The 71,061-nt window shown below is 33.5% G+C and overlaps 7 protein-coding genes and 1 non-coding gene across 11 annotated transcripts; 5 read left to right on the plus strand and 3 right to left on the minus strand.

Annotated features, from left to right (window-relative positions):
• The first annotated feature begins 668 nt into the window (after positions 1-668).
• On the plus strand, positions 669-3,417 carry LOC108861758 (uncharacterized). 2 transcript variants are annotated; one of them, XM_018635710.2, is made up of 4 exons: positions 669-986; positions 1,130-2,617; positions 2,696-3,007; positions 3,127-3,417. In XM_018635710.2, the coding sequence occupies exons 2-4, from the start codon at positions 1,151-1,153 to the stop codon at positions 3,127-3,129; spliced, it is 1,782 nt and encodes a 593-aa protein (XP_018491212.2). In that variant the 5' UTR covers positions 669-986; positions 1,130-1,150; the 3' UTR covers positions 3,130-3,417. The 2 variants fall into 2 exon arrangements, with proteins under 2 accessions (XP_018491212.2, XP_018491211.2); XM_018635709.2 differs by having other exon boundaries at positions 2,696-3,417.
• A 3,688-nt stretch (positions 3,418-7,105) lies between these two features.
• On the plus strand, positions 7,106-7,621 carry LOC108858210 (uncharacterized protein At4g04775-like). Its single transcript, XM_018632169.1, has 2 exons — positions 7,106-7,300; positions 7,391-7,621. Exons 1-2 carry the CDS (start codon positions 7,106-7,108, stop codon positions 7,619-7,621), a joined length of 426 nt encoding a protein of 141 aa, XP_018487671.1.
• Positions 7,622-11,345: 3,724 nt separating this feature from the next.
• Positions 11,346-14,628, plus strand: LOC108862843 (uncharacterized). The gene is made up of 9 exons (XM_018637097.2): positions 11,346-11,534; positions 11,642-11,741; positions 11,966-12,071; positions 12,192-12,335; positions 12,510-12,568; positions 12,911-12,978; positions 13,057-13,108; positions 13,383-14,153; positions 14,239-14,628. The coding sequence occupies exons 1-9, from the start codon at positions 11,527-11,529 to the stop codon at positions 14,452-14,454; spliced, it is 1,524 nt and encodes a 507-aa protein (XP_018492599.2). The 5' UTR covers positions 11,346-11,526; the 3' UTR covers positions 14,455-14,628.
• A 45-nt stretch (positions 14,629-14,673) lies between these two features.
• LOC108863333 (uncharacterized) lies at positions 14,674-18,704 on the minus strand. Its single transcript, XM_018637726.2, has 13 exons — positions 18,392-18,704; positions 18,160-18,309; positions 17,885-18,055; positions 17,446-17,589; positions 17,218-17,323; positions 16,983-17,131; positions 16,774-16,899; positions 16,534-16,677; positions 16,344-16,431; positions 15,847-16,220; positions 15,426-15,749; positions 15,079-15,309; positions 14,674-14,971 (listed from the first exon to the last, which is right to left on the minus strand). The coding sequence occupies exons 1-13, from the start codon at positions 18,605-18,607 to the stop codon at positions 14,837-14,839; spliced, it is 2,358 nt and encodes a 785-aa protein (XP_018493228.1). The 5' UTR covers positions 18,608-18,704; the 3' UTR covers positions 14,674-14,836.
• Positions 18,705-18,909: 205 nt separating this feature from the next.
• Positions 18,910-18,995, minus strand: TRNAM-CAU (transfer RNA methionine (anticodon CAU)). Its single transcript is given in 2 exon segments — positions 18,910-18,945; positions 18,958-18,995. It is a non-coding gene; the product is annotated as a tRNA-Met (tRNA).
• A 1,810-nt stretch (positions 18,996-20,805) lies between these two features.
• On the plus strand, positions 20,806-24,888 carry LOC108863499 (glutathione reductase, cytosolic). Its single transcript, XM_056986437.1, has 17 exons — positions 20,806-20,987; positions 21,159-21,336; positions 21,428-21,492; positions 21,605-21,674; positions 21,789-21,860; positions 22,035-22,238; positions 22,429-22,502; positions 22,602-22,685; positions 22,774-22,861; positions 22,957-23,038; positions 23,228-23,301; positions 23,419-23,526; positions 23,631-23,695; positions 23,774-23,887; positions 24,067-24,166; positions 24,451-24,504; positions 24,605-24,888. Exons 2-17 carry the CDS (start codon positions 21,184-21,186, stop codon positions 24,698-24,700), a joined length of 1,503 nt encoding a protein of 500 aa, XP_056842417.1. The 5' UTR covers positions 20,806-20,987; positions 21,159-21,183; the 3' UTR covers positions 24,701-24,888.
• A 4,467-nt stretch (positions 24,889-29,355) lies between these two features.
• Positions 29,356-32,059, minus strand: LOC108862840 (uncharacterized). Its single transcript, XM_056986762.1, has 11 exons — positions 31,873-32,059; positions 31,714-31,785; positions 31,317-31,412; positions 31,165-31,240; positions 30,972-31,070; positions 30,807-30,877; positions 30,609-30,713; positions 30,388-30,525; positions 30,186-30,288; positions 29,802-30,016; positions 29,356-29,688 (listed from the first exon to the last, which is right to left on the minus strand). The coding sequence occupies exons 1-11, from the start codon at positions 31,924-31,926 to the stop codon at positions 29,620-29,622; spliced, it is 1,098 nt and encodes a 365-aa protein (XP_056842742.1). The 5' UTR covers positions 31,927-32,059; the 3' UTR covers positions 29,356-29,619.
• Positions 32,060-47,467: 15,408 nt separating this feature from the next.
• Positions 47,468-49,132, plus strand: LOC108831844 (uncharacterized). Of its 3 annotated transcripts, none has more exons than XM_057010128.1 (4): positions 47,468-47,801; positions 47,862-47,996; positions 48,077-48,191; positions 48,274-49,132. In XM_057010128.1, exons 2-4 carry the CDS (start codon positions 47,889-47,891, stop codon positions 48,894-48,896), a joined length of 846 nt encoding a protein of 281 aa, XP_056866108.1. In that variant the 5' UTR covers positions 47,468-47,801; positions 47,862-47,888; the 3' UTR covers positions 48,897-49,132. The 3 variants fall into 3 exon arrangements, with proteins under 3 accessions (XP_056866108.1, XP_018460853.1, XP_018460854.1); XM_018605351.2 differs by having other exon boundaries at positions 47,469-47,801; positions 47,882-47,996; XM_018605352.2 differs by having other exon boundaries at positions 47,469-47,776.
• The last annotated feature ends 21,929 nt before the right edge of the window (positions 49,133-71,061 follow it).

Here is a 71,061-nt window from a genome sequence, read left to right on the forward strand (position 1 = left end):
ATATTAATATATGAATAGTAAAATCAAATTAAATTGCATCAAGTTATAAATTTTTTAGTATAATATTATGTACAAATAAAAAAATTATTATTAAACATCTATATTATAACATAATATATTCTACTCTATATGTAAATTACAAAACAAAAATATACATTGCATAAAATTAGTTGTTTATGAGTTTACATTGAACACAAGTTAAATCAAACATTTGCGTGGGGCGCAGATCAAGTTCTTATTATATTTTTATAACAGAAGTAAAATAGAACTAAAAAATCAAAACTGAATAAACACAAAAACAAAACCAAATTACAAAAACAAAATCAAATTAAACTAAACCAACTATAAACTGAATCTAATACAAACCAAATCAAACTAAAACCGAACCAAACCAAACACAAACCAATCCAAACTAATTTGGGTTGACTTTGTTTAAAATTTTCTTAGACCTAAATAAACAAAACCAAACTGAATCCAAACCGAATCTGTTTATGTTTGCATATTACCTTCCATCTTTTCTTGTAATTTTATCATTCAGTTGTTTAAATAATTTTTTTTTAAATTTTAATACTATTATTTTTTACTTAATATATATACATGTTCGAAATATAAAATTCACCATGTCTTAGGATTTGCTTGCTTCCCTCCCACTAAGTAACATTGCAACTTCACGACTGAGTCCTCCTTCCCTTTCTCTCAAAAATGTCTTTCCTAATTCAACTTGATCTAATCGTTCTTTTCTTTAATCATTTCCCGAAGGCACAATCTCTAGATTGATTTCTTTCTCTGTGTTTTTTTTTGGGTTCACGCGCCCACATGCGTCTTTCTCGTGTCTGATCTAGATTTAGATCACAAGAATCTCTCTCTCTCTCCTATGAACCGAAAGAAAAAAAAAAACAATACAGAAGACACGAACTTAGAGTAGACAATGCTTCAAGCTACGGAGTAAGACATCAATTATCTTTCTTGCGAAGCAAGTTAAAAAGGTTAGAAACTTCCATATAAAGTCAGATTCTCTTTCTTTCCGTTGATTCCAATTAGGGTTTAAAACTTTCTCAAGAAAGGCATTAGGTTGAACCGTTCTAGTTTGACTTCAAATCAAGAAACTTAGGTTTACATTTTGATCCAGGTTAGGTTTGTTGATCTGAAAATGGAGGGCATTGATGTTTCCAAGTACACACACAGCTCAGTGCACAGAGCCGTTGCTTCAAGAGACCACTCGACTCTCAGATCAATCCTCTCTTCTCTCCCAAAGCCACGAGACCCTTCCGAGATCCAATCAGAAGCAGACTCCTTATCCGAGGAAGCTACATCCGAGGCCATCTCCTCCGTCATCGACAGAAGAGACGTGCTGCGCCGCGACACGCCTCTTCATCTAGCAGTGAAGCTCTGCGATGCAGCAGCAGCCGAGATGCTGATGCTTGCCGGAGCTGACTGGACTTTGCAGAACGAAGACGGCTGGAACGCGTTGCAGGAAGCCGTCTGCGGTAGACAAGAGTCTATCGCGATGATCATCGTGCGTCATTACCAGCCTCTGGCTTGGGCTAAATGGTGCAGGAGGCTGCCTCGTTTGGTAGCAACGATGAGGAAGATGAAAGACTTTTACTTGGAGATGAGTTTTCACTTCGAGAGCTCTGTCGTGCCTTTTGTCTCGAAAGTTGCTCCTTCTGATACTTACAAGGTGTGGAAAGTGGGGTCGAATCTGAGAGCGGATATGACTATGGCTGGGTTCGACGGTTTCAAGATCCAGAGGTCTGATCAGAGTATATTGTTTCTCGGTGATGGGTCTGAAGATGGGAGAGTTCCTCGTGGGTCGCTCTACATAGTAAACCATAAGGATAAAGAAGTGATGAATGCGTTGGACGGTGCGTCTAGCGTTGCCTCGGATGAAGATGTTAAGAAAGAAGTGGGTGCGATGTGTAGAAGCAATATTTTTAGGCCGGGGATCGATGTGACGGAAGCTGTTTTGAACCCGCAGATGAATTGGAGGAGGCAGGAGAAGAGTGAGATGGTTGGTCCTTGGAAAGCTAAGGTCTATGAGATGAACAATGTTGTTGTTAGTATCAAGTCTAGGAAGGTTCCTGGTTCATGTGGGGATGATGATCTCTGCGATGTGTTAACGGATGAAGAGCAGAAGCAACTAGAGGCTGCTCTTAAGCTGGATTTGCCAGAGTTCCCAAATGTTGATAGTGAGAATGGTTTTGTCGTGGATTCTAGTCCGTCTCACAAGAAGAAAGGGTGGTTAGGTGGTTGGAGGAAGAAAGAGACTAAGCAGGAGGAGAAGGAAATTAAGTATGCGCCTGCGAGAAGCTCTCTATGTGTGAATGAGAAGGTAAGCGATCTTCTAGGAGACAGTAATCAGATAAAACCAGGAAGACATTCTGTAGATAATGAGCATACTAGGAAGCCAAGAGTCATGTCATCGAGTAAGAGTAGTCAGCAAGAGAGCGAATACAAGAAAGGTTTACGTCCTGTGCTCTGGCTGTCTACAAACTTCCCGTTACAGACGGAAGAGCTGCTTCCTTTGCTTGACATACTCGCAAACAAAGTCAAGGCGATTCGTCGTCTCAGGGAGCTTCTTACCACAAAGCTTCCAACAGGAACATTTCCAGTAAAGGTATAAAACGTTTAAGAGTTAATGATCTTTATAATGTGATCAGTTTTTTTAATTGAGATTGTTTTTGTAAAAATGTAGGTAGCTATTCCAGTGGTACCGACGATAAAAGTGCTAGTTACATTCACAAAGTTTGAAGAAGTTGATCCTGCAGATGAGTTTAAGACACCTCCCTCAAGTCCTACTTCTTCTTCTTCTGGCTATGAGAGTCCAGCTGAGTCCACCAACGCATCATCGTCCTCGTCGTGGTTTCGTCGAGCAAGGTCGAAAAAAGATGATGGTTCGTGCAGAAAGTCTCAGACTTTGCAAGACCCCTTTGCTATCCCGGTAGGGTATACGTGGGTCAGTGCTGAATCAAAGAAAAAGAAACCTGAGACGCAGAAAGTCAAAAAGGTGGGTAAAAAGACGGAGCAAGTTAATAGCTAAAATCACTATAATACTAACCTACTATACTACTACTACACAGATTGGTCATGAAGAAAGGGTTATTCTTTTTTTTTTTTGGTTTATAGTGACTCTTACTTGCAATCAGGAAAGAGAAAGGCAAGAACATTCTGATGGAGATGCGATTTGATTCAACTTTTGATTCTATCTTCGTTGTTATTCTTTTGTAACATAACTCATAAAAATTTGCGATGATTCTGGTTTCTGTTTGATGTAATAACATTCGTTCGGCTTCTTTTACATTTTTTTTTCTTTCTTTTTCTCTCATTGATGTTCAGTTTGAATTGGCTAGTTTGGTATCAAGTTGTTCTGATATAGATGTTTAAGATCCTATGTTTAAGCTAAAGTTTGTTCAGAAATCCTCAGTTTGTATTGAAAAACTAGAAAGCTGACTAATATCAAAAACAAAGGGAAAATTGCATAAAAAACCCTCAAAGTGTTGCTTAATAGCACTTTAAACCTTGAAATTTTTTCACTAACAATTTTAAACTTCAAAGTGACATTTGTATAATTAAAAAACTTTCAAAGCAAAACGTTAACCGTGTTCAGCAGGTAATTTTTCAAAAATAATTATCTAATTAATAAAATAAACAAAATAAATAAATAAATTTCCAAAATAAATAAAATTGAAACTTTTGATAAAATTTACAAAAATGAAAAAAATAAAAAAAAATAAATTAAATTTTAGGAAATAAAATAAATATTTTTAAAATTAAATAATTTTCAAAAATATTACTAAAATAACAATAAAAAAATAATAATAAAAAGATAAAATTTAAATAGAGAAGAACTAAATAAAAAGTTCAAACTTTTTTTAAAAAAATGAAAAATAGAAAATTCAAAATTCACTAGTGACGATGATGGTTTCTTACATAACCATTAACAATGACGATAAGAGCCATTTCTCCAATGATAATTTCCAGCATCATCGCTGAAAATGACAAAAAAAAATATTTTTCAAACTTTTGAATTTTTTTTTGAAATATATGAATTTTTTATTTTTATGTTTTTAATTTGATCTCATTTATTTTTGATTTTTTTAATTTTCTAAATATTAATTAATTTTCTTATTTTTTTCTAATTTTCTGATTTTTTATTTAATTTATGAGTTTTTATTAAATTTTACGAATTTTGTTTAATTTTCTGATTTTTATTTATTTTTTTATTATTTTACTAATTAAGTAATATTTTAAATAATATTATTCAATAAGTAAAATAAACAAAAAAATCAGAAAATTAAACACAAATCGTAAAATTTAATAAAAAATCATAAGTTAAATAAAAATCAGAAACCATCGTTGTCACTAGTGATATATTTAAATTTGTTATTTTCCACGATGATAAGATATATTTTTTGAAAAAAATATTATAATTAAAAAAAACTATTCTGAAATTTGAATTTTCTATTTTTTTTTTTTAAAATGAGTTCTTCTCTATTTAAATTTAATCTTATTTATTATTAAAATTTAGTTATTTTTATTTTGTTAAAATTTTAGAAAATAATTTAATTTTCTAAGATTTAGTTTAATTTTTTATTATGTTTTCACTTTTGTGAATTTTATTAAAAGTTTTGATTTCTATTTATTATTTGAATTTATTTATTTATTTATTTTTTTCATTTTATTAATTAAATAGTTATTTCTGAAAAATTACCTACTGAACATATTAATTTTTTGCTTTGGAGGTTTTTTTATGATACAAAAGTCACTTTAAAAGTTAAAAGTGTTAGTAAAAAAACTTTAATGTTTAAAGTGCTAGTTATGGACACTTTGAGGGTTTTTAGGGTTTTTTATGCGATTTTCCCCAAAAACAAATGTCATATCGTATTTAATTCGGTTTAAATTTTATTTCGGTTCAGTTCCTTTAATGAATTAGATTCGGTTTGCTCGGTTCAGAATAATTTGCAGCGTGGAAAATTTTGGATGACATAAAGAAGAGTAAAGTGCTCAGGTACTCTTAATGAGGCAAAAAGTGATCTGACATACTCTCACGTGATCTGACATACTCTTACGTGATCTGATACTCTTGTGGAGTGTGGTTGATTTCGAAAATACCCCTGACCGATTTAATGAAAATAATATATTCATAACTCAAATTCTCTCTCTTCTCTCTCCTCCTCCTCCCTCCGATAATCATCGGGAGGAACTACTCAATTGGCGTTCAGTCGTCGTCGAGTCTTCTTCTCCACTCCTCCGTCCTTATTCTTCCCCGCTATCATCGAATTGCGATCTCGTTACAGGGTATGTATCTCAAATCGTCGTTAAAACCAATGTATAGAATCCACCATAGACGAACTCATTATTCGCAGGGATTCCGATTAGATAGTAGATTCGTATTTGTGTATGAACTAGTCGATGATCGGAAAGTTTGAATGGTCTGTTTATTAGGGAATTCGATAATCAACAACTGTATAATTGAATGTCGGGAATCAAAGCTGATTACAATTTGGTTTTGAATTGAAGACTCGACTCGAAATTTTGGTAGTTGTAAATGAAAAATTCTTATTCTTTTGGGTAAACTAATCGAGGATCGGAGATGAATGATTAAATGAATACTCTGATTGAATGTCGGGAATAAAAAGACGATTCAATCAAAGAAGATTAGACATTCAGTGATTACTAATTGATTACTGACACAGCTGTGTAACATAGTATAACGAAGTATAACTTTAATGGTATAACTGTGTAACCAAGTAAAACGTTAACGGTATAATTGAATAACAAAATATAACTTTAATGGTATAACTGTGTAACCAAGGGGTTAATTTTTTTTTATTGCAGACAATGTGTACTTTTTCGACGAACATACACTTTGATTATGATGGACATTATTCGAAAGATGGACATGATTATGAATGGATTCCAGCCGATGCTCGTTTGTATGCTATATCCTGTAAGACATCATCATTGGAGGAGATCACTTATTTGTTGTTGAAGGAGAGGATATGCATGAAGATGAGAATATATCCGTTTACGAAGAGGCTCAATTTGGATTACATTCCATTGGTAGTGGAACCTAAGAGGCAATCGTATATTTTGGATGATGAAGATGTGTATGTTTATCTAACATCAGTGGATAGAGAGCAAAAAAGAAGTATTATGCATGTGGAGGACATCGAAGAATTGCAAATAGTTCAAATAACTGAGCAACGGTCGAGAGTTGGAGAGAACTCTTGTAATAGGAATTTTTGTGAGCGTGAGAGTGGATATGGGGAAGAAGAGAATGTGGGCACTGATTTACACGATGAACATCCCCACCAGAAACAGAAGAAGAGTAGGTTGTAAACCTTTTGTTTCGGTGTTTCAGTTTTGATGTGGATTAGGTTGTAAGCCTTTTCACTTTCAGTTTTGGTGTTTTTATCGCATGGGATCGTTGTGGAGTTGACTCGATTTTTTTTATATTTGTATGTTGTATGACTAAGTGAAACTTGTTTTCTTTACTAGTATAACTACGATAGGTAAACTGAGTAATATGATTGTAAATTCTAAACTTTTGAATTTTATAAGTCATGGAGGTAATAAGACTGTATTACTGATATGTTAATTATGATTTAATCGGAATTATTAAAATTCCATATGTAGCAATCATATAAGAAATATAATGTGTTATCATAGCTTTATCGCTAAAACTGACCTTGTTAAATTTGATAACTCTCTGTGGCACGAAATCAAGTTTATGTTTACATGATCGTATGAGAAATGCACAAAGGAAATATAATTGCATTGGTATAACCATAAAATCATTAATCAAAGTAGAGTATAACCAAGATAAATGGAAATAATTAAAAAGTACAACTTTGATGCTTTATGTAAAAATGAGTACTTGGTGAAACTTAGACCATGAAAAATCCTGTGATAATTTTCCCACCCAGCTCTGCGAATTTTGAATTTCCCTCTTCCCAATTTGCTAAAATCCCAAAATCGTATTAAAGACTTTTATTATATTTTCCCCATTTCTATCTTTAATTTTCTCTCTCTTCCATCTCTCTTCTGCTCAATCGAATAATCGTCTCTTTTCCCTCTGATTCCCTCTCCGTCAGATAAGAAAATGTCCAACCCAATAACGGCCGCTTCATCGTCCACGACTGGAGATATTACCATTACCAGTGGTCTGGGACGAGCAAGAACTGGGGGAATACCTAGAAATTGTTCGTGCGGGGAGAGAATTGTCGAGCTAATATCCAAATCCCAGCCAAATCCATACCGCCGGTATTATCGGTGTCTCTATGCGGCTTCACTTAGGGTATTATCGGTGTCTCTTAAGCTTCACGTTTTTTTTTTATTTTTACATAATGTTGTGGGATCTAATGGAGTATTCGATCTAATGTTGTAGCTGGAGAACGACGACCACGTCTTCAAAAGGGTAGATGAAGCTTTCACCGATGAGATTCGACAGTTGCACAACCAAGTTCGAATCCTAGAAGAAAAAGTTCAATTGCTTAAGGCAACAATAAGGAGTGAACGTCCGACATTAATGCCTAAGATATCAGGAGGTTGTGTCCCTGTTATTGTCGGCATCAGTGTCGTAGTTGTAGTTGTAGCCGGTATCATGATGTACAAGTAATTATGTATTTTCTCCTTAGTTCTGCGAAGTTGGATAAAGTTTCTATTATTTTTACGATGTCAGACCATTGAAAAAAATGAAACTAACACAAAATCTGACCTATTTATACGAAAAGCCAAACAATTGATTAAGTGAAACTTAAGTGAAACGTAAGTGAAACTAGAAGTTGGAACAATTGATTAAGTAAAACTTAAGTGAAAGTTAAGTGAAACCAGAAGTTAATACAATTTTTTAAGAGAAACCATAATACAAGATTTACACAAGACATTCAACCCCATATTTATTAACATAAGAGTCGCTGTTTATTAAAGACTGCCTGAAGTACTCAACCTCGGACAAACGCGGATTGAACCTGAAGTCCGACAGTCCATCTGCGGTCTCAAGCCATAGATCAGCAGGACCAATAATATATGTATAAATAATGACTTTAGTAAACGTTTAACTCAACTATCACATTTAAAAGTAGACACAAAAACTACACTTACTCCAACAATGGCAGACCCTCCACATCTTAAGGGCCACAATCACCTGTCCTCTCATGTTTTTAAGACCATCCCAGAAGGCATAGACCTGCTTGCCAGTTATTACACATTTTATCTGGCTGTCACTATTGAGAGAAGGTGTGTCAGTTACAATATAGATAAATTTATCTTGGATAATATGTTACTTTCTACTGACATATTGTCCCTTATGTAGAACACCATCCTTGGTCTTGTAGGGTCATCAAAATGGGCTTGCGTATCGAAGACCACTCCCATTGTATCTACCATATAAGTGTTACTCAACTAAATCAGTTCGTTTCACTTAGTTTCACTTACATCTACATAGTTACTCAACTAAACAATGTTCGTTTCACTTAGTTTTCACTTAGTTTCACTTACATCTACATAGTTGCTCAACTAAACAATGTTGCGATTACCAAGATCTACATATGTTAGCAGAACTCACACCTATGGGATAGTTTTGTTCCCTGTAGAACAAGTGAGGGATTGCAATGAATGTTCATGAACTCCATGAAGAGCCGATTGTTCAGAGGCTCGATTTTTCGGACTTCTGTGTCGGGCGTAGCAGTTAGTTTGAACCGAGACTTAGTTGCCTGGAAACCTCCACATGAATGTCCAACTTGTACCCGAAAGATTTCCACCCACATTCCCTCTTTCTCCTCGAAGCCTCTAAACTTATCATTATCCCCATAAACGCTCATCTCCATCTTGGACCCCTACATTAATAAATAAAGTACAAGGATCATTGTCGGTAAGATATGTGATGTTATGAATGACAAACTTGAGAGGTGATGATAACACTTACATCTTCATCTGCGAGGATATAGGTATAGAAAAGTATGGACGTAAGATAGGAGAGTAAATAAACAGGGTAGACCCTGTGTATTTTGACTCTGAAACGCCAAGCCATGAGCTTGGGGTTATAACAAACCTCGGAAAGCTTGTTGTAGTGAGTCATTTTGGAGTTGTTTGTAGAGAGATGGAGTAGAGATGAGAGAAGAGATGATAGTGGAGATGAGATGATGAATCATTTCTTTTCTTTTTGGTGACTGAAGTAAGTTACTTCGGTGGAGTTTAAATGCAATGAGATGATGGTTCGTGACGTTTCAATGCAAGTGTAGAGTCGCAAGTGTAATGATTATAAGAGACTTTTTCAATATCATTAATTACATGAGGTTTGGAATATCATTAATTACAGGATTTTTGATATCATTAATTATATTTTTTCTATTTGTTTGCAAAATAAAATAATATAATATCTAGATATACATAGTTTCATAAATTTAGACTATCTAAATTCTGAAATTTTGGTTAATTTCATAAATTTAGACAATCAAAATTATTTAGTTTCACTTAAATATATAGAGTTATACATAGTTCCAAAGCCTATAGATACTATTCGAGTCAGAAGCGTGCTTGAGAAGTCGTGACAGTTTGAAAATATCAAAGGGACACACTATCTATGGTGTTTAAATGCAAATAAATCATGAAATGACAGTTATTAAAATAACCCACTCAGTGAGTTTCACTAAATTATTCTCAAAATATCTCTTCTTTATTGCATGTTCGTTTTTCAACCCATGCGCCTGTTCTTGCAGTGAGAACTCATGTCTTCTCGTCTTCTATAGACGTCTATCAAATCACTCTTAAGTGGGATAGTAAATACAATCTTATCTGTAAGAGGATCATCCCCATTATAAATAGGTTTATCACATGTCCAAAAACGTTAATCTTTCCATTTACTCGACTAAACGAATATCGAATTATCTCGAATGTCTCTCCACACTCCTCCATGTCGAACTTGGATTCTCTCCCTCCTTCCATCCTCCATAAGATTCTCTCAAAGGTAGCAACACGTCACATCCGGGACTTCGGTAGTGCTAGAATTGCTTTCTCCGGGTTTAATTAAATCGGCAGAGATGACTACTTCTACCGATCTGCTGATCTCATTCACTTCAATGATTGGATTTATGAGGTTAATGCTGTAAGAAAATTCCGACTTCTGTGCTACCAAGCCGGTAATCCAGAGGCCATCTACTTCCGCGGTATGTATGAGTACTTCCACCTCCATTTACTTGATCAAAGAAGAGAGAAAATCCATCTTGCTGCTTAGAGAGGATTGTTGTTGGCCAAGTATGTAGATGAAATGCTCAACTTAGCGTTTAGTGTAGATGATGGAGGGTTGGTTCACAACTATCCTAACTTCACTCGTGAATTTGCTGACCGGCTGTATTATATGATCAGGAATAATATATGCTCAGCCCATTGGGGTTATGAAAAACCCGAGGTGTTTACGTCTTTACTGCAAAGAATAAAGCCTTGGTCCGTTTCAAAGGATTGCCTGTGCTCCGCAGTAGAAGAACCGGTGTTTGTAGTCTCCTTAGATGGATCAAGAACACAGTGGATATGTGATCATTGTTTCTGGCAATGTGCAGTTTGGAACTTCTGCCATGAAATTCACATGACCGCTGCCCACTGGCCAATTGAAGATTAGTTTCTCTAGTTATGGCGTGTAGTTTTATCTACTTTTACTAGGTTTCGGATAATGTAATGTCTACTTTTACTAATTTTCAGATAATGTAATGTATAGTTAGACAATATAAATCCCAGAGTTTTACCTACTTATACATAGTTATAATTATGAAATTTCTGTAATTGACTCTTCACATTTTGACCCAACTCTATTTATATAAACTATTTTTTATTTCAAAATCAATAAATATGTCAATAACAACAATTGTGTCCAAACAATAACATAATAAAAATTTCCAAATCTAAAAGTGCGATTTAGTTCAATTTAGAATAACTTGTGTGTATGTTTGTTGAAGATTAATTACGATGTACAGTTTCACCAATATTGACAATTACACTAATTCTTACAAAGGTTTCAGAAGTTATGGAGAAAGATATCTGAATTTCATGGATCGGACATAGATGGTCCGCGAATTGCACCTGGTTGGGTTGTAATTATGCAAGTTTCTGTTGGGTCTGTGGTCTTCTAATAATTTTTCTGATTTAATTAAAGATATATTTAGTTCTAAATCCGGTCAATTTTGGGTAGGAGTATCTCAGATCATTTTTTTTCGGGCAGGAGCACCTGAGCACGTTTAATTCCTTAAAGAAGCATTTAGACCGTAAGAAAGTGAACCGGGTTAAAAAAAACCCAAGAAAACCACAATTAATAAATACCCGTGACCCATCTAAACCCGACCCGAATAAGCTGACCGACATCCCTTAATTAACCTTGCCGGCGAATCTCTCCGTCTTCCGACTTCCTCTCTAGCCACACAAAAGACCCCCTGCTTTTCCAAATATATGATTTTCTCTGTTGCTGATCAGTGAAAAAGAGTTTTTTTTTTTGATTTATCTGGTTCTCACCTGCGTCTCAAAGCTGCCAATACCATGAACAGGTTTACGGATTCGCCCCTTTCTTGTTCGATTACTTTTGTGTCTTTTCTTCAGTTAAGAAGCTCCATGCTATTATTTTTGCTCTCATGTAGTTTGGTCTCTAACACAGGGTGCTTGCAAGGAAACAACTCAGGACTAATGTCTGTGGAACAACAAAGATCTTCCGGAGGACTTTTTCAACACACCCAGTCTCTACTTCTGGTTCCAATGTAAGCTGATCCGCGCACATTCTTGTTTTTTTTTTGATATTGACATCCCCAGAGTCTTCTTTGGTCGCTGTAGTGTTGTTCATCATGTTCGATACCCTTATTTTGTCTGATAGATTTGATATCTTTTTATTTGATATTAAAACATTTCCGGAATGGGAAGTTGAAATATGATTTTGTCTGTCAATACAAGTTAATAATAGTCACATGTGTTAAATGATTTGCAGGAGAAGAGCAATGCGAAAACGAATTCCATTGAAGATGATAGTCCACAACATGACATTGCTATTGTTGGTGGTGGAATGGTTGGAATTGCTTTAGCTGCTTCGTTGGGTAAGCAATGATTACTACTATTCTTGATTTTTCTCTCGATTAGGCTGTAATTTATGGTCAGCCAACTATAACATTTTTATACTTGTTGATTTTGACAAAAGATGTTTGTTATTCTCTCAGCTAGCAAGCCATTGACAAAGCACTTGAATGTTGCTATTATTGACAACAATCCTCTTTTGGGGAGAAAAAGTACCATAGAGAAAGGTCACCCACCTGATCCTAGAGTCAGTACTGTCACACCTGCAACTATATCCTTCCTCAAAGGTAACACTTACGTTTCTGGACACAGTTTTTGCTCATTTGAGTTTTCTAGAAATTGGCTAATCTGAGTTTGAGATGCTGGTTTATCCACTTTGAACCCAATTTTTGAGCTACAGTCCATGATATTTCCTTTATAGTTATATCTTTGGAGTCGTTTCTTTGGTTTTAATAATGCAGGTATTGGTGCCTGGAAATACATCGAAGAGCAGCGACATGCGTATTTTGACAAAATGCAGGTAATGATTATTAAGTTTTTATATTCCTTTCCGAAGCTGCTGAGATTTTTGACCTGCGTCAAATGTATCTTTCTCTGCATGACCACATGTAGCTCACTTTGCGTTTGTGGCTATGATTTTTGTGGAACATATTTCTTGACTATGGCTCAACATTGGTTTGATTTTACTGCCGTTTGGCACTTAGCTATTTACATGTTAGTATAAAGTGTCCCTTCCTTTATTTGAAGTTGACCTTAAAACCAAAACTACCATCAGATCTAGGTGTGATGATCTACTGTGTAGGGTCTGCATTATAATGATTTGCTAGACTAAACAAAGTCATATTTTTTTGTCTGGTTTTAGGTATGGGACTACACAGGTCTTGGATATACAAGATACAATGCTAAAGATGTCGATCAAGATATTTTGGGGTAAACAAAATCTTATTGATATATACATCCGTGTTAATGTTAGTAATACCTGTGTACTCATAACTTGACATGATCCAGGTGTGTTGTGGAGAATAAAGTTCTTCAGAGTTCTCAGCTATCTTGTGTACAGGTATTTTACTTTCTTGGGTCCATCCCAGTTTGTTTATTTCACTTACTTTTTTCGATAAATGAAGCATATATCAACCCTCAAAAAAGCTTATCTATATAGCTAGACCGGTGTCCAACTGAACGCAAGTTTAGAAACAGAGGGTGTGCTAATTTCTTATAAATTGTAAAACCAATTACTACATTCTTCAACTTCTTAGTTAGTTTTATTTAAATTTCAAAGAGTTTATCAGTCATATTTTTAATTCTTCTTACACGAGAGAGCTTGGTATTTACAGGAATCAGATCTCCAGAAGACTATCTATCCAGCGAGGTTAAACTCAATGAATATGTTACCTAGTTCCTCGTTGACTGGTCTTGGTGAAGTACCATCCACAACAGATTTGTTCATGCGAGGACGCCTTGCGAAGCTGGAGCTAAGCGATGGAAACAACGTCTATGCAAAGCTGGTGGTAGGTGCTGACGGGTCCAAGTCGCGAGTGAGGGAGTTGGCAGGAATCAAAACAACAGGATGGAACTACTCTCAGAACGCTATAATCTGTACAGTTGAGCACACTGTCGAAAACTTCACTGCGTGGCAACGGTTTTTACCCAATGGACCCATCGCACTTCTTCCAATTGGTGACAAGTTTAGCAACATAGTATGGACCATGGATCCAACAGAGGCGTCAGATCGCAAATCCATGAGCGAGGATGACTTCATCAAAGCTGTAAACGACGCTCTGGATTATGGATACGGTCCACATCCAGAGACAACAGGTTCAGGGGGTAGTAGTCTCTCTTGGCTTACAGGAGATGTAAACATATCCGCCAAGGAGAGGTTTGAAACTCCACCAAAGGTTGTGAAGCTTTCATCAGAAAGAATGATGTTTCCTTTGTCTTTAAGGCATGCAAAGGACTATGTGTCAAACCGTGTGGCTCTCGTGGGTGACTCAGCTCATACTGTTCATCCGTTGGCCGGCCAAGGAGTGAATCTAGGATTTGCTGATGCGAGTGCTCTCTCCAGAGCTATAGCAGAAGGCATTGCTCTCGGTACCGATATTGGCGAGGTACATATGATTGGATTGGATTCTAAGTCTTAAACTACATGTGTATGATCAGTTATTGATTACTTGATGAACCTTTGTCTTGTAGGCGAATCTGCTCAAACGATATGAAGCGGAGAGAAAACCTGCAAATATAGCAATGATGGCGGTTTTAGATGGAATCCAGAAGATGTACGCAGTGAATTTCGGACCGCTGAATGCATTGAGAGCGGCTGCATTTCACGGGGCTCATTACATTTCCCCTCTTAAAAAGCGTATCATATCATATGCTTCAGGAGAGCAGTCTTTGCCACTCTTTTCTTGAGCAAGCCAGTCTCTTATCAGAGAGATTGGTCGCCTCTCTATCAAGAACTCTGAATCTTCTCTCTGCTTTTACCTTATAGATACTTGAATGGTTATTGAAAACAGCTTCTGTAGTGTAACTTGACCTGTATCTTTGAATTTTATACTTCTGAATAAAATCTTGCATTTTGTGATATATTAAAATAGTTTGCATGATATTAGGTGTAGGCTACACTGGCAATGGCAAGGAAAAGACAGTGTTTCATTTCAACTGTGTTATTATTACAGCAAGTATATGTGTTAATGGGAACAGACGATCTTAATCAGCTGTTGTCTATAATATATATTATCGGGTACTATAAATTGAACTTATATGCACAATTGTACAAAGCTCAACACAATATTTACAAAAAGGTATCCCGAACTATCCTCGCCATGACTCTTGACCCAAGCCTACTCATAATCTCCGGCAGTACTGTCGCAGAGATTCCAGGCAACACAGGAAGCAGTTCCCGAACCACTTGAGATACATCTACGACCTGTTTTATGATGTTGAACACACACACACACAAGTTCAAAAACTCAGGTACTACGGAGATTTATTCTCCATTATATGAGAAGGTTCAGAGAGATTTAAGAAACTAACCTGATCAGGATTATTCGACATGGAGCTTCTTGCGGTAAGGAACTCGATTACTTTCTGAACATTGTTCAGGATGACTTTGTCTTCTTCTGTTACAGATGGAAGAAGTGCTGCAGGCCTGAAGGGTCCTAGTGTTGGTACCATACCGAAGACTGGTGGTGCGTTTCTGAATCCAAAGACCGCCATTGCTTGCACCAGCTGTTCTCTCGTGATTGCATCAATGCCTTTTACTATCTGTTTTGAGTAACCACAACATTTGTCAGTACTCAGTATGCCATGAAGAAATTAAGTAACTCTAAGCTTATCTACATGATAATCGTCCAATTCTCATATTTGTGACTAGTAAATACCTCATCCAGTAGAAACTCGCGGAAGAAGTTTCCTTTCTCGGAAAGCAGAAAAGACAAAGCGACTCTCGTTTGAGCTGGCTGGTTCGGTTGTGATGCACCGGCTGGAAACGAAGGAACCAGACTAGTTGTCTGGTTTTGGATAAGAGCCAGCTCAGCCATGCCTCCATTCATATCTTCCCCTCCTCCACTTTTGGCTGCAGTAATAAAAGTCTCAAAGGCTTGCATCACATCGATGAATCTCTCAGCATCAAAAACGCCGGTCTTCCCATATATTGTGTATCGTAAAGCCTCCCTCAGGCGAGGTGATTCATCCGTCAGGAGCCTCTAAATATTGAGGCAATCATATGAAGACCCATCAGTATTTTGTAAGGTCTAATGAATGAGTGGTATGCTCACAGTTAGAGAGTTCATAAAAAAATACCTGAGCTATATAAGGATAAGCCTCGTCCACAATAGCAAATTCAGGATTCCCCACTAGAGCTATCCCTTCGAGCACACCAATTGCTCTAATTATAAGGGCGAAATAAGGTGGAATTCTGAAAGGATAGTCAAACGTTATCTGCGCCAAATCTGCTGCCAACTCCTGAAAGTTGATGTTTTTAGCTCCACCACCTTCAAGAGCCTGATCAAAAACCTTGGCCAGGACAGGTAATATAGGTGCCAGATTGACCCCATCAGGGATGAAACCAAGTTTGACAAAATCTTTGACTATGGCATCATAGTCTCTGTGAATTAAGTGTGCTATGGCTTCAATCATTCCGTACTTCTGATCATCAGTCAATTTCGTAACAAGACCTGTCAGTCAATGAATGCACAAAATTGTAAAATGTCAACACAAGGGTTTTCTCGTACCACAGTGACTATAACTGTGGAGCCAAATGCCATCATGATAATACCACTTGGAACTAGAAACATTACCAAAATCAAGGATGGCAAGCTTCCCGTCTGGGGTACGAATCATATTTCCAGGATGAGGGTCAGCATGGAAAAACCCAGTATCAAGTAACTGAAGCACACAAGGAGTATCACGGTTAAAAGGAAGAGTATAAATGTACTAACCTAAGCACACATTTATTATACCGTGCAATAATTATGCACGAAGCGTTACCTGCTTTAAATAACAAATAACACCAACATTCACAAGCTCTCCAACGTCACTCTCAATACTCTGTGACAGTTTCTCGCCATCAATCCACTGTGTTGTTAGAACCTTCCTTGACGTGTAGTTTTGGTAGGTTTTTGGTACAACAACCTGAACCCATCAATAATTGCACGATTAGAAACCATTCCACAAATCTTAAGTCAAATAAAAAGCTATGATGGGTCGCTTAAAAATTATGAAGCGTACTTGTGGGAGATCTTTCTTCATCATCTCTGCAAAATATGTTCCATTTTCTCCCTCGTTAACATAATCCAGCTCCTCAAAAAAACGAGCAGCCCATTCATCAACCAGTCCAACAACATCTACTGACACCTGCATGAAAATTCCAGAAAAGAACGGAAGTCAGTAAGATAAATGGTGAAAGAGAACAGTAAGTGCAGCAGACGAAAACTTGCCTGTGGGAACTTCCGTAGAAACAGACCCAAATTCCTTATAACAAACAAGTCAACAGTCACAGTCTCAAGAACAAAAGGTCTCTGTACTTTCACTGCCACCAGATCCCCATTTTCCTTTAGTCTTCCCTTATACACTTGTCCCAGAGATGCTAGAAACAAAATCACAGTAATTCAGCTGGAACTAAGTCTGCTGAAATGACAAGTAGGGCAAAAGAATATCATGTTCAAAACTTACCTGCAGCGATTGGGGAAGGAGAGAGCTCTGAGTAAACTTCATGCCACGGCTTCCCAAGCTCCTCCTCGATAAGAGCCATTGCTACATCATCAGGAAATGAAGGGACCTTCACATAAACAAAAAAAAAAACAGAAAACACTCACATTAAGCCATGCTTAATAGACAGAAAACTCTAATGGGAGAAATAAAGACTTATCTGACAAGGAATGAAGGGAAACAACAATATACCTTGTCACAGAGCTTCTGTAGTTCTGTCATTGCAGCAGGGGACAGTATATCTGGTCGAATACTCAAAGCTTGCCCAAGTTTAATGTAAGCTGGACCCAAGGAAGTAACAATTTCCCTCAGTTCAATTGCTCTAGCAACCTCATTCTGAAAACGATTACCAACGAAAAAAATGAGACTCATATTAAAATACTTGCAAGCAGAACAATACTGAAACGGTGAACAAAATTGGAAGTACTGCAACTGTTTAAGGCACTACCTATCATTAGAATCAACAAGGAACGAAACAAAGATATGCAAAGTAAACCACAAGGCCTACAATTATCTTTTCTGTTTACTGTTCATCCACTGGGTCCGACCTAGTGGAGTACAAAAATAACTAGAATGTAAAAGCCACAAGGCCCACAACTATACTATCTGATCTAGCTTGTTAAAAGCTTACCTCTTTGACTTTCTTGTTAATTACATCCCCAGCAATACGGGAGAGAAACCCGCCAGCGACAGAGAGCAACTGGACAACTCGGCTAGCAACAGCACGAGGCCGTTTACCCCAATAAGCAGAGATGGTAGCCGGATCATAAACCAAAGGCAAGAACTCACTGCTCTCACCAGTCTGCAAACGAAGAAGAAGAAAAGAAACATTCACAAAAAAAAAAATGCTGCTAATAAGTCAAAAGACTAAAACTTTGAGCTGAAAGATTATTACTAATTGTTTACCTCTACAAGCCTGAGCTGAATACTATCATCTGCGAAAGTCGAATCCTTCAAGTTCTGGCCACGAAGGCCTCTCATCAGCACAGATAACTGTTCGTCTTCTTCCATCTGAGCTCTCACTCTCTTAATCTCTTTCGACACATCGTTTATTCTCTGTTTCATGGTTTTCCCCCAAAAAAATTCAAATTTCGACAATCACAAATCTAAAATTGAATAAAATCGGGAGGATCTTAACCGTGGAGACATTATTGTTGACTGGAGTTGACGCAGACGAAGACGAAGAAGATGATCCGTTTACGGTGGTAGTAGGTTTGGGATCAGTGGCGACAGCTAGAATCCGGCGAGAGCGGTTACGGCGAGGGGTGCTGGAGACGAAGGAGCGGCGGGAGGAGAAGGAGAATCGAGTTGGTTGAGGTCCAGAGTAGACGAGCCTCGGGACTGCTGCTTCCATGGGAGAAAGAGAGATGTTTTTTTGAGATTTGAGTGATTGGTGGTGTTGATGATGATGATGATGAAGAAGCAGAGGCTGCCTCTCTTCGTCTTAGAGAGTGTTTTGTATTTCACGGGATGTTTAACGGCAATGGAGGGACCACGTGGCACAACCAAGCGCATATGAAATTACTCGGTTGCTATTAATTTTTTTTATTATTATTTGTTTCCTTTTTCATTTATTGAGGTCGTTGTTTTATACTCTTTATACAGACGGTGCGACGATGGGACTGGGACATCATAAGTTTCAAAACAAAAAAGAAATGGGGCGAGAGAGGCTCGAACTCTCGACCTCAGGATTACTCAGATAGCTATGAGACCTACGCGCTAGCCAACTGCGCCACCGCCCCTTCTGTTTAGCTTGTCTAAGCTATCTTTCAAATCTACGTTACGAATTTGCTGGTGAATATGGTGGCATTAGCTTGAAAGATTGATCTTTGAGGATATCAATTAAAATTTCATATCGAAATGTCAAATAAAAATCATCTATGATACATGCATGCAGTCCTCACTCTTGACTAGGGATGTTAAAATGAGTAAATCCTACCTATTTAAAACCTATTTTATTTAGAACACATGCCTATTTACAACCATATAAAATAAAATTTACGAGAACTGCATTTAGACCCTTAAATTTTACACTGATCCATTAAAATCTAATTAGTCTCATTTAGATTTTATAAACTTAAATGTTATGTTACTAAAATTTTGGAATTTAACTAGTACACATTGGTTAAAACAAAAAAATCAATTAGACATTTGATATTTCTTCCGTCGAAGAGCAAATGGCGATCTGAACTGTCCACTCAATATCAAAAGGAGTGATCCTTGAAAATCATGTGGTCAATATGGAAAAACAGGAACTCATTTCTTTTCAAAGGCAATCTTTCAACAGGCCCTCTTTTCGTTAATTCAATCTATGAAGAATTGGAGCATTGGTTTCTAATCAAAGATTTGGATTTTCAAGTATTACTCCTCAAATCTTCAAGCTTTCATGTCTTGGCGGGTTGAATCTCAGTCTCATCATGCCCTTTTGCCAGCATTTCTAATAGCAAATAGTGTCTTCAAGTTGGATCTGTTTCAATCATATATTGCATGAGACTTCCCTTCATGGCTTAAGGACCACTTCGTTTAGATTTTGTCCTTTCCGATTGCTTTGATCCTCCTTAGTATGTAATTATCCTTACTTTTATAAATGAAAACGTTTGTGTGAAAAAAAAATAAGGTTAAGAAAAACAAATTATGTTTGGTCTTCTCTTGTATATTTATTAATTTCTCTCATTGAGAAAACTCCATTGGCTTGAAGAAAAGCCACGTCAGAGAACCTCACAACAACACCCCCTACGCATTATGGCGTTCACATCTTTCGTTGGTAGGTTTCACTAATTAGCATATGTTTTAGAGTTAACCAATAAGTTGGTATGGTATCTATCTTATTAAAACAGAAACATTCCTTGGACCTAACATTTATTTTGTAAATTTTTAAATTAAATACACCTTTATACTTTATAGTTAAACCTACTTTAAATCACTAATGTTTCTTTCTTTATACTACTATTCATGTTTCCAAACAATATACTTATTTCTTTATATTACTATCAATGTTTCCAAACAATATATTTTTATACTACTATCAATGTTTCCAAACAATACAATAATTAATTTTAGTTATTTTATATCTATCAGTTTTTCTTTAAAATTTTCTAGAAACGTCATAATTTCATAAATTGCAAAATAATGAACTTTAAAATTTGGATTATAAGATTACAAATTATGAAAATATTACAATTTAAATCAAATTAGATTACATATCGGTCATCCATCAGTTCAATCGGTTAGTCTCGGGTTTTAGTGATTTTTTAATATGAATTTTTAAAAAACTTAAATTGAATTGTCAGATCTCCGGATTAACCGGTATAATCACAATCGGGTTGAATTTAAAAACACTGATTTAAATACAAAAATATTTTAAATACACACTCTTTAAAAATTACCAAAATATTTGTTAAGTTATTAGTAAATTTTTTCATCGTAAAATATTCCGCGCTTCCAAAGCGCGGATCAAGATCTAGTATATACATTAAAAAGATAATCATTTGATATTTGCTGATATTAAGTACGCAGTCATCAAAAAGTACGACCACTCTTAACCAAAAATAATAAAAAAGATAAAAGCAAATATAAAAGGAAAAAAAGGATTTTGTTCGCGATCATCAAAACCTTGAGAGATTCGATTCACATACACACACACACAATCATTAGTTTTATTGGCACCGCAATCCTTCCTTCGTGTCTGGATCTCAAGTAGTGTTCTTATTACACACACACCATCTTAGAGAGAGGTACGCTCTCTCTCTCTCTCCTTCTCCTTTGTACTGATTTCGTTTCCGAATAAGATCTCATCACCCTCCTTTCGATTGGGCCTTTGTACTGATTCGAGATTTGCTTTTTTTTTAATTTCCATTTCCCGTGAGTTCTGATTAGTGTTTTCTTTTTTTTTTTTCAAATAAAAGTTTGGATTCTTGATTCTGCACAATCATGGCGAGGAAGATGCTTTCTGACGGAGAGCTTAACAAGGCCGCAGGTGCGGAGGAAGCCACCGAGACTCACTATGATTTTGATTTGTTTGTCATCGGTGCCGGGAGCGGCGGTGTTCGTGCTGCTAGGTTCTCTGCTAATAATGGTGCCAAGGTAACAGACTAACAGTGTGTTTTGATTCTACATTCTTATGTCATGTGTGTGTTTGATGCCTAAAGTTATCGATATTATAATGTTATTATAGGTTGGTATTTGTGAGCTTCCCTTTCACCCTATTAGCTCCGACGAGATTGGAGGTGTTGGTGGCACGTATGTTTGCTTCCTTGTTATATTATTAGTTGCATTATTTGCTTCCTTTGTTATATTATTAGTTGCATAAAAGACGACATCTTTTGAGTCTTTGTTTCCCGCTTTGGTTCAGGTGTGTTATTCGTGGTTGTGTTCCCAAAAAGATTCTAGTCTATGGTGCCACTTATGGTAGTGAACTTGAGGTGAGTCAAAAAATCCAACTTTTATTCCATCATTTGATTGCCTTTCTTTTAGCTGTTTCTTAACTAGTATTCCTGCTCCAAGTTATCTTATGTTGTGGGTTTATCTTCTGGCAGGATGCTAGAAACTATGGGTGGGAAATCAATGAGAAAGTCGACTTCACTTGGAAGAAGCTTCTTCAAAAGAAGGTGCCTTTTTATATTCTATCTCTTTTCTTGAATGAGTAAAATATTGTACACTGGTTTGCTTCATTGATACACTTGCACTAGTTTATCTTGAAACACTCGAGTCGAGTGACTTTCAGGGTTAACGTTTTTGTGTTAACAGCAGTATTGACCTTGTTTAGTTTTTCCAATGTGCAGACTGATGAGATATTAAGACTGAACAATATTTACAAGCGGTTGTTGGCGAATGCTGCTGTGAAGTTGTATGAAGGTGAAGGAAGAATAGTTGGTCCCAACGAAGTGGAGGTCAGACAAATCGATGGCACCAAAATAAGTTACACTGCGAAGCACATTTTGATTGCTACTGGTAGTCGAGCACAGAAGCCCAACATCCCTGGACATGTAAGTGTCTTTGTTCATCTTTACTTACCTACAATAGCAACGCGTGTGAATACACCTGGTATTATGGAATCCTTTTTAATAGGGAATAAAAGAACTATCTCTGTTTTGCAATATGATCTTCTGTGAGTATAAAGCTATAAACTGCTATATGTATGGATAGTCCACTGATTTGTTTTTGTGTCTCTTTCAGGAGCTGGCTATTACATCTGATGAAGCTTTAAGTTTGGAAGAATTTCCTAAGCGTGCTATAGTGCTTGGAGGAGGGTAATGTCTTCTTCTGTGTTTTCCTCTTGATGTACCTACCTAGCATGTCAGTCGTATCAATGGTTTCAATCCCCCTGTTTGCATTTACTTTCTAATCAGGTACATTGCTGTGGAGTTTGCATCAATTTGGCGTGGAATGGGTGCTACTGTTGATTTATTCTTCAGGAAGGAACTTCCACTAAGGTGCGCCATAATCTTGTGCTCTCTTTTTTTTTTCTTGGACTAGTGCAGCCAACTTTCTAAATTATTTCTGAAATTTTACTTTATTCAGGGGCTTTGATGACGAAATGAGGGCACTTGTGGCTAGAAATCTTGAAGGAAGGGGTATCAATCTGCATCCACAGACAAGTTTGGCTGAGGTATCTAATTTTCATGTCTCATTACTGTGTACATTTCTTGTCATTCGTTTCATCAGTTCATCCTTGGCTGAACATATTTGTATCTTCCAATTTAGTTGATAAAAACAGAGGAGGGGATAAAAGTAATATCCTCTCATGGGGAAGAATTCGTGGCAGATGTTGTACTATTTGCTACCGGTAACTTTTCTAACCAATTTTATTCTGCTTTAATACATGTACTTCGGTGTGTGGCTTTATTGTTTACAAAAACAGTATATGTTTGTGCGTCTTTTTCTTCCTCTCTTGAACTTTACCTTTAAGGAATATACTTGTTATTTCATATTTTCATGGAGCTGTCTGAGGATCTTTTGTATATATCTGTTACAGGAAGAGCCCCTAATACCAAGAGATTGAATTTAGAAGCTGTTGGTGTTGAACTTGATCAGGCTGGAGCTGTGAAGGTCGTAACAACTTTCCTATCTTTGCAGATTTTTTTATATTATATTCTGAAAAAAACGTTTTCCTTGAGGGGAATAGCTTCTACTCTTGCAGCTGCTAATGTAGTACATTATCCGCAGGTTGATGAGTACTCACGCACTAATATACCTAGCATATGGGCTGTGGGAGATGCTACAAACCGAATTAACCTTACACCTGTTGCGTTAATGGAGGCCACCTGCTTTGCGGTTTGTGCCTATGTTCTTACACTTATAAATCTTTCAACTTTCGTGTTTGTGAATGTCCAATTATGTAATCCATTTGTTAAAAGGGATTTGTTTTGATTTTGCAGAACACTGTCTTTGGTGGGAAGCCTACTAAAGCAGACTACACCAATGTAGCTTGTGCCGTATTCTGGTAAGCATTCTTTCTTATACCAGAAAAAATTGAAGTTTTCCCCTTTTTGTTTATATCTTTATCTTCTCTGTTTGGCAGCATACCACCACTAGCTGTGGTGGGTCTCAGCGAAGAAGAGGCAGTTGAAAAAGCGACCGGGGATATTTTGGTTTTCACCTCAGGTTTTAACCCTATGAAGAACACCATTTCGGGGTATGCTAACATTCAATTCTAATTACTGTACAATCTTTATGACGTCGACTCACACAATTATTGATGTTGTTTTGTATGAAACTTCCTGGTTCTTCAGCATGCTTTTTGCACCTGATAATTGTTTGAGGAATGTTAACATATAACTGTTTGATCTAATCACATATTTCTTTTGGTGATAGACGGCAGGAAAAGACATTAATGAAGCTTATAGTTGATGAGAAGACTGATAAGGTTATTGGAGCATCCATGTGCGGTCCAGATGCAGCTGAGATCATGCAGGCAAGTTTTCCTAAATATTCACTTAGCTAGTTACTACTTCAGTGAGTAGTGCATAGGTATATGCCACCTAATAAGGTAAAGGACTAGTGAGATGAGTCAGATGAAAGCAAGATATTTTTCTTGTAACCTCCATAGGAGATTCAGGGGTATAAGAGAACCTGATTTGAGTTTGAGAAGTGTTGACTCTTCTCTTTTTATAAATCAAAACTCAATCTTGTAAATCCACTAGAGTTTGATTTGGTTGCGTCTCATGCTTTTTAGTGTCTTTTTATTGCTAAATGCAGGGGATTGCAATTGCGCTCAAGTGTGGAGCAACCAAAGCACAGTTTGACAGCACGGTGAGTAAAATGAATCAGAACACTTTCGTTTTCATTCTACACAGTTTGAAGTTTATATAAGAAATAAGAATTAACTTTAACATTGTGAACAATAACACAGGTCGGGATACATCCATCTTCTGCAGAGGAATTCGTGACAATGCGCACTGTGACCAGACGCATTGCCTACAAAGCCAAACCGAAGACGAGTCTATGAACCGCCAAAATTTTAAAAGACAATTTGCATAAAACACTTTATTAGAGGTCAGACCGAGACGTGAGTTTCCTCACTCATGTTCCAATAAATGTTTTTTTTTGGTCAACATGTTCCAATAAATGTTTTGTATAAGTTTTTGTTTGTTTGTTGATTTACTTCTAAAATTCAGAAAACACAAAATTTCAATTTCTGCTTCTCTTGTTGCTAGTGAAACTTCGCCACCAAATATATGCTTTATCTTTGGATAAAATTCTCTCCCTTTTGGTCATATCGTGTTCGTCAATTTTGTTTGGTAAGTTTTTGTTTCAATGGTGTATTTAATTGGACAAGGTTAGTTAGACTAAGAAACGTAAAACCAAGTTCAAATCTACATATAATTGGATCATGTTATTTGGAGTTAGAACGTGTGCAAGAGCATCTCTTTCCACTCCATATTAACGAAATAATTTAACCTTTTTAACTAAAAAACTCTATCAAACATTCTAAAATCATTTGAAAACTTTAAAACTCCATAATTTTTTTTTTAAATAACGGTAGGTTTCATAATACATTATAAAATATCATATTCAATAATACTGGATTTTAAATGAATTTTTAAAATTCATATCTGAATAACAATAGATTTGTCAGTATTTTATAAAATGTCATGTTCAATAATATTAGATTTTAAATTAATTTTTGATACAAATCACTTAAAACTCTCAATTAAATACACCTCCTTAAAATAAAATGAGAAATGAAACAATGAATAAAAAATAAAAATACTAATTAACAAATGAAATAATATTTTTTGTTTATTATTATATTTTAGAGTAAAATATGAAACGTGGATAAAAATATTTAAGAGTATGGTTAATGATACTTCCTTGAGTCTTTTAATAATAAATTAAATTCATGTAATAAACATATACGTAGGCCTGGGCGTTCGGGTACCCGTTGGCATTCAGATCGGGTTTTTCGGATTTTCGGGTTTACAGTCCTAGGTCCCATAGTAAAATTTCATTAGTATGGGTCAGGTTCGGATAATAACACTTCGGGTTCGGTGAAAAATTATATTGCGTCCTAAAACCCATAAAGTAACCATATATCATTCGGGTTCGGGTTATATCGGTTCGGTTTGGATATAACCAAAGTAAAAACAAAAACTTAAAGAAAAACATAAAGAAAAACAACTAGATTAATAAAAATTAATCTATCACACATAAAATTGCTAAAATAACAATAAAACGTTAAATCAAGTATGAAAACAAATATTATATGTAAACAATATATATTATATTATAGAGAATAGACTTGTTATTCCAATGAACAAATTATAAATTACTTATTTATAACTAATTGTGTACTTAAAACATTTTTAATATTGTTAATATTTATTATTATATATCATATTACCACAAATATTAAATTTAATAACTAAAATACTTATATATATATTTCAAAATATTTATATTGACTATTAGTTTCGGGTTTTTCTTGTTACCATTTCGGGTTCAGATATTTTTTATACCATTCTACAAGACCTGTTCGGGTATTTTTATATTTCGGGTCGGATAACGGGTCGGGTTTTTCGGTTCGGGTTCGGTTCAGATTTCGGGTTCCGAATTTTATGCCCAGGCCTACATATACGTATGTATGGGACGTTAAATTGTGTTTCCCGCCTTTTTCGGTTAACGAAGTAAGCAAGTTGCTAAAAGAACGATATACATTGTTTTATTAATCGATAATACCATGAATTTTACCGGGTTTCAGCTATGTTATATAAATGTTTTAGAATCTATTTTACTATATTTTAGAGTTTCTTAGAATGTTTACAGGTTCGTGTATATTTTAGAGTGATATAATGATTTTGGAATATTTTAGAAATAAAAATAAAAGAAACTCGTAGTTGTTCATCGAACCAGCCGAGAGTCGACATCAGAGTCAAACGTCGATCAAACATCACTTATCATCGATCGACAGCGAGTCGCGAGAAGCGGGCCGTATGTCATGACCGATTTATATCCCAAATCCCACACAGAATTATCACTGGTCGACTTTAACCTAATATTTATAGGTTCTGTCATTCTATTGGGAAACACACGTTTTTCATACTTTTATATTTTTGCAGCAACTAGTTTAGGATTTTTAATAATTTGGAGAGAAAATTCAATTTTTTCAGATTTTTGTGTTGGAACTCCAATTTTTTACCTTATTCTTTTTTTTGCAGTTTATTCAAATCATTATCATATTTTACTTGAGTATGTCTGAGTAATTTACTTGATAGATTTATGATTTAGTTAGCGTTATGAATGATTAGCCAAAACTATAGAATTGCTAAAATGATAGAAATCTTTCGAAGAATTACTTGTAATGCTTGTGTTCTGTAGTAGCTAATATATGAGTAGAGTCTAATTTCAAAATCCGAAAAGTTCGATATCCGAATGGAACTGATCTAAACAGTCTTTCATTCAAACACTTGAATTATTATGGTTAACACGTAAAATATATGATGTCAAATTATTATGGTAAAAATAATTAATGAAGTAGTTAAGAATTGTGAAAAAGAATGTAAAAGATAATAAAATAATTAAAAATATGTAGATTCTGTTTTATAATTGTATAATAAATGCTACCAAATTATTTGGAAAATAATAATAAATAAAGTAGTTAAGATGAGTGAAAATAAGGAAAAGAAAAACTGTATTAAATTTGTAGAAAATAATGAATACAATTGTTTAATATTAAATAAACATATATAATATTTAACACAAGTATATAATTTAATTTTAATCTTAACTCTAATATTATAATAATTTGTATTTGGATAATATTTCCAATAAAAATAAGAAAAACTAGATATAGTATTAATTATTAGAATTATAAACTAAATATAAAATAAATGTAATACTGATATTAATCTTAGATATTGTTAATATGGACTTTCAATGTCTATTTATTAATTAAATATTTTAAATATCATGGTAAGTATACATTTTAAAATATATATTGTAAAAATAATAGTATATATCGGTATAATAGATTAATGTTTTAATTAGAGAAAATTCCTTAAAAATACACGGACTGAATTTCATTTGCTGAAAAATATACGAACTTTTTAGGCTTCCCAAGAAATACACAGATTAATTTTGGTTGTCCATATAATACATCAACTTTTGAATTATGGAGGTTTCACACTTCGATTTTAACGACGTTAACTCTGATTAACGGAACGTTAAGACGCCATTAGAAGACGTTAACTCTGATTCAAAAGTTTATGTATTTCATGGACAACGAAAATTAGTTTGTGTATTTTTTGGAAAGCCTAAAAAGTTCGTGTATTTTTTCAGCAAATAAAATTTAGTCTGTGTATTTTTAAAGAATTTACCTATTTTTTGTGCAACATCATATTTCTTTTATTCAAGATTTATTATAATCAGGTTTAGCAGTTTAGGTCTAGGTATTTTAGCCGGATTCAAAAACTTGAACCGGAACTGACCCGAAAATATTCGGTCCAAAACCAAACTGAAAGTGTGTACAAGTATTTGTTGGGTCGAAAATTCTTCTACTCGAAAGAATCGAAACCAAAAAGAACTGATCTGAATAGACTCATATGTAATAAAATCGACCCGGATCCAATAAAATTGATCCGAATCCAATAAAATCGACCCAAATCCAATATAAACTATCTGTAAAATGTTATTGTATTCGGGTCGATTTTGTTGGATTCGGGTCGTTTTATTGGATCTGGGTCTATTCGGATCAGTTCTTTTCGGTTTCGATTCTTTCGAGTAGAAGAATTTTCGACCTAACAAATACTTGTACACTTTCGATTTGGTTTTGGACCGAATATGTTCGGGTTAGTTCCAGTTTAAGTTTTTGAATCCGGGTAAAATGCCTAGACCTAAACTGCTAAACCTGATTATAATAAATCTTGAATAAAAGAAATATGATGTTGCACAAAAAATAGGTAAATTTCCTAAAAAATGCACAGACTAAATTTTCTTTGCTGAAAAAATACACGAACTTTTTAGGCTTTCCAAAAAAATACACAGACTAATTTTGGTTGTCCATAAAATACATAAACTTTTGAACCAGAGTTAACGTCATCTAACAGCGTCTTAACGTTCCGTTAATTAGAGTTAATGTCGTTCAAATCGAAGTGTAAAACCTCCAAAATTCAAAAGTTCATGTATTTTATGGACAACTAAAATTAATCTGTGTATTTTTTGGGAAGCCTAAAAAGTTCGTGTGTTTTTTCATCAAATGAAATTCAGTCTGTGTATTTTTAAGGAATTTTTCTTTTTAATTATTTTAAATATCATTATATATATATTAAAATTAAATTTTAAATAATAATATTAATTAAGCTAATGAATAATTCTAAAATCATGAAAGAGATGACAAATAAGCAAATTCATTTTTCAAATAATAGTAGATACAAAATAGATAATAAATATTTTGAAAACAAATACTCGATTTTGACAAATAGATCAAGTAGCATGTAGTTGTTGATTTTTTTCTCCAATACTTGATGTATAAGTACTTGTTTCAAATAAGTCAAGTCTAAATCGTAAATACCATTACTTGAACAGGACAAATCAAGTACTAATTAAAATTCCATGATCAAATGCTCTTACAGCTCTTACATGAAAATAACAGAAGATTACATGAAGTGTCCAAATATTTCTTTATTATTATTAAGAATCAGATTCAGATACATATGTAAGAAGAAAATAAATTATAAATCTTGAATGCAACCTTATGGCAATATACACAGAAACACATCCACAGGTGACAGGTCTGGTCACAAAAAGTGTCATCCTTCTCTTAAAACATTCAAATAAGACTGGCTTTGATGATACACACAAAAAGATGAAAACGATCAACGTGAAAATTTATCGGTGTCCACTTGACGTTTTGAAGCTTTATTTTATGTCTCAATCGAGCTTCACGTTTGAATATAGGAGCGTGTCCTTCGTCAAAGGCATGTACATAAGGAAGTACACCTGCAAAGCACGACTGTCAACTCCAACAACATATACATTCAATACTAAGCTACAACTCGGCTGGATAGTTTTTTATTGGCTGAAGAGAGGATAAGGAATTAATGTGAACTTACCCCAAGGATAGTTGCAATGAGAAGGATTATTCCAGTTAACCATGCAAGCGTCAGCCTAACAAGTATAACTTGAGCGATAATGGCTGCACTTGGAACTCCCTCTACCTCAGCCATCGACCTTGCAGATGAACCATAAGAAGAAGACCCAACTCTTAACAGATTAGCGGATTCTTGATTTACTCTCTCATCAAGGAGAATCACTCCAACAATTTGGCCTGCAACAGCCCAAACATTTCTCAGCTTACATACAAACAGTAAAGAAAAAGAAACATAGTATGTAGTATTTCCATTGAGGAGTTTCATTCAAAGTGTCCACCATCTTGAACTACTTTCTAAGGCAAATATTTTGAAAATGAGTTTATCAAATCACAGCTACAGTTTCACCTTTATGAGATGTCTCCAACAGATCGAATAGCTTTGATAGTGTGGCAAGCAGTACATCCATCCCTTGCTTGGCCATACCTTGTCCATACTCCTGTGCTAAAGCCTGTAATTTCAAGCGAGAGTAAATAATATTAGACACGATGATGACAAGCTCTGCCGGACAAGCTGTGCAAGAGAATGAAGGACAAATAAACGCTCTTACATGGATACCGCCAAAGCGTCCAACCGTTAACTCAGCAGGTCTCTCAATACCATGAGCTAAATCCTCATGAAGAGTGACTAACCCTCTTATATTCTTATATAAAGCCAAAAGGTTCGATGCAAATTTTCTCTCTGCTTCCTGCACACAGTAGCAAAAGTCAAAAGCAATTCTGGAACCTCGTCCTGGGAAAGTATACAACTTCATGGAGTTAATGATAACACCTTTTCCAAATGAAACTCCACGTTAGCACCACCAGACAGAGGGATACTAAGCAATCCAGTCAATGGTTCAGCAGAGCCAACATATGATCCACCCAACCAAGATGCCTAGAGATAATATTACCACACCATTAACTATTAAAATAAAAAAGGCATAAAAAGTGTTATTCACTTTTAGAATGAAAGAAACTGTCAACTTACAAACTCATTCATGTCTTTGTCCATCATATCAGATGAGGGTTCATTGACAGACATAACAGCCACTCCAGTTTCTGTAGGAATTTGGAAAGTTTATGTAATGTATATAAAGCAAGACTTCAATCCAGATGAAGACACTAGAAACTAGAACTCAAGCCATCACGGCACCTGGAAGTTCAATATCAGCTTTGTCAGAATTGGAATTGATACTGCCTCTAATGGCATTGTCTAAGAAAGAATGACTAGGTAAGGTTTCCACAAGCGCATCTGCCAAGTCAAAAACAAACACTTAAATTTAGACTTAAGAAGATTTTTGGTTCATGCCAAAGAACTAAAGGTTTCCAGTGTATTAACTGCATACCATCAGCTCCAGCGATTTCTAGCACAAAAGCAGCACGAGGCCTCTCAAATGGATTAGGTTTTAGAATCTTGTTCAGCTAAAACACAAAAAAAACAATTTTTATGATCAAGTACAGAACAAAAAAAAAAAACTAAAGCAGAGGATCCAGAAACCTTGGAGGAGCCATCAGGTGTCAAAGTAGATGGAGGTGCAAAACCCAACAAGGCAGACACTGCTGCCGATACTTCAGAGAGAGACATGGGAAGCGCCTGTGGATTTCCATATCAAAAGGAAGAACTATTACAAAAGAAGTAGCAACTCACAAACATGAATTTGAAATCTGTCTGGTGATCGCTCATCAAGAGCCAAAATGGAAAAAAAAAAAAGACAAAACTTGAGAGAGGTTGGTGCCACTTAGACCAAACAATGGATCTTATTGTATTTGCTTCAACGGAATCAGCCTAACTACATTGACCTGATCTATACGCCCAAACAAGAGAACATAATTTCTAACAAAGATCTAAGATTGAAACTTAAAAAAAAAGAGGCAAGTGAGAAGAATGAGATTACCTGCTCTGAAGGAGGACGAAGGTATTGGTTGTTGGATCCATCAATGAAGAAAACAGAACCACTGGCTTCTCCCTATCACAAAAACCGATTCAGTTTATCAAAAGTCAAAAGTCAGATCCATAAGACATAGATTCCGTGGGAGACAAACGAAGAACGAACCCTGGAATTGAGGGTGAGAAGCAGAGAGACGACAAATATGTACAAAGCTTGCATCTTTAGAACCAGAAAGGGGGGAGAGAGAGAGAGATCGGAGTTAATCTGGCGAGAGAGATGTTTAAGGGAGGAGAGACAAGACAAAGCCAGATTTCGTAATGGAAGTGGTAGACACACCTTTGGCAATCAATACACGGTGTCAATTATCGGTCCAGGTTAATGTTTGGTCTCTGGTATTTTTATTTTATTTGGTTTACAACTTTTGTGATTTTTCCAAATATTGTTTAAATTTTTTTCTACAAACACTTTCAATAAAAAAAAATGTCATGACATACTAACAATTGTGACTTGGATTATGCTATCTAACTGTAACATTGACAATTATATTTAATATTAATTTATATTTTTGATAAAAGTTTAAAATATGATAATAACTTATATATCTTCCTACTAATAATTGTATTCAAATATAGCATTTAACAATATAATGCTACAAATATAACAATAATTTACAAATTTCTAAATATTATTAAAAGGTCTATAATTATACAATTTTATTAATAAAAATTTTAAATTTTAGATTTTATGCAATGTTTTGAAAAATATATAATTTTTAAATCTTAATACCATTAATTTACTTTTTGGTATTTAAATTTTTAAAATACTATTTATTTTAATTTTTGATAATTACACATTTTTTATATCTAAATTGTTTTCTTAATTTTGTACAAGATGATATATTATATTTTAATAAAAGGAAATATATATATATATATATAATCTATCTAAGATTTTAGTTACATATATATAAATATACTCTTAAATATAATTAAAAAAAAATATATATATATATATATTATCTTAGTTTTTTATGTTTATTTAAGTCTAAATTTAAAATAAAATATTGGTAAGAATTAATAAAATATAAAATATTAACAAAATATTATTTTAATTTTTCATTTTTTTGCAGATGGTGCAAAAAAAAACCTAGTGAAATTTATAAATGTAAACATGTAACCTCTCTCTAAACCTTCAAGCTTCTTTTCAACGTGACCGGCTCACGTGGCTTCTTCAGTACTGATGTTGGGCGTTTCTCTAGTAATCACTCATCACTAGAAGTCCGCTGATTTTCTAGTAATGCAGTGGTCTCGAAAGTTGCATGCATTTTTGTCATTCTATGATTTTTTTCAATTCTTATTGTTAGAGGTGTCAATTCGAACTGGTCCGGTCTGGTCCGGTCCAAATCCGCTAAGTCCATAAATATATGAGTCTGTTCGGTCTGTCCTGAAAATATTTTAAGCCTAGAATTTAAATCCCGGTCCGACCTTTATAGGGTTATAGGGTTTTTCTGGTTTTTTGGACTTTTCGAAAAATAATTTGTCATTGTCGTTTCAAGCGTTTTAATACATATGAATTTTATAAAAAAAAAATCAGTTTTAACATTTAAAAAAAAATGTAAAGTGAATTTAAACTTCTTTTCTTTATCAAAAATATTTATTTTTCATATGTTTCAAAAAATATTATAAACTAACTGAATTTAATTAGTTTTAAATAATCAAATATAAATTTAAACTAAATATATAAGAGAACAAATTTATGATAAATAGGATCAAACGTTTCAGATTTTGTATGTTAAAAAAATGTTATCAAAAAGAGGTTACATTTGCAAATTTTAAAATATGACATTTGTAATGTCAAACAATAAGATGCATTAACATTTTTTTATATTTTTATTAGAATTTAGATTAATAATATTTAAAATAAAATATAAAGTTTCGGTTTTCGGACCGATCTTAGTCCAAATAGGCTTAAGCCTAAAATATCCAAAGTCCAAATGAGCTTAATCCGAAAGATCCAATTGTTGTGAGCTTATAAAACTAAACTCAAACCCAATAATTTTTAGGGCCAGACGGTTTCGGACTGCGGACTTCGATTCTGATGGACATGTCTACTTATTGTTATCATTTTGGTATAAGTGAACTATTATATAAAATTCACCGTGTATGTGTGGAACTTACACTAAAAAAAAGAGTGGTTTAACATCATTTAATTTCAATTTTTGCATTACTTATAAGTGATGTAAAAGAAATTTACATCATTTAAATAAATGACTCTGAATGTGGTGATGCAAATAATATACATCATTTTTCTAATAACTGATGTAAAAATACTAAATATTTTCATCAATTATTATAAGTGATGTCAAGATATATCAGTTGTAAAAAATGATTTTAACAATTAAATCAGTTCTTTAAAGTGATATTAATATTAACATCACTACAAATAATTGATTTAAATGTTTGTATCATTTAATGATAACCGAAGTAAAGTTATTATTTTTTAAAGTAATTTTAATAACTATTTCGTTTACAGTTATTAATTGAAAATATTAATATTATTTGTTTTTAATTAATTTTAAATTATTATCGATCTATACATTTATGTCAATAAATAAATAAATTAAAAGATTTTTCATTATTTTTTTTCTTTTTTTCTTCATTTTAATGATGTTACAATATGGAAAAAATATAGAAAGCCTCCAAAAACATGAATAGGATGAATTCAGCAAAAGAAAATGATAAAAAGTTAAAATCTCCACATGAGAATTCTTCAGTCAATATTTTTCTTCTCCTTCAATGTATGTTCTTCCGTTGATGGTGTTGTTAAATTGATAACTGCTTCTGAAACAAAAACAAAAAGAGAATATCAGATGATCTGGTTAGAATCACTACTAAATAAAAAATGATTTAAAATTGTAAATGGAGAAAGAAGAAATACTTGTATTAGTACAATGGAGTGGTGGGGGTAGTAGACAGTGCGGAGTCAAATGTGGAATCACATAGTTTCAGAATTGTAAGGTGTCATCGTTTGCTTTTGCATATATAGAAAACATGAGGCTGTGAAATTGAGAAAGAACTTTTTGTCTTAAATGGTCATTTAGTTTTTGACTTATAAGAAATATAGGGATATGAAAACAAGAAGAACACTTAGAAATTGTTACACTGGGAGATGAACGAGGGGTTTGAAAAAAGAAAAAGAAGAAAAAGAAGATTTGTTGAGATTATAAAAGAAAACTTCTTTTTAGCAAAACAGTTATAAATAAGATCCACTAAGTTAAAGAAACAAAACAAAAACTAAATAAAAAAATCGTAAATTCTTTTCCTAATTTTGGGTTCTTTGAAATTTCAGTTAATTTGTATTGATTTAAGTTAAGTAAATATTATATAATTGTTCTACCTGATATAAATTCAGATAACATAACATCACTTTTATTAAACTGATGTTAAACAAAAAATATGGTTATATAATTTTTATTAGCATCAGTTTTTTATTGATGTAAATTTTGTATCATCTTCATAAGTGATGTTAACCAAAATAATAAAGGCATCAATTATTTAACTGATATAAATTTATAGAATAAAATCATTTTTGTCTAAATGATATAAACTGATAAATATTACATCATTTTACTGAAGTGATGTAAAATTAATTAATATTAACATCATTTACAAATAAGTAATTTAAAATTATATCACTTATTTTGTGATACAATTTAATTGATGCAATTCAATTGTTTTTTTTGTAGTGTTAGGTCAATTTATTACATGGTGAATTATAATTTTATTTTGTGTGCAAATCCTCCTATACATTAAAAGAGAAGTCACTTTAGTGATTTTTGCTTAAGTGGCATTCATAGAGAGCTTCTAAGATTAATTCTCTTAATCTTATTGGTTGAATTTTAGATAATTTCTTTTTCATTTATTTTTTATAATCGACCAAACATTACCAAATTTGAATCCATATAATTAATACGGTCTTATTAATATAGTATATTTGATTGACACAAACATTACCAAATTTGAATTTATATAATTAATACGGTCTTAACAATGACATACTTTATGGACAAGGCATTCATATTAGAAATTTGGAAAGCTTCTCAAATATAGAAATTATAGAAAGATTAATAATATTTTATTTCTTACTTTTAATATTTATAAACTATAAAATATAATGAACGAAATTTTATATAAGATAATTATTATAGTTTTATACTCTACTTGATGAATTGTATTCAATATAATTATATAATAATTATTTTAAATATTAAAAAATCCAAAAATGTTTATTAACATTATTTTTAGATTATTTATCGTTATTTAAAGAATAAATTTATCAGAATTTTAAAATAATTTACAGAATGTTATAAATTATTTATAAAAAATAAATTTACTATATATTGATTGAGAAGTCACATAAGTGATTTTTATTACGTGTCGATCATAAATGAACTCTTAATTATTATAATTTTATTGGCCGATGATTTTTAATTTTATTTATTATAATTCTTCTATATATTAAAAGAAAGTACATTTGCCAGCTGGCACTCTCACAGCCTTTCTCATAAGAATTCTATCGATTCTATTGGTTGATTTTTCAGAATTTCTTTTTGATTTATTTTTTCCATCGACACTACTAAAAAGGGGAGTCCTCTAAATACTTACCTTATTTTGTAATTTCGATATATCATTTAATTCATTGATCCCACTATAATAGAAAAGTACCATTGAATACTAATTGCAAGGAAAAAAAATAATTTAATGACCAATTAACATCACTTTTCAAATGACTTACATAATATTATTTATAACTATTTATGGTAACTAATTGTGGAAAGTATGATATAAAGCCATTTTATTAATTCAAATAAATCTTTTAGATTCCAAATGGTTTACATAATATTATTAATAACTATTTATGGTAACTAATTGTCGAAAATATGGTATATAAAGTCATTTTATCAATTCAAATAAATATTTTGGTTTATTATTTTATGTAGTCTATAGATATATAAGAATATAAAGTCATTTTATCAAATCAAATAATTTATTTTAATTCATTGATCCCCTTATAAAAGGAAATTAACATTGAATACTAATTGAAAAGGAAAAAATAATTTAATCCCCCTATTAACATTACTCGCGCAAAAATATTAGTTAGTACATGTAATAATTAGTTTCCTTATTACAAATGGGAAGAATTCTGTTGATCTTATTGATTGATTTTTTAGAATTTATTTTTCGATTTATTTTAATCATCGACATTACTAAAAACGAAATCACTTTAATACTTAACTTTTGTGTTTTCTCGATTCAAAGAACATCTTTTTGCGATCATTTCTCTGTTTAACTCATTAAATACTCACTAAATATTTTAGATCTCAGAGAAACAAAATTAATTGACAAGATATTTTCTCTACTAAAATCATGCATTTAAAACTTAATATTTATGGCGAGACTTGTCAACCAAAATTCTTGTGCAATTTATTCACGAGATATTCTCCTTTAGCTTTATCAACAAGATATTCCAAAAATAATATTACGTAATAAATATAAGATTTATTGAGAATTTATTAAAAAATTCTACTTCTTAGCTTATCATGCAAGCTAAATCAATGAGAAACGTCCACCAATTTACTATAAATAAGACATCCACAGTAGAAGAAACGAAATCATTGAACTTTGTATTCTGAACTTTTAATGTTAATAATGTTCTGAATTTTTTTCTTATTATTTTAGAACATTAAGCTTTTATATTTCATGAGAGCTGATTTTTCTTTTGGTTTATATGCAGATACCCTATTATGACGATTTATCCACTGAAGCTATATATCGATTTGATTGTACACCTCTTTGATATATCATTTCGATAACATCTTTGTTCCTCAATCTGGTAAAAAAATTACTCAATTTGATAACATCTCTCAGTTATATCATTTCAATAGCATCTTTTTGTGTTGCGAATACTTCTTTTTTTTATTAGTAGAATTATATTATTGTTTAGAATTATAAGCTTATATATACACATATTGTTTTTTGGTTTGCTGATTGTGATTTTGTTTTATATTTTTTCAGAGATGATTTGACGGAAGTGTTCATATTTCAGACCTCTACGAGTTCACCATTCCGGTCCTGCAAAAGATGTGCGCTTAGAATGATATTTTCTCTATTGTACATCAAAATTGGATAATCACATTATATTTTTAAAATATAAGTAGGATGGTATTTTCTCTACTGAAATAATATCTTATTTCCTAATCTCATGCTTTAATATTTAAACTGTAAAGGTAAGATTTTTTAATTAAATCATTAGTGTAAACTATTCTCGATATATTCTCTTTTTTATTTTTAAAATGTAATTTTAATAACAACTAGAGCTTGACCCGTGCGTCCGCACGGATTGTTATTTTCATTTTTATATAAATGAATATTATTTAAATGTTTATTAGTTTATATTTTAAATATTTATCATATTTTAAATATTTTATAAATACAACAAAGAAAATAGTGAGCCGTGCCCGCTACTAAACTTTTGACAAAATATTGACCTATTGATATGTTTGAATAATATTTCTTTTAACATGAAATTATTTTTCAAATGTAATAAAATTTTAAATATTTTGATCAGATATTACGGTGAGATTTAGATACATTAGAAAAAATATTTGGTTATAAACATTAAACATTGTTATACAAAGATATTTAAATTTTCTTGTTGAAAATAATTTATAGTAACTGAAATGATTAAACGTATATGTTAGAAATTTTTGAAATATATATAATCTTAAGTGAGATTAAATTATATTAAAAATAATATTCACTTACAAATATTTCATATTGTTCTATAAGATGTTTAAAGATATTTAAATCTTAGCATATATAAATTTTATTGTTCAAAATAATTAATGGTAAGTTAACCATATATTTTAGGAATATTCATAATATTGTTTAATATCTAATTTAAACTTGATTTTTGTTCAAAATAATTAATGGTAACATTATCCAAGTTTTATATAGTTAAAATCGATATTAAATTTGAATATCCCTAAAAATGAGTTAATTGGTTTAAGGAAATATATTAAATACGAAAATTAAGTTAAGTTTGATTTAGGAAATAATTTAATAAATAGGAAAAAAAATGATTCCTTAAAGATAGATTCATTTAATTACTTCAGTGGCATGTCATTGTAAACAAGTTGGAAAACTTAGGGATATTTTATATTTGTACTTCTGTTTTAATAATATAGACTAGATTTTGACCCGCACGCCCGTGCGGGTGTATATTTTTATAAAATATTTTTTTCATGTCAATATTAGAGTTGGGCAAAAAACCAAAATCCAAAAAATCGAACCGATCTCGATCCAAAAAGAATTAAATCTAAACCAAAATTAATTAAATTTAAAAATTTTGGTATTTTTTAAACTGAAACTAAATCCATCGAACCGAAGTATTTCGGATACCCAAATGTATTCAAAATAAATTTATATACTTATATATTTTTTTTACATTTGATGCATATAAAAACATCCAGAATATATATGGTACTTTTAATTTGGTTTAAATAATTGAAAATATATATAAATAGTCAAATGTAATATCTAAAATAGTTAAAGTATATTTAAAACACCAAAAATAATTAAAATAATTATTGATTCTCTATCCACATATTTAAATCAAACCAATTTATATGCTAAGTTCAGGCATTTTGATATATGTTATTCAAATTTATATGTAATATATTATTTTGTTTATATATTTTGAAAAATTTAAAGTATTAAAGAATTTTAAAAATAATTTGAATGGGTTATCTGAACCCGAACAAACCCGTAAAGATCCGAATTGAATCCGAACCAAAATTTAGAAATATTCGAATGTGACTGAAATCTTTGACCCTGGAAACTCGAACCCATACAGACCCAAACCGAACCCGAAGGGTACCGAACGCCCACCCCTAGTTCACAATCTATTTTTTTCTTTTAAAAACATAGCAAACATATAATTAATAATATTTTAGTATCATCTAAATAATTACATATATCTATATTTTGAATTGAATATGGAAAATAAAACATATACTCCCTCCGCATGAGTATATTTTTTAACTAATTGGAAACATTTTTAATAATGGTTATTGGAAAATATTTTAGTAAAAATAAATGTTTGAATATATATATATATATATATATATATATATATATATTTGAATCAATTTTTGATATAAATAAACTTTAAATTATTATTTTGATTTGAAATCTTTCTGTGCCTTTTTCTTAATAACATAAATTCATTATTTTCTTAATATACTGTTATCTATGTTTTCAAACAATATTATATCTTTTTATACTGCTATTCATATTTCCAAACAAATCTTTTTAAAAAAATTTTATTCATATTTTCAGACAAACCTATTTTTAAAAAACTATTATCCAAATTTTCAAATAAACATTTTTTTAAAAATTGTTATCGATATTTTCAAACAAATTTAATTTATATTTCAATTTTAATATTCAATTTTAATAATATAGATGTGAATAAGAATGAAATCCCATTAAGTGTATGTTGATTTTCTTTCCAGAAAAACAAACAACGTAGTCTTTTCTTAAACAAAAAAAACTAATTTTGTTTTACTTTTAGTCTTTTATAACAACAAACTTTATCTCTAAATATCTCTGAAGTCGTCAAACGATATATTCTTGTTCCCAATCAAAATTGAGAAGTTGTGTAGATATATATAAATATTGATATATTGCATGCTATTATTAGGTATTAGTATCCCTAATTTATAGTTAGATGTTGCTTGATAGTAAAATTGATATAATTGAGAATATTCTTATTATTATTCCTAATTTGGAATGTTAGATTTTAACAAATACGTGTCATAACTGTTTAGATTTGATTATATTGAGCAGTTCGGTTTATTTGAAATGTAGTATTTATGTATGTTTGGTTAACTGTTTAATTAAATTTAAGTGGTTTAATTTAAGTATTAAATATGGTTTACTTCAGTGGCATACAATGGTAATTATTTAGGAAAAGTCTGGGCTAAGTACAAAATGTACTTCAGCTTTAATAGTTTAGACTAGATTTTGACCCGCGCTTTCAAAGCGCGGGTTTATTTTCCTTTATTTTTTTTAAATTGACAAATATTTAGTAAATGTCATATTTTTATATATTTGTTTTTTTTTATAAAAGATTTAAGCTTTTTTATTTTTCTTTATTGTGTTTCATTTTAAAAGAGTATAGGCCAGAACACAATATTCGGACCCAAAGAACCAACCCGAAACCGACCCAAAAATCAGGGTCCCGAATCCGATCAAACCCGGGTAAATATCCGAATGAGTTCTAAATTGCTATATCCGAAGAACCGGTCCCGAATCCGACCCGAACCGAGAACCAAATGAGTACCCGTAGATATCCGAAATATATCTAAAAATATATGTTATAATTATATTTATAATTATTTTAATTTTTTAATTAATTTTATAAGCTAACAATAGTAGTTATTTTCGGTAATTTTGAGTATTTTTGGATAAAATATGATAGTTTGGATAAAAATTTACCTAAAAACTGTATAAAATGTATATTTTGGTTACTATTGAATAATTTGGATACAAAAATTTGAACCGAATCAGATACTTTGGTTACTTTAAGTACAAATAACCGAACCCGTTAGATACTTTGGTTATTTGGTTATTTTGCAGGTTCTTATGCATGAGAACCGAACCCACCCGGACTCGGAAAGACCCGACTCGAACCCAACCCGAAATTTTATAATATCCGAATGAGGTTTAATTTCAAAACCCGAATGGGGTTTAATTTTAAAACCCGAAAAACTCGATATCTGAAAAAACCAATCCGTACCAGAATGGGTATCCGAACGTCCAGGTCTAATGAGTATTTATGTTTAGAAAATTAAACTTTATTTTTTAATGAATTAAGTTGGTATAACTCTGATATATTAATTTTATTATGTGGTTAATTTTTTAATAAAAAAATATATACTTTTAATAAAGATTTATACTTTTCAATGAAAAAATTCAAATTTTTTTATGAATGCTTAAATTATATAAAAATAAAAAACATAATAATTAAGTTATTAATTTTTGTTCACTACACAAAATATTAAGAATGATTGAAAATAAATTATTTGAATTAGGGAAAAAAAATAAGAATTGGATCTGATTTCTTAATCAGCCCAAATGACCCAAGAGAGATGATGTGGGCAGTGGGCTGGATCAAAAAAAGTTAATCCAATAAAAATGAGTTATTAATATTACTTGATTGCCCTTAATGAAATAAACAATGTGAGTTAAAGAAAGGGCATGTTTAGTAAAAAATTCAAATGTGCTTGTACTTTAATAGTATAGATATATTCCATAAATAATCCTAACTTATAGGTAGATAAATTTTAAAGTTAATTTGAAAACATTCTGGTACATAGCTTATTGTGAAAGTTAAATATTTTAGTAAAGTCTAGCATTTTACTTACCTTTTGTGTTTTCTCGATTCAAAGAACATCTTTTTGAAACTCTTTCTGTGTTTAATTCATTAAATACCCACTAAATATTTTAGATGTCAGAGAAACGAAATTAATTGACAAAATATTTTCTCTCCAAAAATCATGCATTTAAAACTTAATATTTATGGTGAGACTTGTCAACCAAAATCCTGGTGCAATCTATTCACGAGATATTCTCCTTTAGCTTTATCAACAAGATATTCCAAAAATAAAATTACCTTATAAGTATAAGATTTATTGAGAATTTATTAAAGAATATTTTAAATAAATCTAACTTGCGCAAGAAGACTAATATTTAATTCAAATCAGCTTATGATATTGTAGATTTAATAACTTTCTTTATTCAATTTAAATATTTATTATGAAAAATTAATATTTTCTGCTTTTCCTTCTAAACATGTATTATACTTTATAATTGCTTATTATTTATAGTTACAATAGCATACTAATGAGATGAACCTTTTCTTTTGCAGGTCCTGATGTTGCAGTCATTAGGTGATATTTCCTCTGGTTCTTTGATTTTTCAGGAACTCCTTTGTCTAAAAGAAAAAGCCAAGAAGATCATGACAGTAGTCTTGAAGATCAACACTATGTCATTTAACAATTATATTATTACTTATTTATTATTTAGTTCTCACAATTTGCCTTGAATGAAAAATATGTCCATATTTATCACATTAATGATGATTGCAACATCACGTAACATATATTCATCATATTTAATTCAAAAGATTGATTGGTAATAATTAAAAATGATTTACGTTAACACATTAAATTCAAAAAATCTATATAGCAATAAAAAAATGTAATAAATTGTACGAATATAATATTTGATACTAACTTATCGTGCAACCATATCAACACTGTTGTATATACATATATATATATATCTTACATTTTCTTATGGTCTACATTTTAAGTTGCTTATTATTTTCAAAACTTAATCTAATGACGTTTTTTAGAAAAAAATATAACTTCTTCTGTTATCCGGAAGGACGATGATGAAGAAAATATTGAAACTATTAAAGAAGCATGTTATTGGGCATCAGCAAAAAAGATCTACGCAAGTTGTTTTGTGCCCTATTGCTAACACATAGTATCACAAATCCAGAAAACGTTTGCAATTGCTACTTGGGAAAAACTATCACAAGATATATTATGCAACCAAAGAAAAGGTACGGATAAACCAAGTTAGCTCATGTTTTTATCAAAATAAAATGTTAGTAGATCAAATTAATTTTACATGTTCTTTCAGGCTTGCGTTTATCAGAAGATCAAATTAAGAGTTTATCTTTGGAGGAGATTGAATCAATCATGCGTTTGAACGAAATCTCATTGACGTTGTTTAAGTTTTGAAACGTGTTATCAATAGTATACTCTTCTATTGGTTAAGCTGTGGCTTTTGTTAGATTTTCTATTAATTAAATTTTTTGTTTTACTTTTGTGGAATTCGCGATATTGTAATGATATAAATCAATAATAAAGATATTTTTCTCACTATTAATAGGTGAGAGAGAGAGAGAGGCAGAGAGAGGGAGAGGGAGGGAGGAGGGAGGGAGGGAGAGAGGAGGGATGGCGGAGGGAGGGGGAGGAGGGAGGAGGGAGGAGGGAGGAGGAGAGGGGAGAGAGAGAGGGAGAGAGGGAGAGAGAGGGAGAGAGAGGGGGAGAGAGGGGGAGAGAGGGGGAGAGAGAGAGGAGAGAGAGAGAGAGAGAGAGAGAGAGAGAGAGAGATTAGTGTTTACGGTATATCCAAAAAAATATTGTATAATATCGAATTATTTATATTGTACAATTGCTAACAAAATTTGACAATTTTTTGCAGGTTTCTATGGGATTTTTTAATTCATAATTGTTTTTCTTATTTTATATTACTTATGGATTATATTTAAAAATTTTATCACATTTTCTTTTCAGGTTTCTATGGGATTGTGATACCTATGAGATTTTTATCACATTTTTTTAATACATCACTATTTCCTGTATATTTTTCTTACATTTGTTTTTTTATTAGTTAACTTTTATTAAAACATACTAATGATGTTGATATCTTTTTTACTTTAGTTAACATTCATTTGTTTTATTCTTATATACTTTTTGTGACTTTTTAAGTTTTGTTTCAGTTTTATATTGAATTTAGTTCACATAGTTTATGTGTACATAATTTATGTTTTAAAACATAATTTTTCTTTTAAAAAATTAAGCGACAAAGAGCCTAATTAAACCGATCCAAAAAAACAAACCGAACGGAATATAAACTAAACTGGACATAAAGCACACCGAACTAGACTAAATATGGTTTACTTCAGTTGAAAAAAATATTAAAATCGAACTAAACAAACCAACCGAACCGAAAAAGTAACGAATTCCACCCCTACTGCATCTTGGAGATTTGCGCAAATCATGTCTCAGCATTGAAACTCTCACTTGTTCCATCTTCTCTTACATTTGAACTCAATCGATATTATACAATATTTTTATACCCGCACAGGGTGCGGATCGGTCACCTAGTTTTATATTATTGTCTTAACATTTTCTTTTGTGCTGGCCATGTAGAGGTTTTGACCCTTCTCCAATTTTGTTTTAACGTTAGTCGATTTGTTTTTTTTTCAAAGTTGAATTAAAGATTACAAACTTGATTCAAACAAAATTATTCTGATTCAAACATAACTAAACTAACTTTGCTGGCCGACCAAACCAACGCCTTCCGCTAGATAGCTTTGAAATCCTCAGAATATCAATTACGTACCGTTCTCAACCATTGATGGTAATCACTTTAAGGTGAGGTCTACCTTGTTTACTCGGATGACGGATTCCTCGTGACATCGTTGGAGCAGCAGGTTCTTAATGATCTTCTCAAGCTTGTTATTTTCACTGGACATGAAGCTCTAGTAGAACCAGAATAGAAAAGAGATGGCAACCCAAAGAGAGCTATCCGACCTTACCAATCGATGATAAGGAGATGATGCACACCATGCGAACAAGACGAGATGCTAAGGAGGCAGAGACCAGAGTCAGATCCTGCAAAAAGATAGAGATCAATCTGCCTAATGAAAACGGCACTGGGATGATTGAACTCCACCAAGCCTACACACCAAACACAATCCAATATACTCGAACAAATTAAATTTAGGTGCCTTGGTCCAAATCTGAGAACCAGACTCGACTTTCCTGTGCTTCTAGTCTACATGACATGACGTCGGAGACACGTCGAGAGCCATCAAAGCGGAACCGATGGTTTAACCGGTAGCCGAATTCCAAATTTTAATGGTTTACCAGGTTTAATCAAGTTTTTGAACAATGATTTTTTCCTAAAAACCCAAACGGGATTACATATGGTATCAGGTTCAACCGTAGGTCCAGGTCGGAGATTCAAAACACTGACTACAACCCATTCTTCCAATTCTTTGAAGCTTTTATCTTCAACAATAGGTATTTTTGGCATTTGAAGTTGACTATCTATGTTCTTGGCATTATCACCCACTTTTAGTATACTAACCTTTTTATTCAGTTTCTTATTTTTTAACACTAGTTAATTATGCTATTGCAAATTATAAAAAATATTATATAGGCGATATTGTAGCCGACAATTTTGCATATGACTTATAGAGATTAAATTCTGAATACATCACCCTGAGTCGGTATATAAGATCAATTCCTATGCACTATACTTCTTATTAATCACGGTTCATGTTCAACCGGAAGAGATGAATGATGAAGTTGATTAACTAAATATTTAGAAACTCCAAATACTCGGTCTTCCCCATCATTTTCAAGCTCTCCAAACATATTATCCACTTGAGACATCGTCATAGGAAGAGAACGGTTGTGTATGCCATGGAAATTTAATTCTTCCCATGAGATATCACCATTATTGTACTGATCCATCTTCTTGAAAACTTCTTTACAATCTTTTGCTTTAGACATGACTTTGTATTTGATAATTTAACAATCTTTGAGACTTGTGTATATCTTTTGTCATATTTGGACATGTATTTATTTGTATCTTTAGATAATCTATAAATCATTCATTTCCATATCGAACCGTAAATAATCAAGCATTTAAGTAAAACATATCTTGAGTGGATATGCAATAATTACTAAAATGATTTAAATCATTTAAGTAAAACATATCGGATTTTGTTACATTGATTTATCTCTAGTAATTAATTTTTTTGCAAGATAATCTATGAATCATTTATTTCCATATTGTACCGTAAAATAATCAAGCATATACATAAAACATATGTTCAGTGGATATGTAATATTGTAAACCAGTGTTCTAAAATTTGACTTGGATTTACGGTCGAACCGATAACTTCGGTTATTCGGTCTCCTAGTACGTAAATAATCCAATTTGGGTTTTAGAAAAATTATTATTTAAAATTTTGGAAAAGCTCTCGAAAACTGTTAAAACTTGGAATCCGACTACTGATTGAATTAGTAAGTAACTTCTACCTTTTTACATTATTTCATTTTAGTTATTAGAATTTGTTTTGATTCTATTTGAGAAGTGGGGGCTGTTTAATAACATATAAAAACCATATGATCTTGTGGATTATGAAACACTATATTACTTTCAGTGTTAAAATTTTCTTTTATATCACACATTTTAACTTTTTACTGAATATATATTCATTGACATAACAGGTGATAGATCCAACTTTTGACATTAATTAGAATGTATTTTAAATTCATGTTAAGCAGTGTGGTATATTTTTGGGTTATTCTACTTTGTATCACTAAATATATTCTTTTCGAAACCGATCAGATAAGCCAATATAGTTTATAAAAAAATGAATTAGCCATCAATCCAAACACAAAGAAGGATCCATCACAATCAAGGGCCACCAAAAGAGAAGGGAATATTCCACGTATTCACTTTTCAATTTCTGGGTTTTGTAGATTCAGTTATCTAAAGAAAAATTCCAAACTATAACCAGATTTTTTTCACTTCGTTTTTGATTAAGCTAAGAAGATTACATCCGATTCTAGCTAGATAGGTATGTATTCATATACTTTATGTGTATATATTTTATTTTAAAGTTAATTAACTCAACAATTTCTTCATGACTTCTGATTTGGGTCGGTTCCAATGGTTATTGAAATTTGAATTTGCTTTCTGTTTTTTTTTTTAATTTCGGTTTCGGTTTGGTTTAGTCACTTACCCATTCGACCCCAGCACTTGCTTTCCTTATATAGAAAGGACACGTACATATGAAGAGGGGCATAACTGTAAATCACAAAACCGGTTCGTTTCGTTTCTAAAGAACTGGTCCCGAAATCAATTCCAAAGGAAGGAGAGCAGCTGTGACGGCGAAACAACGGAGATTCCGCGACGACTGAGACGTAACGCTATGAGCTCCTGATGAGGAATGAAAGGTTCAGATCTATTTCAGTTTCTCCATCTTCCTAGCGCTAGCGACTAGGCTCTGACTCTGAGGAAGCATATCCGAGTATTGAGGAGAAAGAAGAAGATGCCTCGGCCAGGTGCTAGACCTTACGAGTGTGTGAAACGAGCTTGGCATAGCGATCGTCACCAACCCATTCGAGGTTCCATCATCCGCCAGATCTTCAGGTTTCCTCTCTCACCCTTTCTCAATTACTAAACTCTTTTTAGGGTTTTTTTGAAATTTAGGGAGGGTTTGGATGATTCAGACTCGCCATGGAAGCTCACAGTGCGGGTACCAGGAAGAACAAAGAGTGGCAGGAGAAGTTGCCTGTCGTTGTCTTGAAAGCCGAGGAAATCATGTACTCTAAAGCCAACTCCGAGGTTCTTCTTCTTCCTCTTCTTCTTACTCTCTTTTATACTTGTGGTTTCAAGGCTGAGTTTGGATTTGTGATTCCCTTTAGGAAGAGTATACAGATGCTGATACTATGTGGAATAGACTCAATGATGCTATTGACACTATTATTAGACGAGATGAAACCACTGAGACTGGCCCTCTTTTGCCTCCTTGTGTTGAAGGTAACCTTCTTACAAGTCTGTCTACTTGTCAAAATGAATTAAACCAGTTTAATTCAATACTTGTGGTTTCTGCTGTGGTCAGCTGCTCTTAACCTTGGGTGTATTGCTGTAAGAGCTTCTAGAAGCCAACGACATAGTAACATAAGGACTTACCTCACTCCCAAGATCCAACAACCTGTTTCTGCTTCCTCCAATGACCATCATGATTCTCATCATCAAGCTCAAAGATCCACCAAACCCAGCCTTACTACTGTTCAAGCGGCAGCAATCCCGGTGGATGTTTCTGAGAACAGCAACAGCCGTGTTGGTCCACGCGGTTACCCCTTTCTACATGAATCCATGCCGATCCAGCAAAAGCCATTGGCTACAAAACTAGGGACTAACACTGCTCCAGCTCCAACCAACTTGGGTTCAGTCTATCCTTTGTATTGCGGAGGTAATGATCAAGTGGACATGTCTTTAAGAGTCCCTGAAACGCCCATAATCATTGGCATGCCTATTGGTATAAAGGCCCCGGAAGAAGCAACAGAGAGGCTCTGCGATTTGTCACTGAGGCTTGGTATGTCTTCAGAACCACCCTCTACAAGAATAGATGCCGGGTCTAATCGAGCTCACCGAGGAAGGCACCAAGAAGAGTTATGTTTATTTTCTGGGGCGAAGCAGAATGATAATATGTTTGATTGGCTTTCAAATTACCAGAGTTAAAAAGCACGAAGCATTTTGTGTACACTCCCTCCTCTAGGCTTTGCTTATCGTTACTTAAATCTTGTAAAAGCCTCAGCTTTATTGACTCTCTATTAGTCTAGCAAGGACCCAAAAAGAAACAAAGGTTGCTCTGTTAACATCAACAGCACTTTGGCTTTTGTTAGTGCAATCTTCTGTAAACACATTGTTGTATTCTCAACTTTGTGCTTGAGAAAATATGTTCCTATTGTTCTATACTTTAGTTAGTCCTTTAGTATTATTCCATATAAAAATGTGTGTTTGATCAAAAAAAAAAAGATATTAGTGTGTTACTACACTCGCTAACAATCAACAACGTGAACAACTTTGATTTCTCCCTGCGTCCACCCATTCACGTCCTTCAAGACGTGCAAAGCAATGCAAAGCCACATAGTCAAATAAGGTCTACGTCCCAACACTAATAATTCCAACAATTGCATTGACTTCACCTTTATTCATATGCACTCATGACACAACGTTTTGCTCGAGCTGCTCATCATGGGCGCAGCCTTGCTACACATCCATAACGATAAGTTCCTGCATTCTCTAGCAAATTTATTATTACACCACCACATAAACACTACACTTTTCTAGTTCCTTTAGCACACTAACTGCCCTTATTCTCAGATACAAACTAACTTGACATTCCTCACAGTCCATCTAGCCATAGAATAAGCCAATCAATTCACGTCAAGTAATCTTTTCACCTTTTTACTGATAACGTTTGCCTACTGTGCCCACTCCTTTAACATAGTTGAAATATCTTTCTTTATACGTTGCACACGGCTTGAAAATTTCTAGGTTGCAGCATGAACCAGAACCAATATGGTTTATTTTATCCCATTCCTTTTGAGACAATTGATCTTCAACATCTTTTATATTCTTAAATGAGATTTATGTTCTTTCCACTAGCATCCTGATTTTTTTGTATGCTACTTGGCCATTCCGCTAAGTGTGTAAATCATATATGCACAGCACCGGCTTAACAATATGGGGGGCCCTTGGGAAATTTTTTTTTGGCCCTATAATTAATTAATTATAATATTATTATTAAAAAGAATATAGAAAAATTTAGACAAATAAACTAAAACTTATTTATTTTGTTTGTGTTTTAAAGTTTTAACTAGATTTTGATCCGCGCTTAGAAAGCGCGGGTTTGTTTTCGTAATTTTTTATTCTAATGAAATTGTATACGATGATGTGCATGAACATAATTAGTCTTGGGCATATTATCTGAAACTCGAAAACCAAACCGAAAAAAATTGAAACCTAAACCGGATAAAAGATTACAAAAACTCGAGCGGTTTCTATATTTCTAAATCCGAAAAAACGAAATCGAACCGGGACCGAACCGAAAACCGAACGGATACCCGACTATTTTTGAATATATTAAAAATATTATTAATTATTTTTAACTTTAATATATATAAAATATAATTTACAAATAAAAAATTTCCATAAAACCCGAACTACTCGAATATTTTTTTCGTTTTTTTGGGTTTAGCTCGGGTTTCGGGATTTTTTTCGGTTTTTTGGCTTTAAACCCGAACCAAACCCGAATTATTTATAATTCGGTTCCACTTCGGGTTTTATAAAAAATAGAAATCTGACATTATCTGAACCAAACAGATCTGAAAAAATGTCAGGTTCCTAAATTGTTCCTAAACATCCCAATCCGAATAACCCGAAAACCGAATAAACCGAACTGACCCGAGCCGAAACCCCAATTTTTTTTTATAAATTATTTATTTTTGATAAAGAATAGTTTTCAAATCTTTTATGAATATTAACTATCAAAATACAGAAAAATAAAACCAATAATTATATTTTTTTATTTTTGATAAAGAAACTAAATTTTTTAAAATAAAACATTGTTAGGTGTTTTATTTTATAAACATATTTGTCATTAGAGTTATTAGAGTTATTATAGATGAGCTTTTGCTTTAATATATGTTTAACTATTTGTTTTGTGTAATAGGTTTAAGCCCATCACGTTTTAAATTATAATAATAGTTATGGTGGTAGAATCTAAAATGTATAATGTATGGCTTAACTCAATTATAAACTATATAGTGTGTTGTATAGAACATTGTCGCGAGCTACATTATCGTGTAGAACATGTTTTGGTATGCCAAATATAAAGTTGGTATATTAGTTTTTTAAATGTGGCGTAATAAATATAATGTATTAAATATAGTTAGTTAAATATATGGTTATATTTTGTTAATGGGCTAATACTATGTAAGACCAAATAATTGTTAGTTAAATGAAAGGGTGCAGTAACCTTGTATAAGTAGATTTTTTCAGAATATTTCTTTTTTAATAGAATATACTAGGTAATAATCCGCGCTCTGCGCGGAGTGGAGTTTATATATAAAAACTTAAATTTCGTTTTATAATCGAATTATTTGTCTAATATTTTTTGTGGTCAAAATTAAATCAATAATTTTTTGGTATAGTGCATTTGGTTCTTGGTTTAGGTTTTGTTATTTCGGTTCTTTGTTTGAGGTTTAGGATATGTTCGAATATTTAGAAAATTTGGTTCGGTCATTTGATTTTACGTTCAGTTCAAGTAACAAAGTTGAGAATCAGCTAAAAACCAAAGTAATTTGTGATCACATTCCATTTCGGCTTGGTTCCAATTTTTGTTAATTCGGGTTGGTAACAAAATAAAAATTGGTTTCTGCTTAATTATCATTTTTTGGATTTCTGATAAAACTTTGGATAATTAAGATAATTTTAAATATTTCAGATAATTTTTTTTTGTATTTCAATTTAAAAGTAATATTTAAAAATATATGATTATCTTTATAAGTATATAAACTATATTATAGAAATTTAGGTACCCATACGGTCCTCGATTTAGTTTTGATTTTCTGATTTTTCGGTTCGGTTATGGATAAAAAATAGTTAAGATCAGAATAATATTTATGATTTGTAATTTTCTACCATAAATTTCTCTAATATACTGAATTTAAACATAATTTTTTACTATGTTTGCAGATCTTGATTTAAAAATATGTGTGCACAACACGCTATGATATATGTTATATCCAAATCATAAATGTTAATCTTTTTTAAAAAAGTAAACCAATTGTTCACAAAATTTTGGTTGTAAACATTTTAACTGTTTTAGTAATTTATAGTCGTTTTAAAAAATTCAAAATATGACATATAAAAAAAGATATAATTTTTATTATATAATTAATGTGATTGTTTAAAGTTTTTAACAATATAAATTAAACTAAAATGATGGAGGATACAAAAATTAATACAAATATTTATTATTCAAAATCATTAATTATTATATATATGTTAATCATATTAGGTAATTTTGTATCTTTTATTTAAGGAAAAAATGAAAAATATATTTATTTATTAATAATTAATTTAATAAAAAGTATAGTATATATTTAGGTGGACCAATCTTTTTTCTAAGGATTCTGAAAATCAATCTGGTGATGACATGTGGATACACCTAAAAGTTACAATGCTCCTCAATTAATATATAGGGGATGTGGGTGCATTGTTTGCGCTTCCCATTAACCTTATGCACACCAAGATAAACCTTACAAACATCATACAAATTACTCTTCACGCGAGATCTAAGTACATATACATTTCTAAGCTTACTCACAAATCTCATTTTTGAAAACGGCCAACTAGAATAAAATAGGCTATTTTATCTCTCTGATACCAAATTAAAATACCCTAACCTGAAATTATATAAAAGCTTTACAAAATTTTAGTGAAATTGAACAATTTTTTTTATCAAGTAAACAAAAAAAATTCAAGACTTTTATTTGTGAAATTAAAGACCAAATTCCACAAAACTCGTAGACTATAAGATGAATGATTTAAAAAAATATAAAAGGTTATTCCTAGGTTCATAGCACCCAACTTCCAGTTGGTCTCTACAGTCTCGCACTTCAGTTCACGCAGCTACACTTCACTTATATCACCAAAAAAACATGAGCACAAAATTTTCAGTAAAGACACTTAAACTATGGGGTTGACTGGTTTTCCCGCTACCACCCGTAAACGCAGCTTTTGCGGTTCATAGCGGTTGTTGGCGTTTCGAAACAATCACAGAAAAAGCTACAAATCGCTTCAAACCGCTCCGAACCTCTTAAAATTAAAAGCTGGCTTCAGCTAGCGTTTGCGGTTGCGGGCGGTTGCGGGAGGGTACATTTTTTTTCTTTAAAAACAGAATAAATAAAATAATACTAATAATATCCAATAAAAAATTTCTATTGAAATAATAGAAATTGTAAAACGTATTCATATTATATTTCAATTTATATTATAAAAATTCAAAACTAAAATATTTTCTATAAATTTTTAAAATTGAATAATATGATTTTATAAATATAAATGTTATATTTATCATATTATTATGATTTTAATATTTTTATAATTACCTAAAATGTAAATATTTTTCAATTATTATTTAACAGATGTTGCGTTTGGTAGTTTACCAGTCATAAAAATCCCGCAAACACAACAATTTCTAACAGCTGTACCAGTCGTACAAATCTCTAGAAAACGTTTAAAACCGCAACTACCCGCACCCGCAAACTCCCGCAACCGCAACCGCAACCGCTGCGGTTACACCAGTCAGGCCCTAAATATCTACATACAACCCAATATAATAAACAATTATTTTAAGCCATAAAATTCATATTACAAATCAATCAATCCATTTTCATTCTAATATTTAAGTCATTTTTTATTTAGATAATAATTTTCACATTATTTAGTCATTTACGCATTTCTGACCTCAGATGTTACTTATGTTCTAAAGATCTCATATGGCCTAAAACTAACATACATGCTAAAACAAATAAACACGACCCGAAGCTAACTGTAAAACCTTGCACTACAAAATTCTCAAAAGACTTTCTTGTTCACAAACAATGTACGATACAATATATTTATACAAGAGCTGTGGACAATATTCCAATGAGTAAAACTAGGAGGTAACTTCATATAAACTTCCTCCTCAAGATCTCCATGAAGAAACGCGTTGTGAACATCCATTTGATGAATTTCCCACTTCTTAGCTGCAACCATACGAAGGAGACCACGAACCGTAGCCATTTTAACTACTGGTGCAAAAGTTCCATCAAAATCTTCACCTTCAACTTGTTTATTGCCATTAGCTACCAAACGAGCTTTAGGGCGTTCTCTAGTACCATCAGCGTTGTATTTCCACTTATAAACCCATTGGGACCCGATTGCAACTTTGCTTGGCGGAAGCGTAGCGATGTCCCAAGTACCTTGCTCTTCATGAGCTGTGACTTCTAGTTTCATGGCATCACACCATATACGATCCCTTGCTGCTTGATGGTAATATTTTGGTGCGACCTCGGACGTGACTGCTGCTAAGAAAGCTCGGTGGGACTGTGAGAAAGCATGATCCAAAATATATTCAGCTAAGGGATACGGTGTCATACCTGAGATCGTTTCAGAGGACTCTGATGAAGGCACGTGAGGAGCGAGATGGGTGTCTTCATCGTAGGTAACACAATAATTCACGTAGTCTTGAAACTTAACTGGAGGAGCGCGAGTTCTTTGCCCTCTTCCTAACACAACCTCTTCGACGACAGGTGCGTTACTAACCGTAGCTTCAGGAGTCGTCACTACCGTAACTGGAACGGTTTCTGGTTCTGGAGATGAAACTGTCTCAACTAGAGACGAATCAGAGATGAGTTGTGCGGTTGGAGATACCGCGATGGAGTCATCAGTCCTCGTGTCAGTAGGCGCTAAATTACTGGAGGAACTCCCCCTTTCGATGCTCGTCGGATCTGATTCAAACAACCAGTCAGAGTCCGACCCTGTAATTAGCTGAGGTCTAGAAGACTTAGGCGTCACAGAAGAAGAAGATAACGGAAACTCTGTTTCATAAAACACCACATCACGAGAAACTAAGAACTCACGTTTGTCAATATCAAACACTCTCCATCCTTTCTGACCAAACGGGTATCCGACAAAAGCACACCGACGACTTCTAGGAGTGAACTTGTCTCTATCACGAGTTCTGAAGTGTGTGTAACACAGACTCCCAAATACACGAAGATGATCGTACTGTGGTTTCTCTCCATGTAATATTTCGTAAGGTGAGGCTCCTTTCAAAATCTTAGTCGGGGTTCTATTGATAAGATGGGTCGCAGTCATCACTGCTTCACCCCAAAACGTTACATCCATACTGCTTTGAAATAAAAGTGCTCGAGCTACATTTAGAATATGACGATGTTTCCTTTCAACACGGCCATTCTGTTGCGGTGTTCCAACACATGAGGTTTGGTGAATAATCCTATTCTCACGAAAGAATCTAGACAAACACATAAACTCTGTCCCATTGTCTGATCGGACAATCTTGACGGCTTTACCGAACTGCTTTTCAGTCATCCTGCAGAAGTTTGAAAGAACTGTTCGTACTTCTGACTTTTCGAGTAGAAGATAAGTCCAGACAGCACGTGAATGGTCATCAACGATAGTTAAAAAATAAACAGCTCCACAGGAGGCACGAGTGCGATATGGACCCCAAACATCGCAGTGAATCATAGCAAAACACTCATTCATTTTTTAAGACTGTCGAAAAACACTTCTCTAGTTTGCTTTGCCCTAAAACAAGTGTCACAAGGACCTAGGGTAGCAACTTTATTTGAAGAAAACATAGGTAAATTAGATAAGACTGAAGGAGAAGGATGTCCGAGCCTTTGGTGCCACCGTAACTGATCCACTGAACTAGCAACTGGAGTAGCCATGCGATTAACCCTTGCAGCCATGACATCCTTGAAATAATACACCCCATCTCGCTCTCTACCGGCTCCAATCAGGGTCCTGGAGAAACGATCATGTAAGACAAATAAGGTATCAGTCAGTAATGCGAAGCAATTTGTTTGTTTCAAAATCTTTGAAACCGAGATAAGAGAGCAGTTCAGGTTGGGCACAAAAAGAACTCGATCAAGTATGATTTGATCTGAAAGTTTAAAACTTCCAACGTGTGTGGCAAAAGTCTTATTGCCATCTGCAAATCCCACCGGACACGGAGCTATACTCTCAACGTTTTCTAGAAACGAAATTTCGCCGGTCATGTGATGTGAAGCTCCCGTGTCCAAAATAAGATCACCAAGCTTACTCTTACCAGAGAGTTTATCGGAGGATGATGTAGCCTTCTCAGAGAGTAATTGTGAAAGTGCTCTCCATTGTTCCTGGGTGAAGTCCGGAAAGAATGAAGAGTTTGACGTGGTGGCATGTGCCTTTGCTCCACTGTTCCTAATTCGATCAGACGTGAAAGAACTTCGTGCACGTCCACGTGAATCTCTGGCACCGCCTCTGTTTCCTCCTCGATCACCTCTGTTTGCTCTCTCTTCCCACCAGTCCGGGAAACCGACTAACTGCCAACAGTTCGTCTTATCGTGACCGCTGCGACCGCAGTGAACACACTGAGAAACACGGTCTCTCCTCCCAGAATCTGTGTGTGGCGTCGTTGAATCTCCGTTGGTTACTCCTAACTCTTTCTTTGCTACGAAGCCGACAGCATTCTGTTGTGTTTCATGTTCTTTAACTGAGTTGAGACGTTGTTCCTCTCTAATGACTTTGGAGTATATCTCACCGATGTCAAGTGCAGCATCAGATGAGATGATTCCTTGACACATTACTCCAAATCGAGTTTGATCCAAACCCATGACAAACTGATGTATCTTTTCTTCTTCTCTGTCCTTCTCAAACTCTGTAATCGCACTGCAGGTACACGAGGGAAGTGGCTTGTACATGTCCAACTCTTCCCATAACTTCGACAATTTTCCAAAATAGTCGATGACGGCTTGTCCTTCTTGTCTGCAAACTGCCAACTGCTCTTTAGATGATGAATCCTTACCTTGTTCCCAACTGAGAACCGTTTTCTAAGATTCTCCCACAACTTGTGTGAATCCTGAATGAACGTTACCGTGGACCTTACACGAGGCTCAATCGATGTTCTAATCCATCCCACGATCATGAAGTTGACTGAGTACCATAACTCCAAGTTTGGATCATCTGCCGAGGGCTTCGGTATTGTTCCCTCGATGAAACCCAGTTTGAGCTTCGCCCTAAGCGCGTTCATCATCTCGCTAGACCACTCATTGTAGTTCTCTCCCGTCAGCACCACCGACGTAATCATAACTCTAGGATTGTCGGAGGCATAGAGTGAGTACGGTGTTCTAACTTCAGCACCTTTTTCTTCGGAAACTCCGGTCTTGGACATCGCAGACGACTCGTCTGTTTCACCCATGATCGCTCCTCGTCACACAACGAAAACGATCGAATACTTCAACGAACTTTAAGCTCTGGAAGCTTCGAACTTCGAATTCCAAAAGCTCTACAATAAACTCAAAAGAAAATTCAGTTAGGTCTCAGAATTTTCTGCTCTGATACCATGTAAAACCTTGCACTACAAGATTCTCAAAAGACTTTCTTATTCACAAACAATGTACGATACAATATATTTATACAAGAGCTGTGGACAATATTCCTAAAACACAAATGGAATATGTCTTAAACTGATTTGGTAATGTCTCTAAGTAATGGAAATTATCCTAATTTCCTAATGCTAACACATGTGGCCAAAAGCCACTCGACCCATCAGTCCCTCATGGTCTGTGACTAAGCTCAATCCACATCAACTCATAGGTTGGCATCGACCTATATTTCCACAACAATATGTCGCTTCACATCGACATGTCGGTCCAGATAAACCCATCGATCCATCACTCCACATGTGGTCCAAAGCCACACAACCCCAAAGGTTCAAACCTACTCACTCTGGAGGTCCCTTATAGTCCTCGACCAAGTCGACCCTTACGACCTCAAGCTAGCATACGACCAATCGTCCCAAAGACAAAATATATATAACTTGTACTTTCCTTATTCATTTTCATTATCATAAGCTGCAGAGATTTTCTTCTTCAATTCCATTCACATACAATGTACTTCCCTTATTCAGTCTCATTCTTTTCATTTTAGCGTATCATGCTATTGCTACCTAAAATTGATTTCACATTTTCCCACGCAAGCGTATTCTCCTAAATATGACATAAGCATACACAATCTATCATGCCAAATCATAAGAACACAAAGAACATTCTTAAATCCTTAAAGAAAACATTTAAAGAATAAAATTTCCATAGAACATCATATTAGACAACCAATATTAATACTATAGATCAAAGAGATAAAATATTTGGCACGTATTGAGGAAAAAAATTACAGACAGAAGTCTTGTGTAAGATGGTTGCAGGATAGTGACTAGAATACAAAGTTTTTCCACTGTATGGTGCATACTCGGAATGCCAAAAACATGATACAGAGTCTGGTTGATGCACAAGGAGAAGTACTTACATCCCATCTGAAAATGAAAAATAGAAGCGGTTTCTCCTTTTCAGAGCTTCTTGCAAAGTCAGGATTCCACTACTGAAGATATATCAGTTTCTTCTTTACATAACCTGCTGATATACAAATGTTCAAGAGATGCTGCTGCATTGATTGAAGGCCCTGTCACTTCCCTGGAGATTCACAAAGCACTACTCTTTCTCTCCCGTGTGACAAGGTATGGACAGATGGATTCAGAAAAGATTTTTTTGTAGCAACTTAGCCAATTTTAGGAAGGGATTTCATTGTTGTGGTGCCGACTTTCTTTCTTTTTTGGCTTCATGCCCATTGGTGTTAATGCTACAATTCTGTCTTTAACTTCTAAGACAGAAAACACTCAGACAATGAAGGTATATGCCCATTGCTTGATGTAATCTGTTATAAGGTAATTTCTAAAGTTCTGGCCGATAAACTCAAGGTTATTCTCCAATGCAATAGAATCAAACCAGTGTACATTCATTCACTGAAAGTTGGTTACTGTTGGAAAATGTTTTACTAGTTCAGAACATGTAATATTGAATCGTAAGCTATAAGATCAAGGATTCCTCAAAAGTACTCACTTTATTAATGCTTAAGAAAACAACCTCAAACAACTTAAGCTCTCTCTAATCTTACAAGTTGTACCACATCATGGCACCTCCTTATATAGCTCATATAAACTCCTAATCTCATTAGTAAAACATATATTTTAGATAACTACAAATCTCTCTAATCCTAATCTCGTTAGGATAACTTGTAGTCTAAGTTATCTACAAGCTTAGGTCAACAATCTCCCCCTTAAGCTTATAATCCCATTTCTTCACATCCTCAACTCCAACAAGATCTCTCATCTCCTTGAACTTGAGCCTTCCTAGAGCCTTAGTCAACATATCAGCTTTTTGAACCTTCCCGGCCACATGATCTACAACGATAAGGCCATCTTCTACACATTCCCTAATGAAGTGGAACCGTGTGTGAATGTGCTTACTGCGTCCGTGAAACACCAGGTTTTTAGTAAGAGCGATAGCTGACTTATTGTCTATGCGTATGACTGCTTTCTCGGACTCATCTTCCATGATTTCACTCAATAGATCTTTCAACCAAAGTGCTTGCTTTGCAGTCTCAGTAGCCGCCATAAATTCGGCCTCACATGAAGATAGAGCTACAATCTCTTGTTTCTGTGAGCTCCATGTAACAGGACATTGATTCACATAGAAGATATGTCCCGTTGTACTCTTCCCGTCGTCTGGATCCACATTGTAGCTACTGTAACTGTAGCCTACAAGTCCTCTCTCGATGCACTCCTTCCTGTAAACAAGACCAAACAAACTTGTTCCTTTTAGATATCTCAGTATTTGCTTCAGTGCGGCTCCATGACTCGTCTTTGGTTCATGCATATAACGTGAAAGCACTCCTACACTCTGAGCTAAATCAGGCCGTGTGTGTATCAGATATCTCAGGCAGCCAATGTTTCTCCTGAACTCCTTGTCGTTTATCCCTTCTTCGGCTTCTGCTTTTGACAATTTTAGACCCGAATCCATTGGGACATGAACTGCATTACAGTCACTCATCCCTGCTTGCTCAAGTATCTTTAGAGCATAGCGTTCTTGCCTCAGTATAATCCCTCCATCTAGCTGCAGCACTTCTATTCCGAGATAGTAAGTGAGCTTCCCGAGATCAGTCATCTCAAACTTGATGGACATCTCTGACTTGAACTCCATTATCGCATCTAAGTTACTCCCTGTGATTAGTAAATCATCCACATAGACAGAAACAAGTAAAATAGTTCCCTTTGCACGTCGATGGAACAGAGATGGCTCTTTGGAACACTTTGTGAAGCTCAACTCTTTAAGTATGGACTTGAGTTTTATATTCCATGCCCTAGGAGCTTGCTTCAAACCGTAAAGTGCCTTATGGAGCTTGTACACTTTGTTCTCACTTCCTTTAACCTTGAACCCTTCCGGTTGAGAAACATAAACCTCCTCCTGCAAGTCTCCGTGAAGGAATGATGTCTTTACATCGAGATGATGGATCTCCCAACCACTAGATGCTGCTAACGCAATGATAACTCTCACTGTTTCAAGTCTTGCAACAGGCGCAAACACTTCCTCATAATCGATCATATGACATTGTAAATAGCCCTTCGCTACGAGCCTAGCCTTGTATTTACTAACACTCCCGTCTGCATTCTTCTTTACTTTGAAAACCCACTTTAGTCCTATAGCTTTGCATCCATCAGGCAACTCTACAAGCGTCCAAGTCTTGTTCTTCTTTATAGAACTAATCTCTTCTTCACACACCTCTCCCCAAACCTTCTCGTTCTTAGTCTCATTCCAATCCCACGGTTCTTCGTTTAGAAGAAGTGGGATCCTTTCTGTCTCGATAATCTCAGCTACAAGAACATAATCATCCAAATAACTTGGCTTTATACTCTGCCTTGTAGATCTTCTTAGTGACTATAAATCCTCTGTTTCCTGCAAATCCTCTGTTTCTTCTTCGCTACACTCACTGTTCTCAGCAGTTTTCTCATCACCACTACTACTATTATTATTCTCACCATTGTTTTGAGGTCCAAGTGTAAGTATACCTTGCTCTACCGACCTCTCTTCCTCTGTAACATTCCATTCCCAACTTGTTTCTTCATCAAACACAACGTCTCTGCTTACTGTGATCTTCCGGCTAGTAGGATTATATAGCCGATAGGCTTTTGATCCCGGTTCAATTCCCAGATGTACCAGTGCTCGTGATCGATCCTCTAACTTCTTTAGATGCGGAGTATCATTCTTAGCGTAACAAACACAGCCAAACACACGAACATGACCAACACTCGGCCTCTTGTTCTTAAAGCACTCATAAGGCGTTAGATCCTTCAGTGTTCTAGTCGCCATTCGGTTAATCAAATATGTCGAGTTTCTTACAGCTTCACCCCACAAATAGTTAGGTATAGACATGTGTTTCATAGTACTTCTGGTCATCTCCATCAAAGTCATGTTGCATCGCTCTACTATTCCATTTTGCTGAGGCAAATATGGAGCTGTCAGATGCTGATTTATCCCATTTAAGTCACAGAAGTCTTTAAACTCGTGAGAGGTGAACTCCCCACCTCTGTTTGTTCGGAAACTCTTGATGCTCTTCCCTGTCTCTTTCTCCACAATACTCTTGAACTTCTTGAACTTATCAAACGCCTCTCCCTTCTCCTTCATCAGAATAGTCCACATGTAGCGGCTGTAATCATCTATCAACACAAAGATATATCTGTTATTAGCCGCCGTGGGAGGTGATATCGGCCCACAGAGATCTCCATGAACTAACTCCAAGACTTGTGTTGCACGGTAGCTTGTTGCCTTTGGGAAGGACTTGCGTGTTTGTTTTCCCATCATACAAGCTTGACATATTTCCTTATCAAGCGATAGCTCTGGAATACCTGTAACTATGCTCTTCTTCATCATGCTTCTCATAGTTTCTGTTCCAATATGCACAAGTCTCGCGTGCCGAGTGCTTGATTCATCCCCAAGACTCGCGTGCTGAAGGTACTTCAGACCATCAACTCTCAAGGTAACTTTGTACAAACGGTTCTTGGATCTAGCTGCTCTCACTAGTAGATTCCCATCTCGATCATACAATGTCAAATAGGCCTCTCTCATTCTCACATCACACCCTGACTCGGTAGCCTGACCTAGACTAATAATATTACTTTTCAGATTTGGTATATAGTAAACATTAGTCAAGATCTTTTTCTTTCCGTCCTTTGAGAAGGAACGTGATGGAGCCTTTTCCTCGAATGTCAATCTGTGAGTCATCGCCGAACCTTACCTTGCCTGTGATCCTTTCATCAAGCCGTGAGAAGTACTCGCGAGTTCCTATCATATGATTACTGGCTCCATTGTCCAGATACCACATATCATCTCCATCGTTGCTTGTCTCAAGCTTGCTAGGTATACGTTCTCTTCATTAAGATACACAGTCTCATGCATCATTAGCTCCTCTGCCTCACGAGTGCTCTCATCGTCATTCTCTTGAGTCTCTTGGAGCTTAAGCAATCAATCAGGACAGTTATAAGCATAATGTCCTGGTTTGTCACATCTAAAGCATGTCACTCTAGATGTATCTCTACCATCCTTCCAGTCTCCTCGATTGTTATGTCTCCCACGTCCCCTTCCTCTGTTAGCAAATCTTCCTCCTTGTCCTCTACCTCGACCATATGTTGGTGGGGTCTGTTGAGAATCATTATTGGCATACAAGAGCTTTCCCTGATCATCTTCTTGTTCCTCATCTTTAATTCTCTCTTCGTAAGCCTTTAGTCTCCCCACTATGTCTTCGTAGGTCGTAGTGTTGAGATTGAGTACTTGTTCAAGAGCAGCTATAATATGAATGTATTTCTTACGCGGAAGGCTGCTCAAGAACTTCTTTACTAACTTAGTTTCGTCAATGTTCTCTCCCAAGGATGACGACTTTGAAGATATCTCAGAAAGCTTTGCAGAAAAATCATCAATTGTATATGTATCTTTCATCTTCACTCTGTTGAACTCATCCATTAAGGTCTGTAGTCGAGCCTCACGGACTCTCTCAGTGATACAGGCTGAGAATCTCACTCTAGCTTTTCTCACAAGAAATCAAAACCTACGGCTTAAATGAAATGAAGATCGCCACTCAAAGATGTGAAAGGCTTTGAGATAAGATCAAGAACCAGCACCTAAGTGAATCTCACACAAAGATAAAGGTTCCACACTTGTATCCTAAGAAAGCTTCTCACATAACTTAGAATTAACAAGAACAAGCATAAAAGCTCTCAAGAGAAAATCTCACTTTTTATTCAATACTCAAGTCTGCTTTTACAATGAAAGGAGAGGAGCTTTATACATAGCTCTTGGACAGAATCAAAGACATAAATGAAAGGCGGATTTCTAGGACAAATCATAATTAAAAGACAATCAAAATGCTGGTCAAAAGGGCTGATCTCAAGGGATTGAGATTTGCTTATTAAGAAGATGATGACCACGCCTTTAATACCATTGATCCACATATTTATTAGCTGATAAGGAGGCTTACGTGGTGGCCTTTGTTTGGGAACAGCCAGCTGAGTCAAACGAACCATAGGCTTGAAGGTGTCTAGGTTCATCCGAGTCCAAACATGGAAAGTTTTGTCTACTTTAGGAGCTGTGGATTTCATGGCCGCATCACTCAGCTCCCACATATCGTGCTTGTATAGCATCCCACACTTCTTTTGCCTTTTCTAGGTTACCAACCGTCAACAACAATGACTCTGGTATACTTTGAAATAGCAGTGCTCGCGCCATATCGTTCTTATCACTGTCACATATCCCGGTCTCACATGTTTCCCATGACTTGTGCACCTTAAGAGCTGCCTTCATGCGCATGCTCCACACCGTGTAGTTAGTGGCGTTGAGCATCAGACACTTGATACTTGAATGGCTGCTCTCCTTAGGTTTACTCGTCGCCGCAACTATGTCTTTGTTTTTGTCTCCCATCTTCAAAGGCTCTGATCTGTATTACGAATTCAATTATTAAGCTCTGATACCACGTATTGAATCGTAAGCTATAAGATCAAGAATTCCTCAAAAGTACTCACTTTATTAATGCTTAAGAAAACAACCTCAAACAACTTAAACTCTCTCTAATCTTACAAGTTGTAACACATCATGGCACCTCCTTATATAGCTCATATAAACTCCTAATCTCATTAGTAAAACATATATTTTAGATAACTACAAATCTCTCTAATCCTAATTTCATTAGGATAACTTGTAGTCTAAGTTATCTACAAGCTTAGGTCAACATGTAAATGGATATCACAAGACTGCGAGTAACGCGAAGTGTGTGGTTAAATTTAATATATCTAAGGTCTTTGACATAGTAAAATGGTCCTTCATTATCTATGTTTTGCAAGCGATGGGACTACTACCTCAGTTCATACATTGGATTCAACTATGCATTTTGATTGATATATTTTCTGTCTCAGTCTATGGAAGCTTAGGAGGTTATTTTTAAAATCTCCAAATGCATCAGGAAAGGCTGTTCACTTTTACCTTATATGTATGCCGTCCTAAACAATGTTATCTCCAAACTATTAAATGAGGCAGTAGAGGCGGGGAATTTGAATACCATCCATAATGTCAGTGAGTAAAGCTCACTCATCTAAGTTTTGCAGATGACATTCTAGTATTCACAAAAGTTACAGTTGAGTTGTTTTTGGCGGTCTTGAAAGTCATGAAGAGGTTTGCACGAATTACGGGCTTGCATTCTTCTGGAAGTAATTTAAATACTCTCCTCATTGTCGCTTAAACTTGGGAGTAGGATTTGGAACTTTGACCGTTCGTTATTTAGGCATGCCCCTGACTACCAAGTCCCTCACTAGCATTGATTATGAGCCCTTGATTGAAAATATTATAGGCAAAATGCTTTGCTGGTTAAAGAAGTCTTTATCCTTTGCTAGAAGGATCTAACTGATCAATTCTGTTATCTCAAGCATAGTGAATTTCTGGAACTCGGCATTCATCTTACAAGCAAAGTGTCTTCACAAAATATAAAGAATGTGCAGTATATTTCTTTGGTCTTGCTTTCTTATACAAACCCACAAAGCGAAGATGAGTTGAGAGGATCTCCGTTACCCTAAGAAAGAGGGAATATTAGGAGTGAAGAAGTTAAATGAATCTTCCTAGGCTTTCGCCTCGAGTTTCATTTGGTGTTTATTCACATAGTCATCTTTCTTGTGAATTAACTGGGCAAACCATTATTTGCTGAGATACTAAGCTGCCCCGAGAACGGGATGGGGACCTAAAACTGGGACGGGAGCAGGGACAGAAAACGTCAAACTTAAAATTTGTAGATATGGGTATGACATAGAAATCAAAATATTAAAATCTCTCACATATGATTCAATAGTTTTAAAACAGTTAGAAAGCAACAGAATAAGCTAATATCTACTAGTTATACCACCAGTACTTAATAAACAATTAAACAAACAATAATATTCTAAACTAAACATACATCAACAACAGAACAAACCACAAAAAAACACCGTTAAAGATAAGAAGACACAAGAAGAAAGCAGAGAAAAGGCACGTATGTTGTTTATCATCAGAAACACATGAAATCACATATTGCGTATGCAGAAACAGACAGAGAAAAAAATTCTGAAAGCTTTTATGAGAAATACAATTCAAACGTAAACAGCAAAAATTTAAAAATCAGAAGTGAATAATGTGGAAGTAGGAGAGTCAAAGAGAAAGACATGAAAGTAGGAGTGGGAGAGAATAACGTGGAAGTGGAAAGAGACTGTTGATAAGCAATCTTTTTTTTTATTTTCAGAATTATTAGAATAAACAAATTAAAAGCAAATATGGTTTAATTTTACACTTTGTAACACAAAAATCAAACGGATACGTCTTCTTTGTCTTGAAACGTTCCGGAGACGTCTCCTATCTTTGACCAAACCCGTCCTGTTAAGTTGCACTGTACCTGGTTCACCTTACAGACATTTCCTAGGAGTACCCGAGCTGTACCCGTCCTCCACCGAACCCGGTACGCCAGACGACACCAAGTTGGCGTACCCATGTAACCTAGCTGAGATATAATTCTTTTTGGAATATCAGGAATGATTCAAAAGGGTCTTGGATTTGGAAAAAAATTATTAAGCTGGGTGAAGTTTATATCAGTTTATGATAATTGATGTAGGTGATGGCAAGAACACTCGCTTTTGGTTTGATGAATGGATTGGGAAAGAACACTTGATTGTTATCACATGAGCTGTTGATGCTACATATCATGGTGTGTGCAGATATTCTAAGGTTAGTGAAGTTGTAAACCAAGATGGGTAGTGCATAAGAGAAAGAGAAGCTGTTGGTTTCATGCTCTCCATGAAAGCATCATGGAAACAAAGGTACCTCGAACCGAGAAGGACAGTGACATAGTGTTATGTAAACATGGAACAAGGATTATCGGCCTAAAAGCAGCTATCACATGAGAGTAACTTAGGTCGAGAAGAGGTAGAGTGAAATGTTTTACATCAGTCTGGATTGCGCATACAATTCCTCGATTTTTATGTTATAGCTTGGCTTGCTACAAGAACCAGGTTGGTTACTGGTTATAGAATGAGGCAATGGGGAGCAGAGAAGGGTTGTGAGCAGTGTGGCGAAAGATATGAGACAAGAGATCACATTTATTTGTTTGTTCTTGATGTGATCGCGTGAGCCTCGTGTTCAACTCTTTGTTGTCCATTAGTACGCTATTATCCACTTTGAGCATAATAGGCTGGCCCCTGTGGATTTACTTTTCGGGTTCTTTTCCAAAAGACCTCGTACTAATTATAATTGAACACCTCTTTATATATTAGACTCTCATTTGTCTAATTTTTGATGTGAGACTTAAATTGACATCTCGTATCCTTTCCTCCAGTGAATTGAGGATGATCCTCCCACAACTGAACTCTGACTTTATCTCTAGCACATACCTCCCATTCATATCTCGAAAGGTATTTTAGTCTTTTTGCAGACTTCTCGTCAACCTTTCTGATACCAATTGTTGTTTTTCTTAAAGCCCATGTCGAACAAAAAAAAAAAATATTGTCGAGTTATATTATATTTTTTAAATTAAAAATGTTAAAAATAAATAAAAATAGTAATATATGCAAAAAAAAAGATTTTAAAAACTATTCTAACTCTGTCATCAAAACACTAAACACTAAACCCTAAACTCTAAATCCTAAAACCTTACTCTAAATTAAAAACATCAAACACTAAATCTTAAAAATACTAAATCATTAATCTTAAAATGAGTTTAGGGATTAGGATTAAGGGTTTAGTATTTTTAAGATTTAGTGTTTTAGTGTTTAGTATTTTTGATTTAAAAATTTAGGATTATCCAAGTGTTTAAGATTTACCCAAGGGTTTAGGATTTAGAGTTTAGGGTTTAGGGTTTAGTATTTCCATGACGGTGTTAAAATATCTAATTTTTTTTGCATATACTAGGGTTTAGGGTTTAAAATTTAAGATTATCCAAAGGTTTTAAGGTATACCTAGGATATACCTAAGGGTTTAGGGTTTAGGATTTAGGGTTTAGTGTTTAGGATTTAAGGTTTAGGGTTTAGTGTTTTTGACGATGCTAAAAATATTTTTTTTTAAATCATTTTTTGTAACTACTATTTTTATTTTATTTTAAAAACATAATATAACTCGAAAATATTTTATTTCCTTTTTTAAAATATCAATTATGAAATACTTGATTTCTATTGGTTGGTGAATCTAAAGGTTCACCCTAGAGGTGAACCCAAGAATAACTCAAATTAAAAACGATAAATACTTGGGTTCACCCCTAAAGTAAACCTTTAGGTTCACCCAACCAATACGATTTCGTTATTTCATATTCAGTATCTTTTAAAAAAGGAAACAAAATATTGTCAAGTTTTATTATGTTTTTAAAATAAAAAATAAATAAAAAATAATAGTAGCAAAAAAAATATTTTATATTTAAAATACCGTCAGCAAAACACTAAACCCTAAACTCTAAACCCTAAATCATAAAACTTAAATCCATGGTAAACCTTTGGATAAATCCTAAATCAGCAAAACACTAAACTCTAAATATTAAATCATAAATCTTTGGGTAAATCATAAACCCTTGGATAAATCCTAAACCGTAGGATTTAGAATTTATCCACGCATTTTGGATTTACCAAGGGTTTAGGGTTTATCCAGGGTTTTAGGGTTTAGGATTTAGGGTTAAGGATTTAGTATTTGGCTGACGGTATTAAAAATACATTTTTCTAAAATGTATTTTTGTTTACAATTAATATTAATTTTTATTAATTTTTATTTTTAAGTTTAAAAATACTAATATAATTTGACAATATTTTGTTTCCTTTTCTAAAAGATACTGAATATGAAATAACGAAATCATATTGGTTGGGTGAATCTAAAGGTTCACTCTAGGGGTGAACCCAAGAATTTCTCATTAAAAACGTGATATTAATACATAAAAGTGATTTCATAAAAGAAAAGTTCAGAAAATTTATTTTTGACATCTTAAAATTACTTTCCTTTTGTATTTTTGAAATCACATTTATAATAAAAAGAAACATTTTAAAACTAAAAAAAAATATTAATATATATAAGTGATTTTATAAAAAAAGAGAAATTCTCTAGGATATCCCTTTCTAGTTATTTTCACAAAAATATATTTCAAAAAAATGATCAAAATAGTTTTATTAAAGGTAAATATACACTTACACCCTATAGTTAACTAATTTAAACTTAAAGTTTAGAGTTTAGGGATGGGATTTTGGTTTCAAATTTTATAAAATAAAAAATAATATTAAAATTTTAATAATAAAAGGGGCTGTTTTAGTCATTTTATTTTCTGAAGAGTATTTGAAAGAATTGCCTAAAAAGAAATTTAACAAAAGTGTTCTTGATATCTTTAAGTTTACTACCATTTTAAAATAATCTTAAACAATATAATCAATCTTGAAAACAAAATGTATTTTTCAGATAATTATAAAAAAAACTTATTTATTACATTATATTTTATTTACTTCTTATATTACAGAATGATTTAAAAATATTAAGTAAACAAAAATATGATTTACTGATTATCATGATTTAGTTCTTTGTAAATGCGTATAAAGCTTCAAAATATTATTACTTTAAATGTATTTTTTATTATTTTCGTTTATGGAAGTTCAAATCGATCATCTACATTGAAGAACCAAACTAAATATAAGGAACACCACTAATTTGATTTGACCTAATTAAAATATAACAATTTTGGTTCAATATGGAGGTACATTGTAGCTCATATCCACAAAAAAGAATAAGTAAACAATCTAAACTTTTATACCTATTTGACTATAATAATTATTATTTATAGTAATATTCTATTTATTTTTTATATATGAAAACTACTGATTTTTTTAATTAAATAATACTAAAATATTAATCAGTTGCTGTGCTAAAGTTTCTTCGAAAAAACTATATGTATGACAGTATGAGGCTTCAAAAGATTATCGGAATTTTTGTTTATAGAATGCTGAACTGATCAACATTAATCTATATTTCTTCTTGTCTCACAAATCAACATATACCAAATTATAGATAATTTAAAGAAAATATATATACAAATCTAAATCCAAGATAACTGAAATATATGCATCTAACAAATTACAAGAAAGTTTTAACCTATTTGGAACTAAAACATTATAATACATTTCAAAGAATAGATTCAATTTGTTTATGGTTTAATAAACTTTATTATTTTAATAGCATAATAATAGTTAAAAAAATCTACAATTTTCATACATATAAATAATAATATGATTTAAAACTACACAAATGAAAAACAATATTAATAAATTATGTAAATTTTTATTTTGTAAATATTTATATCCGTGTGCATTATCACTAGAAAGTCACCTAGTATGTAATTAGCTATTGACTCACAAACCAAATAACTTTGTCGAAGGCACCAACAGAGTTGATGGATATTTATCTAGAAATATGGTCCCTAAGTATTAACGAGGTTAAAATTTTTTGACATCCATGCTTAACATGACTGACGTCCTAAGTAATGTTGAATAATGTGCTTAGAACTATTTATACCATGCATGCATTAATTACTGTCGTGCCAGCATTGTGCCCAAATGACCAACCCATACCAAGTGCCTTCACAAACTTTATCAAGAACCATAAGTAAATTCATTCTTGTGTTCATTAGGTAAACATACTTTAGATGATCAATCAAGAGAAACGAGTAAAGTAACCATAATCCCAAAGTTCTAAAACAAATACATCATCCTACCAAATTAAATCCTAACTTTTGTTAAGAGACTGGATAGATTACCATGCAGAAAGCCATATAACTACGAATCGCCAACACAATGAATATCTAAATCTCACCTGTAACAAAGATTGAAATGTATTTCGTGGAAATCATCTAAGAAGAGAAGCTCTAAACATAAAAGCATGAAATCCATTATAATAGATCCTATATATTTCATAATCAAGATCATTGAACAAGGCCAGCCCAAATATACATGAAAATCAGAAGAAAACATCATAAAATAGGAGGAGATAAGAGTAACAGTTTAATAGAATTACGATTTTGTCAAAAGCAAACACTAATAATGATAACATTAGTAGGAATATAAAAAACATGGAGTTCTATGGTATTTATAGAGATGACAATTGAGAAGCTTGTGAATCTTGGAATTTTCTGTATCATTTCTGTTGATAATTGTGAAAATTTTGGAATATATTTGCCACTGACTTTTCAATTTTTGTCGTGAGAATCTCGAAGGCATTTTGTCACTGTATTGGCAGATCATATAATTCTGTAGGTATTGGAGTTATCCATTTGCATGGGTAACTCCTTAATTGTGATTAAAATATTTTAGAAATCTACAACAAGATAAAATATGTACATTATGGATATTGATGATGTATATGGGAACGTTTGATGTTATAAATAAGGGTGTATGCTGTTTAAATTACAATAACTAGATTCTATGTTTTAATTTAATGAAAATAAATATTTAAGTTTTGTTTTTGCTTATATTTACAAACCGGTTTAACTTTTTTGATAATTTTTTTATTTTTAATTAAGTAAATTTATTAGATTTAAATATATAATAAGCTCAATTAGTGTTTCATACATTTTTAAATTAAAATTGATTTAACATTTAGGTATATGTTTTAATAATAATTATAAATTTAGTTAGATATTTAAATGATAAAAAATAAAG

Source organism: Raphanus sativus, chromosome 5 (genome assembly GCF_000801105.2).
Source record: "Raphanus sativus cultivar WK10039 chromosome 5, ASM80110v3, whole genome shotgun sequence".
In the NCBI taxonomy this organism is placed as follows: Eukaryota; Viridiplantae; Streptophyta; class Magnoliopsida; order Brassicales; family Brassicaceae; genus Raphanus; species Raphanus sativus.

Coding starts and splice junctions, on each gene's coding strand:
- LOC108861758 (XM_018635709.2), top strand. CDS start 1,151: ATGGAGGGCATTGATGTTTCCAAGTACACACACAGCTCAGTGCACAGA. Junction 2,618..2,695: donor CAGGAACATTTCCAGTAAAG/GTATAAAACGTT, acceptor GTAAAAATGTAG/GTAGCTATTCCAGTGGTACC.
- LOC108858210 (XM_018632169.1), top strand. CDS start 7,106: ATGTCCAACCCAATAACGGCCGCTTCATCGTCCACGACTGGAGATATT. Junction 7,301..7,390: donor TCTATGCGGCTTCACTTAGG/GTATTATCGGTG, acceptor CTAATGTTGTAG/CTGGAGAACGACGACCACGT.
- LOC108862843 (XM_018637097.2), top strand. Junction 13,109..13,382: donor CTCAGCTATCTTGTGTACAG/GTATTTTACTTT, acceptor TGGTATTTACAG/GAATCAGATCTCCAGAAGAC. Junction 14,154..14,238: donor TCGGTACCGATATTGGCGAG/GTACATATGATT, acceptor TTTGTCTTGTAG/GCGAATCTGCTCAAACGATA.
- LOC108863333 (XM_018637726.2), bottom strand. CDS start 18,607: ATGGAAGCAGCAGTCCCGAGGCTCGTCTACTCTGGACCTCAACCAACT. Junction 16,678..16,773: donor TGAAGAAAGATCTCCCACAA/GTACGCTTCATA, acceptor TGATGGGTTCAG/GTTGTTGTACCAAAAACCTA. Junction 15,750..15,846: donor CTTATCCTTATATAGCTCAG/GTATTTTTTTAT, acceptor CTCAATATTTAG/AGGCTCCTGACGGATGAATC.
- LOC108863499 (XM_056986437.1), top strand. CDS start 21,184: ATGGCGAGGAAGATGCTTTCTGACGGAGAGCTTAACAAGGCCGCAGGT. Junction 22,862..22,956: donor CACAGACAAGTTTGGCTGAG/GTATCTAATTTT, acceptor CTTCCAATTTAG/TTGATAAAAACAGAGGAGGG. Junction 24,505..24,604: donor AAGCACAGTTTGACAGCACG/GTGAGTAAAATG, acceptor ACAATAACACAG/GTCGGGATACATCCATCTTC.
- LOC108862840 (XM_056986762.1), bottom strand. CDS start 31,926: ATGCAAGCTTTGTACATATTTGTCGTCTCTCTGCTTCTCACCCTCAAT. Junction 31,413..31,713: donor TTCGTCCTCCTTCAGAGCAG/GTAATCTCATTC, acceptor GGAAATCCACAG/GCGCTTCCCATGTCTCTCTC. Junction 31,071..31,164: donor AGAAATCGCTGGAGCTGATG/GTATGCAGTTAA, acceptor TTGACTTGGCAG/ATGCGCTTGTGGAAACCTTA.
- LOC108831844 (XM_018605351.2), top strand. CDS start 47,701: ATGCCTCGGCCAGGTGCTAGACCTTACGAGTGTGTGAAACGAGCTTGG. Junction 47,802..47,881: donor ATCATCCGCCAGATCTTCAG/GTTTCCTCTCTC, acceptor TGGATGATTCAG/ACTCGCCATGGAAGCTCACA. Junction 48,192..48,273: donor TTTGCCTCCTTGTGTTGAAG/GTAACCTTCTTA, acceptor TGCTGTGGTCAG/CTGCTCTTAACCTTGGGTGT.